General features: G+C 35.5%; 1 protein-coding gene across 1 annotated transcript; it reads left to right on the forward strand.

Annotated features, from left to right (window-relative positions):
• Window positions 1-31,840: 31,840 nt before the first annotated feature.
• Window positions 31,841-45,854, forward strand: LOC110449671 (protein piccolo-like). The gene is made up of 7 exons (XM_021496675.1): window positions 31,841-31,929; window positions 36,536-38,422; window positions 38,732-38,809; window positions 39,072-39,125; window positions 40,609-40,677; window positions 41,912-42,078; window positions 42,741-45,854. The coding sequence occupies exons 1-7, from the start codon at window positions 31,854-31,856 to the stop codon at window positions 42,837-42,839; spliced, it is 2,430 nt and encodes an 809-aa protein (XP_021352350.1). The 5' UTR covers window positions 31,841-31,853; the 3' UTR covers window positions 42,840-45,854.
• The last annotated feature ends 26,235 nt before the right edge of the window (window positions 45,855-72,089 follow it).

Consider the following 72,089-nt stretch of genomic DNA (forward strand, 5'->3'; position numbering starts at 1 on the left):
GGTCATTTTAAAGAGGAAACTGTATAGCACTCTATTCCTGGTACCTACTGACCAAATATCATGACCCTGGGCCATATGGAACATGAGAAGAAGATTGTTAAAGCTTTTAACCTACGTTGACATTTGACCCCCGACTAGCACTTAAAGTTGACCTTTGACCTCATTACTGTAATTAAGAAAAAGATTTGCGCTGCTGGTCTACATAACATACCCAAGTATTATGACTCTAGTCCAAATGGTTCTTAGGATATTGTTGTTTGAAGTTTTGAACATATTTGACCCCTGTTACCTTAAAAGAAGGTCAATGTCATTTTAATGAGGAAACTTTATAGCACTCCATCCCAGGTACCTACTGGCCAAATGCCATGACCCTTGGCCTTATGGAACTTGAGAAGAAGATTGTTAAAGCTTTTAACCCATGTTGACATTTGACCCCTGACTAGCACTTAAAGTTGACCTTTGACCTCATTACCGTAATTTTAAAAAAGATTCGCACTGCTGGTCCACATAACATACCCAAGTATCATGACTCTAGACCAAACGGTTCTTAGGATATCGTCGTTTGAGTTTTTGAACATATTTGACCCCTGTTACCTTAAAAGAAGGTCAATGTCATTTTAATGAGGAAACTTTATAGCACTCCATCCCAGGTACCTACTGGCCAAATATCATGATCCTAGGTCCTCCAGTAGAAGTCGTTTAAAAGAAAAAGTTGACGGACGGACGCCAGACGCCGGGCGCCGGACGCTGCAGTACGGCATAAGCTCACAAAAGGCCATGTGAGCTAAAAAAAAATGACTGTGTTGATGTGCTAACTTAGAATGACATGGTTACTGTATACCTGGACATGGGCAACACAGTTTAGCTTTTGCCCTTTTTTACCTCTGTTTCATGAAAACAGATATCCATACACAGCTTAGCACTTCAATTATGAAGGTGAAACATTGGATGAATATGGATATTAATAGTGATAGGTGAATATTTCACAGGGTAAGTATAGTTACTGTGCATAAAGCACTAAATAATGATTTAACTACTTGTCAGACATCTAACAAAATTAATCAAACCCCATCCAACATATTAGGAAACTATATAATGTTGAGGTAACTTTTGATGATAAATGTAATACACATACTTAACATTGGTGAGGAGGCTGGTGTTGATCTTGTACATCTGAGATTTGTATAGTGTTATCACACCAATACTAGCAGGCTCCACCCCTCGCACCAACAGCTCCTGTATCAGGGATGTCACAAACACTGCCTCTTTCTCATTATAGAAACTACCTCCATCATCAGCCTGCTCCTGGCCACCACTCACGTCATAGAAACATAAGGTGGGGATCTCGGGCTGAATAGAGGAATCAGGAAAACATGGTGTAGAGAGGGGATCTCATTTATGTTACATTTACAATGGGGATATCTGAAAGATCAAAAGGCATGAAATCTTAACAATTATAGTCTTTAAATCTTCAAATGAAAAATGAAATTAGTATTTAGAAACTGAAGTGATTAATTGGAAATACTGTGATCAGGCAAAATTATTGTTTTTTTTTAACATTGTGTATAATTTTTTCTTGGAAACAATTTTCAGAATTTTACCACTAAAGGTTCCCGATCTGATGAGGTGACGCCGTCAATAAGCCGTCCATCATAAAACAGTGTGTTGGCAAGGTTACTTATGACTGGATGACAGCGGTACTGAGTGTGTAGCACAGTTGGGCTATGACCCTGTTACAATAGACAAGTGATACAGGTTATCTGTAATTGTTACGTCTTATAATCTAATTCATCTTAAATTTACAAGAAATATTATAGGATAGCAATATTTTGATAAATCACAGGATTGGAATTAATCTGCTTTGCTTGTTAAGAAAAATTGACAGAGAAAATCAACATTTTAAGACACATCACATAATCATACCATTTTTATTAACCTGTCAAACAGGGTCTGTTCCAAGCCATTGCTGTGGGCTGCTTCTGATCCCTGAATTGTTGGGTCTAGTTGCTGTTTAATAAAGTAAACAGTAGGTGAGCATTAACACATGAAAATACATTGTATTTCTTGTATGTTAATATTGAACTAGAACACTGACAGGTCAGTAAGGGCCCCGTCATGTGGCAATATATCCCCCATAATCATCAAGAAGCAATCTGCCCATATAGCTGAGCTTGACGTTTGACATTTGGACTTCAAAAAGAAACGCAAGGAAGCAAAATATACATTTTACATGTACTATGATGTGAGTCTTGTTTCCTTCCACCTCCATATTTGCTGGGCTAACAGAAATGTAAATACCGGTGCAATACTCATTTGTTAGCTTTGATTTGTTTTATTTCACCTTATATACCTCCTACATCAAGAGCCAGGGTCAAAGTCAGAGATCCACTTTGTCTTTGACCTTTGGACCCAAATGACCTTGACCATTAACCCAGTGACCCTGAACTTTGGTCAGTTGACTTATTCTTTAATTCCGACCAACTTTGCTTCTTGATATCATAACAAAATGTTCATCAGTGAAAAATACAAAACTTGACCTTGACCCTTTGGACCCCGTAACCTGGACCTAAGGTCAGTTGACTCTGTGTTAAGTTCTGAACAACATTGCTTCATAATGTCATAACAAAATGTTCATCAGGGAAAAGGTACAAAATTTAACCTTGACCTTTGACCCAATGACCTTGACCTTTGGTCAGTTGACTCCTTGTTTAATTCTGATCAACTTTGCTTCATCATGTCATAACAAAATGTTTATCAGTGAAAAGATGCAAATTTGACCTTGACCTTTGAATCTAATGACCTTGACATTTGACCTCGACTTTTTACCTCAGTGTTTCTCTTTGTTTAATTCCGAACAACTCTGCTTCATAATGTCATAGCGAAATGTTTACCAGTGAAAAGCTACAAAATTTAACCTTGACCCCTGACCCGATGACCTTGACCTTTGGTCAGTTGACTCCTTGTTTAATTCTGATCAACTTTGCTTCATGATGTCATAACAAAATGTTCATCAGTGAAAAGGTGTAAAATTTGACCTTGACTTTTGCACCTAATGACCTTGACCTTTGACCTTGATTTTTTACCTCAAGGTGTATTTTTTGTAAACTGAACATCTTGACCAAGTTTCATGTACATCGGTCAATAAATACCAAAGTTATCAGCCAGGAACAGAATTTGTGGACGGACAGACAGACAGAGTGATTACTATAGGGACCCGTATCTCCGATACGGGGCCCTAATAATATGTATTATTCATATACGTTTGTTTCTAAAATAACTGTTATATGAGCTTGAAAAGTAATTATCAACAGTTGATTATCAGTTTTCTGGTTTTATCACTAGCTGATCTAAACAACCTTCACCCTATGAAATGTCAAAAAAGGTGCATTACAAAATTCTAAGACTGTTTATGCAGTATCCATATCACTATGTTAAATGTTTCAATTAGAAGAAAACTATCACCACTATTCCCAAACAGGCAAGACAAATAACAATAAAACCAGTGACATCACTATCAGTGATGACACATACCGTATGAATGAAAGGTCATGGTGGGCTCAAACAGAGCTTTTGGTGCCAAATTATACAAAATAAATTAAACACTATCAGCTACTTCTGAAAAATAGGAAATGAAATCAGCAAATTTAAAGTAATATGAAAACAAGAGATCCCAGAGAGATCTTGGCGCCCACCTTTGTACCATCTTCATTAGTTCTTTGTCAGTTTGATTTTTTCTCTTCTTTCCTCTAATCTGTTTGATCGAGTCATGTTAACAGTAAATGCACCTTGAGGTAACTTTTGATCTAAACTTAATACTGATGTGTATGAAAGCCAACCTTCAAAGTGAGTTTGTCATTTCACATATTTACTAGTACAGTACTTAATGAGAAAGAAATAGAATCGATCATTGCAATATGAGAAAGATCTGTTTAGTTCTTCTTTTAATCCATTTTGTTTTTATGATCAGTCTCAAAATATAACATACACAACGAGGGATCAAGGGGAACCTACATTTAAAATTTGAGAAAGATCCCTCCCGTACTTCCCGAGAAATAGCGATAACAAACTTTCACTATCAAAATCCAAGATGGCTGCCTGTCGGCCATGTTGTTAATCCGATCAGTCTCAAAAGTTGCCCTGCACAGCTCAGGACCAAGGGGAACCTACATGTTAAATTTGAGAAAGATCCCTCTGGTACTTCTTGAGAAATAGCGATAACAAACTTTCACTATCAAAATCCAAGATGGCTGCCTGTCGGCCATGTTGTTAATCCGATCAGTCTCAAAAGTTGCCCTGCACAGCTCAGGACCAAGGGGAACCTACATGTTAAATTTGAGAAAGATCCCTCTGGTACTTCTTGAGAAATAGCGATAACAAACTTTCACTATCAAAATCCAAGATGGCTGCCTGTCGGCCATGTTGTTAATCCGATCAGTCTCAAAAGTTGCCCTGCACAGCTCAGGACCAAGGGGAACCTACATGTTAAATTTGAGAAAGATCCCTCTGGTACTTCTTGAGAAATAGCGATAACAAACTTTCACTATCAAAATCCAAGATGGCTGCCTGTCGGCCATGTTGTTAATCCGATCAGTCTCAAAAGTTGCCCTGCACAGCTCAGGACCAAGGGGAACCTACATGTTAAATTTGAGAAAGATCCCTCTGGTACTTCTTGAGAAATAGCGATAACAAACTTTCACTATCAAAATCCAAGATGGCTGCCTGTCGGCCATGTTGTTAATCCGATCAGTCTCAAAAGTTGCCCTGCACAGCTCAGGACCAAGGGGAACCTACATGTTAAATTTGAGAAAGATCCCTCTGGTACTTCTTGAGAAATAGTGATAACAAGAATTGTTTAAGGACGGACGACGGACGCAGGGTGATTTGAATAGCCCACATCAGATGATGGTGGGCTAATAAAATTATGACAGTGTGATTGTTATTTTACTAACACATAAAAACAAAACATACTCACACTTAAAACCAGTGTGTGTCTATATCTTGGATACCATCTTTTTTTTTGTATTTTTTTTTTTTAAACATGAACACACACCATTTTTTAAAACTCAGTGTTTTCATGGCATCTACTTTGTTTAACTGAGTGTAAAAGTTACCAAACATGGTAACAAAAAGCTAGAGAAACTGAGCAAACTCACAAAGATATACTACGTTGCACTTACAATGTTAGAAATTAATTTTTTAAGGGCCATAACTCCAGAAAAATAGTGGAATCACAAATTCCTTTCTTCATGCATATCAACATATGATAAAATTTAACTCTGCAAAGTTACAAAAAAATCCAACAAACTGTCAAGGAGGAGTTGCGCTTACAAGGATCATGGACAGCGCTTACAAGGATCATGGACAGCGCTTACAAGGATCATGAACAGCGCTTACAAGGCTCATGAACAGCGCTTACAAGGATCATGGACAGCGCTTACGAGGATCATGGACAGCGCTTACAAGGATCATGGACAGCGCTTGATCAGGGACAGCGCTTACAAGGATCATGGACAGCGCTTGATCATGGACAGCGCTTCCAAGGATCATGGACAGCGCTTACAAGGATCATGAACAGCGCTTATAAGGATCATGGCAATCGCTTACAAGGATCATGGACAGCGCTTACAAGGCTCATGAACAGCGCTTACAAGGATCATGGACAGCGCTGACAAGGATCATGAACAGCGCTTATAAGGATCATGGCAATCGCTTACAAGGATCATGGACATCGCTTACAAGGATCATGGACAGCGCTTACAAGAATCATGGACAGCGCTTACAAGGATCATGAACAGCACTTACAAGGATCATGGACAGCACTTACAAGGATCATGGCAATCGCTTACAAGGATCATGGACATCGCTTAAAAGGATCATGGACAGCGCTTACAAGGATCATGAACAGCGCTTATAAGGATCATGGCAATCGCTTACAAGGATCATGGACATCGCTTAAAAGGATCATGGACAGCGCTTACAAGGATCATGGACAGCACTTACAAGGATCATGGACACCGCTTACAAGGATCATGGACAGCGCTTACAAGGCTCATGAACAGCGCTTACAAGGCTCATGAACAGCGCTTACAAGGCTCATGAACAGCGCTTACAAGGATCATGAACAGCGCTTACAAGGATCATGAACAGCACTTACAAGGATCATGGACAGCACTTACAAGGATCATGGACAGCTCTTACAAGGATCATGGACAGCGCTTACAATGATCATGGACAGCGCTTACAAGGATCATGGACAGCGCTTGATCATGGACAGCGCTTACAAGGATCATGGACAGCGCTTACAAGCATCATGATCAGCGCTTACAAGGATCATGGACAGCGCTTACAAGGATCATGTACAGCGCTTACAAGGATCATGGACAGCGCTTACGAGGATCATGGACAGCGCTTACAAGGATCATGGACAGCGCTTGATCATGGACAGCGCTTACAAGGATCATGGACAGCGCTTGATCATGGACAGCGCTTCCAAGGATCATGGACAGCGCTTACAAGGATCATGAACAGCGCTTATAAGGATCATGGCAATCGCTTACAAGGATCATGGACATCGTTTACAAGGATCATGGACAGACTGACTGACAGGGTAATTCCTATATACCCCCAAACTTTGTTTGCAGGGGGTATAAAAAAACACATACCTTTGGATCCCCCACCAGCAGGAGTTTCTCACATCCAAACTTTGCTATGGGTAACATTGATGCTGGCTCTGTCATCTGACTGGACTCATCAAGTAACACAACCTACCAAACATCACCAAAAGGGCAGTAATATTATATTAAAGTAGTTGTCAGTAACCATGATATACTTTTCACAGGTTGTTCTCAGCCAGGTTAGAATTTAATTAAAATGACAACTTCTTGGGCTAATTGGATTGGAGATTGATTGAAGGTACATTTATACCTAATGTCTGTTGGTTTTGAATGGATTTGAAACTCAACTTTTTTTTTGTCATTACAAATTTCTTATTCACAACTTTTCACCAAACAATTACTGAACGATTACAAACAATACCTTTAAAAGAATCTTCTGATTTAGAACCCAATAAATTTGCCTCAATCTTTTTAACAATAACATGATTTTCAACCCATAAATTCTACTAACTGTCCCTATAAGTCCATTAAATGTCAGTCAAAATAGCATTCATATAAACTAGTTTACACAATATTATAATGCAAGAAATGTATTGATGATGTCGTTTTTATTAATTCAGAAAATGCTGAGTAATTATGAGTTATCTGACCAGCTTAAGCTGGACCTCCTACAACTACAAGTATTATTGCAGAGGGTGTTTAAGCATGCAAGATAAAATTGCATAAATCTCAAAATATTACACTGACACCAACTCTCAATGTGAACACAATAAGAAAAACTAGCTAGGTACTTTCTGATAAGTAACCCTTAAATCATTGTGCTGCATCATGACAACTATCATTGTATGGCCATGTATTTTCATTTTTAATAGATATTTCTTGCACTTTTAGGCTACATTCGCGTATCCCGGTTGAAACGGTACGTGTGGCGCAGAAATATTCCACGATAAACGAATGCACTTGGACCGTTCTACAAGCAGAGCTAAAAATGCAGTTTCGGAGAATAAAAAACAGTGTATCAAGAATATTATGACTTTCTTTCATCTGTCCACTGAATTACATAATGTATCTTAAAAACTACATTTGGCTTGACATTGTTTTAGAAAGAAATAACGCAAATTGGCAATAGGCAGCATTTTAGTTTCGGTCAGGTACGTCTGGACACCTCAATCTACCTGTGCCAAATTTTCCTGAGGTCAGCCTCGTTCCAGATCTGTGCCAGTCGTTTTCTTTACAGGTTCAACTGATTCAACCAGATATGCGAATGTACCCTTAGTATAATATGTATTAACATGTATCAAAATGATTTTAAATAGTACATTGTACAAGTAAGTATGAATTGTTTCCCAAGTGTGAAATGAAGGTGATTTACACTGCAAAGCCTTTGGCCCCTTTCTCACATCCAGTTCAAATGACTTGCCAGTTTTTAAAAGTAACATTTTCGGGTATAAATCCTGGCAGACCTGCAGGCCTTGCAAGTCTTTGTCAAGGCTAGACTGAAAGCAGCATCAGATTACTATGTAGGTCCGACCGTGTTTCATAAATGACAACTCTGGTCCAACTGGTTCAACCATTTGGATTGCGATAAACAAATGCAGCCTTACAGAGGCCATATGTGTTACGTTAAACTTCACGGAGCCTTTAGTCTGTGTTATGTTAAAGTTTAAAGTTACCGGGAATGTCATCTTGTCCAGGCTGGAGGCTCTACAGGAGGCACATGTTACTCCGACCACTCGTACCTTACTCAGTCTCTGTAAAACATCAAACAAAACAACATTCTAATAGTTCACAGCCATGAATATCTATATAGGACAGTGTCTCCTCCCTAACTACTTAGAGAGAACACATCGTAAAGGATACAGATCCCTTCACATGTAGTTAAAGATTGTACATGTATATCTAATAGATTGTAACTTGCTATGTCTCACAAACACAAACTTGTTGGAGTTATTCTGGTACTTGACCGTTCCGAATTATGAATTTTGATCAAAATCTATTCAGCAATAATGATGTCACTATGACTTAAGTGATGATTTAAATTTTTTATCTTTGAAGTGATAAACAGAAATGGTTTGATTAATGTCATTTAAGCAATAAAGCTGCTATAGTGATGACAAATAGTCATTATAGTGATTTTGACCTGGCACCCTTTTTACTCCTACCTGGCCTATTGTCCGGGACCAGACGATATCGGTGAAATCATGCCCTCCGGTTAACTTACCTGTAAATGTCGCAAAACCAGCAGTCATGACCACAGATGACCGATTTTAATAATTTTATCGCCAAACCACGGACTTAGATAATCTAATTCCGTGGCCAAACTGAACTGTGACATGACCGGGTTTGAAGTGACGATCCCCAAGCCGCCATGATGAGCCCTTCTCACTGATCGTAGTTATGATCAATAAAAGGTATCTAATTATGTCTTTCACCAGGAGATATGCACCAGCGGTTACTAAACATCGAATTACTTATTAATTGATATGTTTTTGTAACCAAGTAAATGTTTTATGTAAAATATTGCTAAAATGAATTGATGTATGCCGATATGCGCACACGTGTGTGTCATCTGTGATCAGTAATTCAAAGAATACAAACAACAAAATACACATTTTACGTAGTTTCTTCTTGGTTTTTAATATCATTTTACATCAATGAAAAAAAAAATCATTAGAAATATATTTAAAAAAAATATATATTCAAAGATCGATTTTCGGAGCATGAACATTGTTTTTTTTTCCAGATTTTTTGGGTGCGCAAAATATTCGAGTAGAAGCTTTTTTCCCGATTTTCAGCCTCAAATGTACCTGCGCAAATTACACAGGTGCGCAAATTACATGGGTTTTTACGGTACTCATTCGAGGTATCCTCATTCCTGACCATTGTTTGAAGTTTAATCCAGATCCTTTGAGAAAGGAAGTTGCTAAGAGTGATGACAAAATGTGAACATACCTACACATAAACAGGACACTATATCCCGCCACGACCTAGTTGTTACCTTATATAATAATCAACCAAGTCTTACCTTTTTGTTTTCCCCCAGTCTGTGTTTTTCTATACTTTGGCGGACATTACTGCAACAAGAAAATTTTCACAAAATGTCAATGATTCTATTTCATGTACAATTCTCTACATTTGCTAGAAGTGAATAACCAAAGGATTTTTACAAAAAAATATATAACATAGGCTGTCAAATTAGGTTTAAATCAAAATTTGTTCAAATTTTTAGACAGTCTAATGATTAAAGGGAAGTATGCAGTCCATACATCAGTAAATACAGATAGGGTTCTGATAAACAGTTAATACCTTAGATTAACATAATTTTATCAATATAAATTTTCATTTGATCAATCTTCTAATCTCACTGTTTTTCAGAAGGTGTTAGTTCTCCACTTCTCAGCATCTCCTGTAGATCTTTCAGTTCCTGACTTTCTGAGCCAGTGGCATGAACACTTAAAGAGAAAAGACCACATATTATCAGCATATAATATAAAATATCAATCCTTTTTATTTTCAATGATATTAATAATATCAGGAAGTAGATTGATTAAAACTATTTTTCTTTTCTTATATAATTTTTGTTTATCCAGGTTAAAATAACGTTGAGGTAATAACGCAAACATAAAATGAAAATCAATTTTATTCTTTAATATCTTATATATAACAGTAGTGTACTGACAATACGTACCAACCTAACAATGCCATGGGCACTTAGCAATTTGGGAAAATTGGAAAAAGTGAAGAACCTTTCAAAATGCTTCAAAAAATAGTAATAGACACTTTTTACAAGTAAGTTTGACATTACAGTAAAAAGAATAGGAGACATTCATGATTTAATAGATCAAATACAGTATTGCAAGCTAATAGTCAACAACGGTAAGTGTAATGTATGTCGACTTCCCAGAAATTGTCAGTCTGCCTCACCTGAATGGTAAAACTGGTTTGGAGATTTTCTTCATACTCCCTACTCTGACAAAGTCTTCAAACCCAATTTCCAACAAACTGAAAAAATAGTCAAAATTCAAGGAACTTAAATGGAACAACACTTTTGTTTAAGAGTGGGAGTGGGGTTGTACACCCTTTCTAACAAAATAGAAATATGTCCAAATCAAAGTGACAGTAATGCTGATGTTTTAGGGGAGATCTTACTATCCAACAAACTTGAAATAAATCTTTGAGCAACTTTAACACAGCTTCAGTGTGTTATGTGTGGGACATTTTTCAAAAAGGTCTGTCAAATGTTCTTTGAATATTCTCATGAAAGGTACCCCATAACCATTTTTTAAAACAAAATAGTTATCTTCAGTTACTTCTTACAAAAGAAGTTGTTTACACAAACTATAGGTCTGCTTACCCAAGTAAGATTCTGTCCACGGCCACATTTGTTGTGGAGGAGATGAGTACCTTCCAAGGATAAGGTACACCTGGCGTGTAGCTGTCACTGACTTCAAACAGTCGGACTAGGAACAGTACAATCACAGACAGCAAGAAACTCTTCCCTGCTCCAAACACACCTGCAAACAAGGCATCACAAGTGATACAAATCCCCTCGCATTGTGAAATATGTAAAAGGAAATGAAGTCGCTCTATCCTGAAATGCGAACCTATTCAAGATATTGCCATACCGAACACTTGCATCAAGTTTCATGAAATTCTGTTGAGGAATGAAGTTGATAAAGCGATGACAAAGTTTTTGGTAACAATAATAAAAGTGACCTTGACCTATAACGCAGTAACCTGAAACGCGAATTTGTTCAAGGCATTGCCATTTCAAACACTTGTATGAAGTTTCATGAAATTGCATTGAGGAATGAAGTCGCTAGAGTGATGACAATTTTTTTCTTAAAATAGTAACAGTGACCTTGACCTTCAACGTAGAACCCAGAGAACTTGTTCAAGATATTGCCATACCAAACACTTGTATCAAGTTTCATGAAATTTCGCTCAATAATGAAGTCTCTCGAGCGGTGCCAAAGTTTTTCAAAAAATAGTAACAGTGACCTTGACCTTCAACATAGAAATCCGAAACGTGAACTTTTTCAAGGTATTGTCATAATACACACTTGTATGAAGTTTCATGAAATTCCGTTGAGGAATGAAGTCGACAGAGCGATGACAAAGGGTGTAACATACGTATGTACGGGCGGAATTCCTATATCCCCTCAAACTTTCGTTGCGAGGGGATAATAAGATTAACAATATTATCACAGACAATTGGATTCTTTTCTCTCTCCAAGCACGTCTAAAACCAAGAGTGGCAGTGCTATCACCAATGGCAGGAAGATCTTCATCATTCTGTACACACATATAATCCAATATCCCTAGTAACAACACACATCCTAAATCACTCTTCTCCTTACCACTGATCCTATGAAACTCTTTCTTCAGTACCCAGTTAGTAACTTGTGACACTCACCGTGTATGAGAAGTACAGGGTCAGTTTCTGGCCCCTTTTCACTACCATAGAACATGTGACACACCCTCATCAGAGCATTGCTCTGGTCAGTGTTGAGTTTGTAACTCTGTATAAACTCCTCTGCTAGCTCCATCTACAGATGATAAGTGACAGAAACATGGGGTATAAAGCATATCACCATCAAAAGATAAAATATTCTTTAATAAGTGGTCTTTTTATTGTAAAAAGCAGGCACAAACAGTTCACATAGAATTAACAAGTATTTATAAGCACACATGAGCAACTTTGACACTGGGCAAATTTTCTTTGAATAGAAGACAGCAAACATTTGTTTGAACAAATGTTATTCAATTTACAGTATAAAAGGAAACATTTTGTATCTACTTACAACAGATGTTTTTGTAGCAAATATGTTAGATTGTGAGACCGCTGTCCTCACCGGAGCTTTGAATCCCCCCTGCTGTGACAACTCTCTCTGACCTGTTTTAGGGCTAAAGAATTGTTTTTTTTATTATAACCCGATATATTGTGCAGAAATCTCTTCAGCTGCAACATCTTCCACATAAATAATTTACAAAAAAAGTTTGGGAAAATGTGTTATTTCTGCCATTTTCACACATAAACAAGCGGGCAAATTCAACACACAATTGTGATAGATATATTTGCATGGTAATTTGTTTTTTATAAGGCAAAAGGTCAAATATATGGCCTTTCAAAAATATCACCGTACACGCGCACAGTGATGAGACCTTCACTTCTGTATCTTTATGCTGTGCCATAGACAGACAGAATCGTTTATACATAAAATCCTGATTGCTGTGCAGATTTGATGCAATAAAGTGATTGATAAAACAATTAAAAACTAAGTAAATGTGAGGTACCTGTCCAGTATACAGGGCAATATAGGCAAGGATGCAGGATTCATGTTGTCCTCAATGTTAGACAGATAACACAACTCTGATGTAATGTTCCCAGCTAGCAGAGCATGGCAAAAAGCTGTATAACAGTCAACCGTTTTTACTTGTGTTCCTTGAATGTTCTTTCTGTATAATATTTGTCATATGAAGTCACAAAACCTTGACATTTTAACCGCTGTAAAACAAGTTTAATACACATCCTACTATATGTTGAGATTTTATTATCAGTAAGTCATCCACAGATGTATTAAAACAAGGTTTTTTTCATAGAACAAACTTACACAGACAGACTTAATAATGTGAATGCCATGTCAGACAAAAATGAATTATAAATTTAACTGTCACTGTTTGTAATAAATGCCACATTATTGACAGTTATGATGATTGTGCATTTACAAATTATCTAATTGAGCTATGTTTTAAATTCTTCAAAGTTATTTTTGACTTTTTTTTTTTTAATATTTAAAAATCTTGTAATCATCAAACTTTTTCTATAAGCACACCCTAAAGATACATATGCAAAACTAGACATTTTTCAATTTTCATAAAGAAATATTTAAACATTCTAAAACAAATTAATCCTATATCATCATAAGAGAAATTTGGACCTACCATGGTTTGGCCAGTTTGAGGGTGAAAACCCAGTCAATGGCTCTATTTCTACTTCACTTGATGAGTTAGGACCAAAGTAAGCACTCTTTGCGAGAAAGGTTTGAGATGGGTGGAAATTCAAGGTTGTAGATATTATCCAAAGGTCATCTGGAATGATCATTGTCAGGTTCATTTCATAATCATCACTTCAATACCATGGACTATCCAAAAAAATAATTATTTGAACTTTATTTATTTTACAACAATTATGAAACAAGTTATGTTAACTTATATTAATCACTCTTGTTGGCCTGGATATTAGCGTGCAAGGAGTCTTTGTGTGGGAGGAGACCGGAGTACCCAAAGAAAACCCACGTGGTCGGGCAAGTGGCCCCATACCTTTTCACGTCCGATCAGGGAATCGAACCTGGCCGCCGTTGGTGAAAGGCAAGTGCGCTATTTACTGCACCACCGGCCCACCCAAAAATTAATAATTAGGGACTCCATTAACAACAAAGGTTACAATCTACAGCGATCCATCAAGTGTTTGAAATATTCACTGCACTACTTTCATTCCTTTTTCCATATTATATTCCTTAAATATACTCATTAACATAGTTTATTAAGTGATGTATTGTTTAATGAAACAGTTCAGTTTTATCTGGAATCGAAGATAGCAGCATAATTCAGGCAAGTCTTACAATTAGTGAAAAAAATGATCGTAAGCTATTAAACATCATTTCTTAACTCAAAGAACTTACAAAAATGTTGTGCATGTAAAGTTTTTGCCGAGGGTTTTAATTAACATTAACATATTTTAGTGGCATGAAAGTAGTGAATTGTGAATGAAGCAGTTCAGCTTCACCATGAACTTGTACAACATTATTCCATACATAATGGCATATTTCAAACTTACAATACATGAACAATTGAGCTGAGCCATTCAGTCTTAAATTTAGGACAAAGAAATAACATGCATTTCGTGAAGATTTGCTGTGAATTATTTCAGATAAAGTGTACTGTATACAAACCTTTGGAATACAAGGAGGAGGCATCCTTCTTTGACAGTTTGATGTACAGTTTCTTCTTGTCTTGATTTGTCTGTTGGTATTTCATTTTCACCCAGTTCTATAAAGCACATATCAAACATCAGTTCTATTTCTTTGTTATATTCTCTTGGTTGAAGATTACATAACACATTACCTCCTCTTAAACGAACAAAACCCCTAACTTTCTATTAGACCAATTACAACATAAAATATAACCTGTTTTAGATCACAAAACACTAAACTTCTTTCAGATAAAAAATAACGTCACCTTATCTTAGAAAACAGATCTTTGAATTTTCTGAAAAAGGTTCAGAACTTTGTGATCTAAAGGAATTTCTCTTAGATTGCAAACAAATTACCTACACGTATTGTAGATATCAAACATACCATTAACTTTCTCTTAGGTAACAAAAAACACTAACTTTAAGTTAAAGTAAATATTCCAGTATGTGCACCAAAATGATTTTTTTCAAGATAACTTTGTCTTCATTAACAGTGCAAATATCACAAGAAAAATAATACAACACAAACTTAATAAAATCGCTTATAAAATTTGTACTTACTGGAACCCCTTTTTTGAAGTGAGATGTGATGTCTGAGGCTGTTTTTGTGAGGAGCTCACACTCACAGTAGAACATGATGTGGTTGCCCCTCATGTAGGTGTTGATACTGCTGGCCTCACACAGCTTTAGTTTGCTACCCCCAGTAGTAGAGGTCTGCCCCCCTCCTGTCTGGTCCACCCACTGAAAGTACTTCACAAACACAACATCTATTCATTATGATATTTCATAGTATGCCAATAATATTGTGAAAATCATGTTTAACATACTTTCATATTATCAAAACTTCTCAAGACGCATTTTGTTTGGCATCATATTTTCTCTCTGCATGTAAGAAATCAGGACAATGTAAATATTTCTTTCCTTTCCAGTTCTGTCTAATGAAAATATTGTTTGTGACTGCAATCAAAGTTGGTTAACATATGTCAGCTATGGAATATTAAAATTCCTTTTTGTATCATGTATTTTTCTTTGAGTTTCATGAATTCCTTAAATGAAAGTTTTAAGACGGCTCTAATCAATATAATAAGAAACAATGCCCTTCGCTATTTTCTCCTGCTATAAAACAAGACAAAAACACATGGTAGTTCTTAGGAGGTGACTTTGTTCCTACCTTACACTGTTTGTTTCTAGCTGAATTACATGCGTAGAAGAAACGCCCTTTGTTGTTGCCGGCCTTTTTCACCTGAACCATCTTGGAGGGCACTCCACATTGACAGTTTGGATTTGTGCTGGCCTTGTTTGTGGAGACTGCTTTGTTCATCAGAGGTCCTAATCAACAAACAAAATATATCGAATAAAATCACATTAATTAACCTGAGAGTCAAATATCTTAATAGCAGTACAGTGTAATATCGCTTTGTAGATAATATTCTCAAAAAATACTATTTTTACTCCTTCAATCTTATCCTTGATTTTCTTTTATTAGTAGTTGTTTCTTCTTTTAATGATACTTCAATATGGTTAATACGGTATTTGGAACTTAAAACAATGATTCAATGATCAATCTCTAACTCATTACAACACCTTGATGCTGAGCTGGACTGTAGCTTGAGATGTCCACCATTCCCAATGCGTGGTGATACTGCTGCGCTTGACCAAACAGGATTATGTTCAGGTGTTCTGCAAAAACAGTCTAGGTTGAATATCAATTTTAATGCTGTTTCATAGATTCTTTCAAAAGACAATCTGATTAACATCATATCCTACGTTCTCTACGTATCACATTAGGGATCCTGACGTGATACGTACAGAACGTAGGATATGATTTTAATCAGATTGTTTCAAAAGATTACTTTACATTGGAGTTTGTGTGTATGTGTAGGTGGGTGGGTGGGGTAGAGTGTGTATATGTATGTGTAGGTGGGTGGGTGATGTTTGTAAAGTGTGTATATGTATGTGTAGGTGGGTGGGTGGGGTAGAGTGTGTATATGTATGTGTAGGTGGGTGGGTGGGGTAGAGAGTGTATATGTATGTGTAGGTGGGTGGGTGGGGTAGAGAGTGTATATGTATGTGTAGGTGGGTGGGTGGGGGAGAGTGTGTATATGTATGTGTAGGTGGGTGGGTGAGGTTGGTAGACAAATTTAAGCTATTGAAAATCATAATGTTGCTTCATTGACATTCTACAACTACCAGGTATAAAATGTCAGAGCTGGGGTTTATCTTTGTTGATTAACAGTTACATGACCTGTAATATGGTAGTCTAGCAGCCAACAGTCTCTTAATAACAGTGTATTACAACTTTCAAAGCCTCCTATAATGGGTTGAAAATAGGTCATTTAATGTATAATACATTATCAGTAAATTGTTTTAAAATATGCCAAAATCATGATATTCATTTCATGTTAACAAATATAATTGATGTGTTGAAAACATACAAAAACCGTTAAAAATGTTTTAAACATACACACACAAAATGCAATGAAACTCATGATCAGTTAAGAGGAAAATACAGGTCACAGTGACCTATATGTCACATGATGATGAATCAAAGCTGAAATATAGGTCGCAGTGATTTTCATGTCATTTGATCATGATGAAGTGTACTCCTCAAAAAGTACCTGCATATAAAGTTTTAAGACCACGAGACTTGTAGTATTACAGAAATAGAGCTAAACACAAAGCCTTAGCACACATATGGAGCTTAAGGCAAAGACTGAAAGTCTACCCAAACCTGTGATTGACTACGACTGGCTAATGTTGATATGTTTGATGACAGCCGTGAGGATGTGTTTGTCCTGGTAAATAAACTGTAACTGATTACGACTAAGTTCATGTTGATACTGTATACCGGGAAAATTTAATTTAATTTCATATTCACATTTAATTACTATGCATATTATGTTGTTTACAAATTTTGTTGTAAAGATAAATTCGCCATCATTACAGTGAGCAAAAATTAAACTGCATCAAAAATGCCCTGGTATACAGTTTGTTCGACAACAGCTGTGAGGTTGTGTTTGTCCTGGTAAATAAAATGTAACTGATTATGACTAGTTGATATTGAGATGTTCGACAACAGCTGTGGGGATATGTAGGAGGATAAACAGTAATGATATTGACTAATTGATGCTGATACAAGTATGTTTGCAGATTACCAGTAGTTGATGCTGATATGTTTGACAACAGCTGTGAGAATGTTTGTCCTCCTAGACAAACTGTATGATAAAGACTAGTTGATGCTGACAGTAGTACACTTAAAGACTTGTTAATGCTGCTACCTTTAAGTACAGCTTTGAGGACCTGTTTGTACACAGCTACTGTGGGGAAGTTCACACTGATGCTGACCTCACGTAGTGGTACAGGATTGCTATCTACCTCCTCCTTACTGGCAAACTGTAACTCTCCACTGATGTTCCTCTAAAACATAACACACAATCATATAAACTGAAATGTTTTCTCCCATACTTCAAAGGTGTCTTCTCGTGTTTGCTAGGGAAAAGACACACCTGCCATTAACAACCTAGGAAAAGACAGCTCATATATATATGCACTATTATTCTAAAAAGTCACCATTGCATCATCACTTTCTGCAGTGTAACCATGGTAGTGTCAACAATTTTGTCACACATTTCATGTACCTTTGATGATGGTTTGGTGCATAGGGTTCACCAGTAAAACCTATTAGAGAAATAGAACCTATCACTCCTTGGTGATGCAGACAGAGAAATCTCAACTCACAAGATAAGATTTTTGACATTCAGCACTTTGTCAAAGCCTCATGCTAAACTTACTCTGGGTTGAGACTTCCTGTTTACACCACACAGGAGTGACATGCACATGCATAACACCCCCACTTTAAAACTACTTAATTTAATATCAAAGTTATATTGTTTTTGTGATTTCTGCTTTCAGAATTTAGAATATTTTTTGTCCTGACGACAAATTCCTCCCTCACACTGAAATCTTACCTTGGATCCTTTCATGACATGAGTTACCAGACCTGCACTAGGCACTGGGCTATGAAACTTCTTCATACTGCTCTGTCTTTGAGACAAGATATCACACTCAGCCACTGGTGTAAGGGGTAGACTTGGGGACTTCTTCATAGCATTCTGTCTGGGAAAAAAGACTTCGCGATTAGACAGAGCTGCTGAGGTGTTCTGGAAGATCACAGATCTAGATCTGGGTGGTATGACATCAGATTCAGCCACAGGTCTCACAGCAGCACTGCTTACTGAGGGGGGAACCATGTGTGAATCAGGTTTGGCACTGTTTTGTTCTGAAAAAGTCGAGCTTACAATCATATCTTCTGTTTCTTGCATGTCAAAATCATCCATTAATAAATCCTGCGAGATCTCGTTTTCTTTTTCTGCCATGGTAGGGGAGACATCTGTAATGCCTGTAGGTGGTATGGCTGGAGTCAGCCTCTGGTTGGTGCCACATAATGATGACATGGTGTGTTTCTGCATATTATGTATGCCTGTATATGTCTTCTGACCAGACAGTAAAAGGTTTTCTGGGCTATGACTGTTTGTGGTGTTTACAGTTGACTTAACGTACATGTCATTGTTAGATTTATTACAGCACTGTAGTTGATCTGAATTTTCTAGGGTCATTCTACGGGACTCACCGACACTTTTAAAATTCATTCTGTTGTCAAACTTCCTAGCCTTGTATTGCTCATCAAATGAACCATCAAATATCAAGTCATCATCTTGATCCTCCTTTATTATAAATTTACCCCATTTTGAGTCATTATATTGATTTGCAGCACATGAAATTTTCTCCTCACATGTCTGTGATGATTTGAAATCACTTATGGCATTTGATCTGAGGTTACCAGTCTCGATGTTACTCGAGGCATACAGCTGGTTGTCTCCTGGAAGGTCAGTAGAGGGTTTGGACTGACCTTGGTAATGTTCAGTCAATGTGAAGGATAACTCAAGGTCACTGCTTCCTACTGAACTAAGGCTGAGGTGTAAATCACTCTTTTTCTCCGGGGAACATTCACTTTTAACTGACTGTTCTCTGTTATTGTTGTTGTCATTTCCTCCCTGTATGTCCAGCTCGGAATCACTGTACATGTGTCCGACATATTTAGTAGTGTCCGTTTGACCTCTGAAATCCACTTTATCCAAAATTTCCTTTTGACCTCTGGTATCAACACTAGAGAGAGTGTCCTTATGATGTTTGGAGTCCACATTAGCAGGAATGTCCTTTTGACCTCTGAAGTTCATACTGGTGGGATCATCCTTGTAATCTCTGGTGTCCACTCTCGCGGGAGAGAAATAACTGGAAGAGTAACTGGTATGAGTAAATGAGTCCTCAAAAGGTTTACACTTCAGGGACACTTTTTCTTTTTTTACAACAATAGGTTTATCCAAATTACTACAGAACTTGTTTATTTTGTCTCCTGGATCACAGCCGATCATATTTCTTTTCTCCCTGAACATATTCCCATACGTAGGACTCTCAGCCTCACATGGGAGCCTATTAGACCCTGAAGGTACGCTCTGTAGGTCACAGCCTGGGGTGAACACACCTGGGCTAGATTTGTCACTAAAGCAATGACTTAGGGAGACGCTCCCAGCTGTAATATGGCTGTCATGTGTTTTGGTCCTACCAAAGTCTATATCTGAAATATTCAATCAGTCAACAAAGTAAGAAAAAATGAATTATATTATGTATTATTATATTTTTAACGTTCTACTGCAAAAAGCATGTAAAACTATTTTGTTTGTGATTAAAAAAAGCTTTTACATAGAAAGATATAGGTAAGAACAACGTTTGTTATCTTAGATAACAAACATTGTCCTTTTTAAAAGTCAGTAATTTTTAGGTTAAAAAGAATAGATAATCTATTCTTTTTAAACTAAAAATTACTGACTTTTAAAAATAAAATGAACAACGAAATTACAGCAATACATCCAGGTAGACATCAGTAACTTAAATATACATCAAAGAGCATTGCCGCGCATTACAGTCTTCATCACAAGAAAACAGTCTGTACCTGGAACATCATTCATATTTCTGCCTTCACAGCCATCATCATAACTCTGAGGACTGTCACAGGCTATAGGAACATGTTGGTATGGTGAGTCAGGAATCTGAAACACAGTAAAAGATAAAGACACTATTTTAGAGTAAAAAAATAATGGTACATGTACATCATTTCTACACACAACTTTTATACCAGTTCCTCACTTGTCTTATAATAAATTTTAGTTTGAATTATTTCAACATTAGTATGAATACAAAGAACGATAGTTAATTTATTTTCATATTTCTTTCATAACTAGTCAGGTTAGAACATATATATAAGAATAATGTAATATTATGAGTTTGTCTAAATTTCTTACCTTGATATCCTGTGCATTACACAAAGTTGTCATGTCCACAAGCTGGGGTTTGCCTACGTTCCAGTTTATGAATAGACTATGGTCATCCTGATCTGGTGAAAAACCTGTGGACAAGGTAATTTAAGATCCTTTGAAAATCCTGTTAGCTTCTATTTTACAGTTACATTTCACATATACTTGGTTCAAACAGTGATAATACATGCACTTTTAATGATTAAATTTGATAGAAGGTAAAGATAACAACTGAATGCTACTCTTATAGCCAATATGACCAAATTTGGATGTATCAAAATTGAATGGAAACAAGTGTGTGTTTTTATCATGCATATTTTCAAGAAGAAATCAGGAAGTACCATATTTGACAAAATAAGGGTGCCAGATACAGATAAATGACAAGGGAAAATATTTGGGCACCTACATTTTTCCATGAACACCATATCTCATATTTAAACTATTTTCCAACCACTAGAGACATTAAGGGTTGAAAACCCATTGATAGATCAGTTTATCATTACCAATGATTGCATTTGTCACTGTATCAGCAGATGATAAATATACTCTTCATTCCATGGCAGCTTTGTATTGGAAACTTAATCTGATATAGAACTATTTTGGTAGCAGATTTTGTCTAATGGTAAGTAACAAAACACACTGGACAAATTCCAAAAATTATCAAATCTACACTCAATCAGAGGACAAGCTGGGGGGTTGTTTATTGAATACATAAGAAGTCAAAGTTGCAGGAAAAAAAATGAAAATTATAAACTTGGGCAAATATATTGACAGCCTCCTAAAACTTACCGGTATTTTCGAGATTCTGACTAGGAGACATGGAACAGAACAAATTTTCTCTTGTTGCTGGGTTCCCCATGGCTGACAGGGTCGGTGACCTTGTGTGGTGGTAGTCTAGCCCTGAGGCAGACTTGGAGGCTCTCCTAGCTACACCTCCACTGATACTGCCCCTCACTTTGTACTGCTGAAGTTTCTGGGTTGCCTGCAACATACATACAACCATGGTCAAATAATCTCGACTATAAGTTGCAGCTTATATTCATTTTCAATAAGGAACCCCATGCTTATTTTTAAAATTGGTCTGTTTTCAAGAAACCTTTATTTTCGAAGTCATTAGACAGTTATAAGCCATTAATGACTTGTTTTCAATTCCTTTCTTTTTCCATTGGAAAAACATAACATTATACAGATTTTTTAATATGATATTAATTTTTTTATCACATTATTTCAATAATGAATCCTGATCTGTGATTGTGGTCCTGTAAAACCTAATTAGGCTTACAGGAAAACTGTGGCTCATACTTTGGTTCTGATGCATATTTTCAAGGCCGTCTTATTTTCAAATCAGGCTTGTTTTTTTGTGATTTAAGGGTATATTGGAGACAGGACTATGGATTATCAGCTGGACAGCAAGATTATCTGTGACTTTGTCAACATCAGTGGATTACACATTTGTGGCTTTAAAATCCTCTACATTTATTTTAATTACTTTACTCACATTCTCGATCGGCCCTGGATCTACCCCGTCTGTAAAGGGATCCTCTTCATCCATGGGAGGGATGGTGAAAGCTGTTGTGTTGGAGGTCACATTGGGTCGTCTTAGAAGCTGAGATGGGTGTGGCAAGTGATCTTCAACCGTGCTACAGTTCTCCATAATAGCTGGTGGTCTTACACAATGAGATCGCATGGGTTCTGTGGAAAACAAGGCAATAGTGCATGTTCATGAATGCAGAGTCAGGCCTATTGACTTGTGAAGGTGTAGTGCAAAATTTAAAACCCTTCAAATTCGCTTTGAAAAAAATGACAATGTACCAAATAGTAATCTATTAGTAATAATTAAACACCACACATATCTTTGATGTTTGAAAACCAAGATTCACTTTATGTCTATGTAGAACATTATGCTAGCTTATTGCAGCACCCTCAATAACTGAGGTAGGAATTTCAACTACCAGTGAACACTCTCCAAGATATTATTATATTTACATCCCTCACTGAACCAACACCTGTTGGAGGGAAGAGGAGTGATGGAGGTACCGGTCCTGCTTTCAGTATTTTTCAGCGATTTATAAATCTATTTTCATAACTTATAAACTTCAGCTTTAAAAAAGACTACTGCAAGGCTTGCAATATAATTAGAGTATGTTTTATGTTTTTGACTCACAAAGATGCATTTTGACTCTTGGGTTTTAAAGGACAAGTCTATTTGACCTAGGTTTTGACCCTCCAATTTGTTCAGGGAAAATTCTGTTTGACTGCTGAAATTTCTAAATGTCAAGGGTCAAATAAAAACCCTGCTACTGGTTCAAATAGAGTCCCACATACAACTTACCTACAAAGTTGTCTTGTTCTTGTTTTGTTCTGACAGGAATGTTGTCATAGTGATAGGACATTCCAGTGGCTGGCAGTGCCCTACTACAGGAGTTTTCTGAGGAATGACACGCAAGATCTGGACTTGTGTTCTCTACACACTGAGTGTTAACAAAGCCTGTTGTCGGAGGAGTGTCAAACTTGGTAGTTACAGACTCTGTTTGGCGTGCGCTCTCTTCACTTCCCTGCAGCATGGACACTTCCTTACCTTGTGAAGAGAAACCTCCACTGGATGGTAATGAATAGGATTTCCCAAAACCATCCTGATCAGACTCGGAGACATCGCTTGGTGTACACTCATGAGGTGTGGTTTCGAACCGACTCGATATGGACTCATCATTACATTTTCCACTACACCCTGGAGTGATATTTGTGACGTTCCTCATTATATCAGGACGAAGCAACGTGTCTTGGCTGGTAGGATGCAGACTTGATACATTCATCTTAGAAAACACCTGGTTGGTCGACTTTGGACTCGTTACAGCAAACCTTGGAATATCTGTTACCAAATGGCTGCCAGGAAGCATCTGTTTTGTTTGCCAAGAGTTCACATTTAACTTGTTGTTCTCCTCTCTGCCCTCTACAGACGATAATGAAGCAAAAGCAACTGAATCAGGGCTGAAGTTCAGATCATTTAAGCCACTGAATTGCTCCTTGGTGACATCAGGATCCACTAATGCATCACGATCATGCTGATATTCTTCAGTTTTTGGTACTTGAGAAGCATTCTTATCCTCAGAAGATTGACAGTCTCTCATTTCTGCATGTTTACCTTCACTGGAATCTGTAATTTGAATGTTGGTTTCTTCTAAAGACATTTTACCCAGGTTTTCATTTTTGTCTATCCATTCATCCCTCTTTTCCACAAACTGTTCCTCCTGTGTCCCACCATCTTCCAGTGCAATTTGTATATCTTCACTAGAATCTGAAAGTTGAATGTTAGTTTCTCCTGAAGAAATTTTACAAGGATTTTCAGTTCTGTCTATCCATTCATCCTTCCTTTCCACATCTTGGTACTCCTGTGTCTCACCATCCATTTTTTTTTGTTTTGGGTCCTCCTCAATGTTATGAGAACTATGCACATCATCTTCATCATCACTGTTAGATACTTGAGACAAAGGAGAATAACTGATCAGAAAGCTTGCTTGCTGTCCTAAAACAATGTTATCATTGTCATCATCTGACAAATGAGAGTCTGGTCTCTCTTTTGCGTTACATTCAAACATTGCTGCCAGATCATTTTCGGTACTCTTATTTTCCATGTCCTCATATGAACATTTACCCGGAACTGTACCTTTATATCCATATTGTTCTATTTTAGGTTCAGAATCGATTCCCTCCTCACTTTTTTCGTGTTCAAGTAAATTCTCCGATGTAGCTTCTTTATTAATACTATCTTGTACAGAAACTTGCTCCTGACAAACCCTTCCCCTGTACATATCCTTTTCTACGTCTGTCTCTTTTGTCCACATATCTCCTTCAGTGCTGCATTGTTCCAGCTCAGTGTGTGCCTTAACATCCACAGGTGTAACTTCTATAGAATCGGGCTGTTTGTTGGGAGTCCCAGAACTTGATGATAGGGAAATATCAAAGTCACTCGAAAGGTCTTGCATTTCTCCTTGATATGATGTTCTGACACTTGCTTGATGCTGCATTACTTTATGAGATTCCGCAAATCTGGTATTGTTATATGAAGTGATTTGTTTTCCAGAGGCACTTAAACCTACACCTGTTATAGTAATTCTGTGATCAATGGGTTTATGATGATCAGTCTTATCTAGATCACACTCCATTTGGGAAGGTAAAGACACGGGTAAGATTGAATTTTCCTGTGACACAGGTAATACTGAATCATCCTCTAACACAGGTAAGATTGAACTGTTAAGTGACACAGGTAAGATTGAATCGTCCTGTGACACAGGTAAGACTAAACTGTCATGTGACACAGGTAAGATTGAATTGTCCCGCGATACAGGTAAGATTGAATCGTCCTGTGACCCAGGTAAGCCTGAACTGTCCTGTGATGTTTCTGTATACTGACTTTCACTCTGCCTTTCATCTACTGCTTGTATTGGATCTCTTTTTCTCGACCTCCCCAGAAGAGCCATGATTTGTGAAGCACTTCTTTTCGTTGCTGCATTGTGTCCAGTACTTGTGTCTGCAATAGGAAGCTTGGAAAATGTCCTTTGTGAATTCGCACAAGCATTGCTAGCAAATCCAGAACCTTTGTTATAACTACCCTGATCCTTTTCAGGCAACGGTGTGTTTCTCTCACAAAAGTTTGTAGTTCTTGAATAATTGTTCTGACAATTACTTGATCTGGTTCCATTCAGTAATTGTTCATTAGTCCCTCCCTCTTTACTCCTTGGAGAATCACTTCTTAGACTTTGGAGTTTGCCTGCACCAAAACTTGACCATGGAGAGCGAGGGTGTGACGCAGTACCTGGAGATTCATCAGATGCAAGTCGGCCTAATAGAGGAGACTGGTTCTTTAACCTTTGATCAGGAGGAGTAGCAACCAATGGCTCTGTGTTTGACTGTAATGAAGATGTGTAGGAAGGCTCAGCACTTTGTTTGTATGGTGGTGGTATGCTGTCAATGGCCTTAGCCGCACCAGTCCTGCTGTACAGACTGAGGATGCTAGCTGTATCTGGATTACTCTGTACAGTGTTTGTGTAGAATGAAGGATTGGACCTTACCGTAGGGTTGTTATAACCTGTGTCACAGGCATCAGTCTGGTACTCATCAAGTCGTGGCTGCTTGACCATTCGTGGTGGAACAAACCCCTGAAGAAAAATACCTTCAATACACTTTGACAGTAGTTAATTTGAATCATTTCTTGTCTTTGTATAAATTTTATTTACTGTAAAATCGGATAAAACATTCGGTGAAGCCTGATATGACATCTATGAAGTCTTAATATTAGCAGAATGATTCCTAATGGAACACCATATAGGTACAGCTAGAGAATATCTGGTTGGTTGAAATTGTATGTCCTTAAATGTGTTCATTTCTTAAAATTTTAAAAAGTGTACAATTATCACTATTAAAATATTTTCAATACAATATAATTAACAGACACTAACAAGGAAAATTTGAAAAGGTACAACTACAGATCAATAAATTGATTCTGCTAGACTAAGAGATAATAATACCGTTTTCCGTCTTTTGATACCCGTACGCATAGACAGGCGTCCTCCTGTTCCAACAGAAGTGGTGGGTACATGTGGACGAGTCTGGATAACATGTTGTTCCCTCCCACCACTCTGGCCATCGGACACTGGGACCTGACCATGGCCAATACTAGACTTAATTTCCTCAATTAGAATCAGGTGACGATCACTTTCCAACTGTTCCCCACACACAATGGCTTCAGGCTTGATATGAACTGTGTCAATCTTGTTCTTTTTGTCATCATACAAGATGGCCTGAAATGTATATACATGCACAGTAAAAACTTGTGAAATTTGTGTTGAGTAAGTTTGAAGTTTGTGGTGCGTAAATTACATAGATACAGATATTTTCAGATTGGTGTTTTTTCTTCAGAAAAACAACTCCATGTTTGTGTTGATGTACCGTAAAGGAAGATAAAGATGATCATCCTCCCAATCTTTTACCATAGATAATCTAGATTTTGTATGAGGGGTCAGGTTAATGTTTGATACACTATATATTTCTGTTTTACATTTCCTACAAAGGCTTTACAATACCTTTAGATTGTGTTGTAGGGTAGGTAACCAATAGCAGTTTTAACGACAAGACCTAAAGGTGTTTCTATACATGTATTATGTGATTTATGGAACAGGTCTAGAAGTTTACACTTTGGTGCATATGTAAGCAAGCAAAGACAGGGTTTGATAAAATGTTTAATGGTGGTTGAAAGCATCTGTAAGCACTTTATTACTTTTATGTTAAATAGAATAAAATACACTTTTGCATAGTCTTCATAATCTTTTTTTCACTTTTATAGTCTAAAGAGTATATCACATACACTTTTGAAGTTAAAAGTGATAAAAAAAATTCCATATCTTTTTACCTAGCTAGTAGCCAGTACAGAGTGATCAGGTTTCACTGCTTCATGATCAAAGGTGTACAAAATATAATCCATTGATTTTTAAGAGCATCACATGTACACTGAGTTGTTCCAGTGAATGCTCACCAGATCATGATTACTGATGCGGGGTTGTCAGATTGTATATACTAAATGTGTATCATTACAAAGTGAAAATCTTTCGTTTCAAACAGATTGATTGAATGTATACAACACAAAAGTGTACTTTTGAACATGGTTTTCAAAAGCATGTTCTACATCAGTTATTATTCAAGATAAAACCTTGAAAAATTTCTGTTAATTTCATCAACATGATTCTCTGGCTAATGTCCGTCCTACATGCGTCAAATCAATGCCGTCCCTGTGACATCACAGTTGAACTAGAGATTGTGCCAAAGTCATCTGATGCTCGATTGTTTATATGTATGATTCCTTTTTCTCCCACCCTTTACAGGTGAGTCTCCCGTTTTAGCTTGGAAAGATCAGCTTGTCACACCCTCAAGGTAGGGGAAGATTCTATTAGTCATGCGCTAAACATTGACAGTTAAATATTACTATTGTTATTCTTTATTTCTAATACTTACTCGAGTACCCGGGGTCAAAATCTTCAACACTCCATCATGCCATGTTTTTGCTTTCTTTAGTTTTTGATGGGTATATAGCACCTGTATTAACAAAAATAACATAACACTCAAAAAATGTATCATGTCTTGGGATCTAATAGGGAAATAACCCTAATTAGCTTATCCCCCATCCCTTTCCTTTCATATTTCCACAAATAAATTAATTAGCTTATCCCCCATCCCTTTCCTTTCATATTTCCACAAATAAATGAGTTTTAAGAAAATTCGTCAAAATCTGAGGGAGGTGATCTGTGGACAAATATTGTTGACAGACGACCCAATGAAATAAATTACCCATCAATTTTGACAGGCTTAATGAAATCATTGACAAGAATACCTTCAATAGGATTACAAGTTAACTTTTGAACCAGCTCACAATTGTTTGCAAGTGGAATAAAATCAAAATGGAAAAATCAGAAACCTAGCAATTTTGATTTACAGTAAGTTATTGTAATTTTACAATAAGGAACGCACGAAGCAGGCAAAAAAATAAAATGAAACAACTCAAAAATAAATAAAACAAAAACAATCAAAATAAGAAACAAAACAAAAGAACAAACAAAACAAAATAAACCGAAAACAAATCTAAAACAAAAGTCTAAGATTCAGAACATTACACTTAAGATTTAAGATAAATCACATTTTTCTTTGATTCCATTGTATATAACAATGATAAGATATTTTACATCAATGGTCAAAATCCATCTTCAAAATAATAATCAGTTTTGTTGCCTCAGGCTAGAGGTCATGATGTGGAAATCCAACCTTTACTGTGTTTATAAGATAAAGAGTGCTCAGTTATGTTTATATTGGAGTATTTAATCAGTATTCATATTGGTTGAGTGTTTTATAGTATCTGATATTTGTAATTTCAGTTATATTCAAAATTATAGTAAAAGACTTTAACAACATCAAAAGAAATTATAAGTTTCCATATACGCAGTTATAAATCTGAAAAAGCTGTCTTTAAACACAAAAAAAGTCAACTAAGGGGAATTAATGATAATGATTCCACCAAAATATAACACACATTTTATGATTTACTGTACATGTGTGAAAACTATATGTTGACTCTGCAATTGGAGGTAACTCGTAAGTTTGTGTATTTCATCTTTAACATTTAAAATGTTGATAGCATTCGTGTGTATTACAGTATCAAATTGTATTAATTATGGAGTAGAATATCTAATAAATATGTTATATTGCTAAAGTTGTGGCAGTTACAGAGAAAATCCTGGAATTTGAGTGCAGTGGGTCATTTCAGCAAATTTGAAGTCAATATCAAAATTAAGATGGGCCATTCTATGTAAAAGAAAAAGAAAATTAAAACATGGAGGGGTCAATTTCAGTGTTGAAGGGTCCATGGCCCCCGCCATGATAATCGCTGCAGTTAGAGATCATTTAATTGTTATGCAGATGTAATTATAAGATAATATGATGTTTTGATGCATAACAAGAGATGTTAACATACAAAGTATGTAGTCAGTCAAAATTTTGAGATGTCCACACCAAATGACACTATCATAGTTTGATTGGTATCTCAACTGTTTCCATGTTAATCTTGGGACTAAGTCACCATGGGCAAGGATAGTCCCTCGAGACAACCATTGTAGCATGAGTCAGAGTGCATTAGTCTGTTAAATCTTCCCCAGAAATTGTATATTTATTGAGTAGGGACCTCAAATACTTTCAGGTAAGAAAAAACTAAGTCCCCAGGAGCTGGTAGACCTATAGGACCCCTTGGTCAATTATGCAAAGTTAAGTCCCTTGACCCAAGGATGCTCTTGATCAATTTTGATTAAAACCTATCATCTATAAGAAGGTGAAGGGTTTTAAATATTAAATATATTTCCCCTATTGGGTCCCTCTCTTCTGCCCCCTAGGAGATCACACCCTGCACTTATCCTTTATTATCAAACATTGAATTCACTTTGCCCAAGCTAAAGGATGCAATTTAATTGATGAAAAATCCCTCCATCACTACAGAAAAAGGATGTGAACGATTGATCTCTATTCCCCCCTCCTTGACCCTGCTTCCTTTTTGGATGGGGCTCGGCACACCCTTTGTTGAATCTCCCATGCATGGATGACTAGTACCATTTTAAATGAAAAAGTTGATGGACAGATGACAGGAAGATGACAGATGCTGTGCCAAAACATTACTGATAAATGAAAACTATATTTTGTTTCTAATCAAAACATACAACACATTCCGTATCCATCATAGATGTAGATAACGCAGCAACAGGTCATCCATCGCCAACAGTTATACATGCATATATACTGTACCAGCTTCCATTCCTTTAATGTGATGATCACGGTTTAAAATCTGCAAATAAATAATTAATCAATGTCATAAAAAAACATGTACAATGAACAATTCATATGAATTTCGTTTATATCATATAATACAAAAAATCCCTTCCATGACCCTTTTTTAGTTTTGCTTAGCGTACATTTAAGAATTGTCAACTAATACAATTATAGTTGGAAGATAACCTGTATGTGGACAAGAGTTTTTGAGGAAGAGCGAGTGGAGTTACAATGTAACAGTATGTATTTCAAGATTGGAAGAGACAAGATCAGAAAACGTGGAGCTCTGCTGAAAACTCTGAAGCAATGAACCATTAATTATTAGCTGGCAGTATTATCATAAAATATCAAGCAGATAAACTGAATATTCTGTTTATTATATCATAGTTTCATTGACTATATACTGGTACGTTTGGTGCATGGTTATAGCACTACCATTGATTCCTGCCATTTGTACTAAAAATCACAAACATTTCAAGATATTCCCCATGGGGTTCCAGGTGTTTATAAAAGTTGATTTATTACAGTCGACATTTACACTATTAAAATACAAATATGTACCAACAATGAATGTGCATGTGATGTAAGTTTATTTGTGCATATTTTAATGATCATGACCCCCAATTTACCAGGTCGAGTACACTCTGCCGATTGAGCTACATCAGGGATGTGTAGTGGACACATCCCTGGCTACATGTATATAGCTGTAAGACCTGAAATAGGTCTTTTAAATTTCAACAAATTTTATTGGACAAAAAAATGAAAAATTGGATGAGACAACAGGCTTAGCCTATATTTTAGTATATATATTTTTTAACTTTTAAGTCTTCTCCTACAAAAATGTATCTATAGCCATAGGTCTTTTGAGCTGTTTTCATGTGATTTTCTTTTTAAGGAAAACGAAACAAAGTCGCTTTTTAAAGAAGATTTTATCATTAGGTTGAAATCAAAAGACATTAAATATAAATATTCTTTTTAAAAAATAATGATGTAAAAAAATCGGAAATTTTACATTCATGAAAAATGAAAATAATTCAACATCTAAATGTAGGCCTATGCATTTTGTAGTCAACATTACCATAAACCTTTTAATATTGTTTTTTGCGACTTTGCTTTAATTTAATGAAAATTGAAATCTGAGAAAAAATTAGCTCAATACAGCTATGATGTATAGGTGAATATGTACTCCACCTGTTCAGCAGTTCACAACAGGATTTTCGTGTAATATGTCGATCATCTTTGAAGTTAAACCTAACTGTTACCCGTTGTAAACTGCACTGCATGCCACATGTGAAAGTTCATATAGCGTCTATAATTTTACAAGAAATATGCCATGAATCCTTTCCGATTTGTTGACCGTTATCTTGGAGAATGCGTGTTTTATGTCACTTTGTTTTTATTGCAGTAATTTGTAAATAATAATTACCGCCATTTTTATATCAACATTGTCATGTCGGCGCTTCTGTTCAAGTGAATTATATCATTGGTTTAACAAACATTTGTGTGACTCAGAATAATAAAAATCAAAACGTAAACATGGCAGATGACAGGTTAGTTGCAATCGTCCTGTTTGCGATTGCAGCTTCGGTTACATGTGATGTCAAAGTGAACGGTAAGACATTGTTTAGTGACGGCATAATGGATAACTAAGTGTAAGAATTTACTATATAATATTGAGAGGTAACCGTGACAGATGACGTGGCAATTGCATCAACTGAGACCGTTGATGATCAATTGATGTGGCAGCTACACTTACACCGTACATCTAGTGGCCCGGCCGTCACGCGTCAACGTCTACGGTTATAATCACCTCCCAATCACACCCAAGGTACACGAGAATATAAAAATGCCACCTGAAGGTGGGTATAGCGTTTTCACTGAGTGTTCATCTAAACGGCTAGAGCACACAATAATACTATATATACTTAGACCATACCGTCTTTTTTTTACTGTTTCAAGTTTTATTCAAACTTCGGGCCATTGGCCCATCAGTATACAAAACATTTTTTTTAAACAAATCATGGACAATGTACAGAGGATGAAAACAATCATATTCCATTATAATACCCTTAATTTGTTTGCCTCATATATGAATTTTCCTAGTATACACAATTCTTTAATATTATGGACACTCAATAACTGGACGACTTTAAACACAGATGGTTTTTTCCAATAATAGCTTTTGATAAAACGAGATCTGAGATTTTGGAATTTAGAACAGACCAATAAAAAATGAAATTCGTCCTCTAATTCAGAGGGGGAGTTACACTGTTTACAATATCTACGTTCTCTAGGTATATTATTATACCTTCCAACTTCTATAGCTAAAGAATGGGTAGATGTACGTATTCGAGTTAAACAAATGCGATATTTCTTTGGTATATATTTTGTGAGGTAAAATTGTAATGTTTCTCCAAAATCTATTATATGTTTATACAATAAACATTTTGGAGAGTTTTCCACTGTGGCCCTTAGGGATTGTATGCCTTGATCAAAAATTCTTTGTTTTATCAATGGTAATAACAGATTTTGCTGAGAGATGCATGGATTTAACCAAACATCACTAAGACCTAGATTGTTTAATTCATCTCTTACTGCTATAGCCCAGTTGAAATCATTTCTACTACAACATTGTAATAAAAACCTATAGGAAGTTGATATAATACAATTTTCAGATTTTAATAATTTAAACCAATATTTTATCATTCTAATTTTTCTCATACAAACTAGAGGTAACCGTCCCAATTCAAGATATACCATGTTGTTATTGGCCGATTTCTTCACTTTTAGTAGTTTCTTACAAAAATGTAAATGTACATGTTCTATCTCTGGAGCTTTGTGCATACACCAAATTTCACTTGCATAGAAAAGGATACTGCTTACATATGTATCGAAAAGATGGAGCATAGTTTTTACATTTAAGTTTAATGATGAACACTTTGCAAATAATGCAAACATAGCTTTTCGTCCTTGGCTAGCTAATTGTTTTTGTATAGATGTGAATTTATTGTTGTAATTTAAAATAACACCTAGGTAAGGAAATTGATCCACACATTCAACCTTACTTCCTTTGTAATACCATTTTTCCTCATTATGCAATCTTCCACCTTTTCTAAAAACTACAATTTTTGTCTTTTCAGCATTTACAGTTAAATTCCATTCAGTACAATATTTTTCTAAATTATCAAGCATATCTTGGAGACCTTCTACAGTCTCGGAGAATAATACCAGATCATCAGCATATAGCATCAGATATAAACTGAGTTCCTCAAACTCATAACTACCCTTGCAATTTTGTATAAAATATGATTCAAAATCATTTATATACATAGAAAAAAATATCGGTGACAGAATTTCACCCTGTAATAATCCAACCCTGTTAAGAAAAAAATCTGACAACTTTCCATCTAATTTAACACAAGATTTAACATGAGAGTACATAGACCTTACAACTTGTAATAGCTTTCCTCTTATACCAAGTTTTGATAGCTTATTCCATAAATTTATTCTATTTACCATATCAAATGCTTTACGAAAATCGACAAAGCAACAATACAATCTTTTCTTATTAATAAATGATTTGGATATAATAGAATGTAAACAAAATATAGCATCTACTGTACTAAGACCAGGTCTAAACCCAAATTGAGCATCAGTTATTACATCATATGTTTCTGACCATTTTAAAAGTCTATTGTTTAAAACAGAAGTGAATAATTTTCCTAAACAACTTACTATACTTATACCTCTAAAATTGTTAGGGTCAGTTAGGTCACCCTTTTTATGTACCGGTGTAATTACAGCAACTGCCCAATCAGCAGGATAGAGACCAGAGTCCAATATATTGTTAAAAAGTTTACACAAAATAGGTAATAAAATATCCCTCCCTACCAATAAACTTTCATTTAAGATGCAATCTATACCATGGGATTTTCCCTTCTTTAAATTACTGATTGCTTTGCAAATTTCATCAATAGTAATTACTTGGTCCAATTCTTCATATAGTGGTACTTCATCTGAATGATTGTGAGATTGATCAGGTTCTTGATCAGAGTTATCGTTCCTGGCCAAATTTTTGAAGTGCTCAAATAAAACTTTCAATTCAATATCTGGTTTCTTGGACTTGGTTGCAGTGAAATTTCTGTAAAATTCCTTAGGATTGTTAAATCTCATGTATTCAAGCATGTCGCCTTCACACTTTAAGTACATTCTTTTTTTCATAGATTCTTTTAATTTATAGTTCCTTTTCTTCTCCACAAGCAGAGCATGATTAAATACATTTTTTTCCTTATTGAAGTTATACAGAGCTGATTTGTACAAGTTGTACAAAGTTTTCAATTCCATATCAAACCATGGTTTATCAGTATTAAAATTGATTAACCCATCTCGGCATGTATAATTATGGTTATCTTGATTGGCATCACAATATTTAGTTAATTTTACAAGGAAAGGTTCCATAGATTTCATCAGTATTTCAGTAAAACTACTCACACTAGTGTTAATATCAGACTGACTAACAGCATCAGGGATGGTTACAGCAACACATAGGTTCTCCTGATTGTCAGACAACAGATTTAAAAAACAATCCTTAAAATCATCATTCCATTTGTATAATGGTTTACGCTCACCACTTTCAGTAACCTCATGTGTAACAGTGTGATAAATCTGACATTTTAATTGAATATGCAAAGGAGCATGGTCAGAAAATACATTAAAATTTGAAATTATAAATTGTTCCAGAATATTAAATAATGAATCTGTAATTATACAGTAATCTATAGTACTCATGCCGTTGTGTCCATAGTATGTAAAATCATTAGAATATCCTTGTTGGTCTCTTCCGTTACATATACACATATTACATGATTTACATAGCTGTATCAGGCGATTACCAAAAGTGTTAATTACTACATCTGGGTTATGCCTGATTTTTAAACCGTCATCAGGTTCATAATTTATTATATTGGAGAGGCAATTTTTAATACTGGAATGAATTACATCATTCTGGATATAATCAGGTAGGATACCTGTACGACTATTAAAATCTCCAACCATCATAATGTCCCCGAGGGAACTATAATTTACAATACCATTTTCAAGTTCAAAGAAAAGGTCACAGTTGTACATGTTATAATATACAGAACTAGAAGGTGGCATGTAAACACATGCTATATATAAATCATTTTGGTTATCAATAAGGGTTTTCGATACCTTTAACCATATGATTGAATCATATATTGATTCAATTACAGATACATAATTTACAAACACGTTTTTAACAAGAATACCGTCACAATGCATGTATATGCCCGGCACAAAAAAAAACACCCAATCTATACAGTATTCATGAACAGGTTTGGAGGAGACAGAGACGTGTAGTTTATATATATATATATGTGTATACGTCTGTGGTTGAGAGGATGCACTACAAAGCCAGTATATACATCTCTGATACACTGGAACTCCAAGGCATACTCTAATATCAAGAACCTTTAAAATCATCAAAACAAATTTAAGTTCTTATTTAAAAGAGTTTTATACCCATGGCCATATATTGCCTAGTTCTAGATAAGATACATGATACTGATATAGGCAAAGCCTGTTGTCTTATTCTTTTGTCAATACTGTTCAAATATCTCCTTTAATGTTAACTTATATGTTTGTATTATATATGTATTGTCAATAAAATACTTTTGAAATTGAAATAAGATACATGTAATTGTTGTCTGAGGACCTGTTTCTTTGCTGTACCTGTTTCTGTGCCCTGGCCTTTTGCACATTCTTGCCTGCAGTAAACACAAGATTATTGTATCAACTTTTTAGAATTTAATCAACTGTATTTTTCGGACCCAATGATAACATTGCAAATGGTATTAAAACAATTTGTATCAAATTGTATATAAGCTAGACAAAATGTTTTGAAAAAAATAAATCAAATCATATGATGTAAAAGTGTCGTTTTCTTAATATATTTATGTTTTTAAAGGAACATAATGATTTTACTGGTACACCCCTTTGCATAAAAAACATTTTTCTAATTTTATTTTCATCCTCCAACTTGAGGGGATGTTTTGGAGTTTCAGTGAACCCTCTAAAGTAAAAGGATTTTCCCAACCTGGTGAAGCCTCTTGTCTAGAGTGATAGAAATTTTGCTCAGATGAGTTGGTCTTTTCTCATATTCAATAAATTAAATGAATATTTCACTTTTTTTTCTACAGATGTGTCAACAATTGCTACCGGATCAGAAAATCCACCCATAGTTTCTGGAGTACCACTCCAAACAGATGGTATGATAACATCGGTAACGGTACAGGGCAAAAGTATGCCCTATAAGGAGACACAGCAAACAGGTGATGACCAGAAAAAGACTGAACAAGATACTGAAACACAAAAATCCTCACCACATATGCCTGTTAAGCAAGATCTACAAGAACAAAATTATTTGGAAAACAAACTTGAAAAACAAAATAGCAGTGAAAGTAGTCGTGAACAGCAAATCATGAAAAAACAGAATTCTGCACAACCAAACACACAACAGAATCTTGTACAATCAGTTCTGCAAGATCAGAATTTAGTCCCTCAGATACCACAAGAGCAGATTAATCCTGAACAACCAATTCCAAAAGGACAAAATCCTGTACAGCCAATTCCACCAGTGAAAAATCATGGACTACCAATTCCACAAGAGCAGAATCCTGTACAACCAATTACATCAGGGCAGAATCTTGTACAGCCAATTCCAAAAGAGCAGAATCCTGTACAACCAATTACATCAGGGCAGAATCCTGTACAATCAATTCCAAAAGAGCAGAATCCTATACAACCAATTACATCAGGGCAGAATCCTGTACAGCCAATTCCAAAAGAGCAGAATCCTGTACAACCAATTACATCAGGGCAGAATCCTGTGCAACCAATTACATCAGGGCAGAATCCTGTACAGCCAATTCCAAAAGAGCAGAATCCTGTACAGCCAATTCCAAAAGAACAGAATCTTGTACAAATACAACAATCAGGGCAAACTCCTTCACCTGTCCTTCCACAACAGAAGAATCCTATGCAAATAAATCCATCAGGACAGAGTCCTGTACAACTTACCACACAGGAAATGATTCCTGTACAACCAAATCCACCTGTACAGAATCCTTTACAATCCAGTCCACAGGAACAGATTCCTGTACAACCAAATCCACCTGTACAGAATCCTTTACAATTAAGTCCACAGGAACAGATTCCTGTACAACCAAATCCACCTGTACAGAATCCTTTACAATCAAGTCCACAGGAACAGATTCCTGTACAACCAAATCCACCTGTTCAGAATCCTTTACAATCCAGTCCACAGGATCAGATTCCTGTACAACCAAATCCACCTGTACAGAATCCTTTACAATCCAGTCCACAGGAACAGATTCCTGCGCATCCAGTTCCACAGAAGCAGAATCCAGTACAAGACATTTCACTGATACAAAAGACTATACAACCAAATCAAGCTGATTTAGATGGAAAAAATACAAGGGTGACTTCTTCATTGCAACAGGAAATAGAGACAAAAGATGACACAGATCAAAACCAAAACTTTGATTACAAGGGCAGTAAGATTTTCAGTCATGTAACAGGTGTACCACAAACTGATACTGCAAGAGAAATTATACATGGAATTTTAAATGAACAAAAGAACACAGTATCCACTGAAAATGACAAAAATGACAATAAACCTACTATGTATGATAAAGGATTTCCACCAGCACAAAAACATTCAGATATAGATATTCATGATGTAACGCAATTACAGGAGTGGATGGAGACAACCACAGAGTATTTCACAACTTCTGAACTAGTGGACAACATAAAACTGACAACCACAGAGTATTTCACAACTTCCAAACAGTTTAGAAATGATATTGACAATGTACCAGTGGACAACATAAAACTGACAACTGCAAGAAAACCATTCCTAGCTCTACAGCCAGGCCCCGTCATCCTCACCCCAGCACAGAGTAACAGAGTCCCTGACCCATCTGAGAAATTGTTTGTATCGGACACTACTTTAGCACTGTCATCTTATACAACAACAGCCTGGTCAACAAAAGAGGATGATAAAGGTGATGTATGTTTACACCTGATGAAAAGATTGTATTTTTATGATATTTTCATCTTCTGTCACTACTTAATTAAATTATCACTTTGAAATAGAAATAGATATCTGAAACATCTTCGAAATCTGTTGTGTTATATCTGCTGTCATTTCGTTTTAAGAAGCTGCTGGTTCAAATGTTATCAAGGTAATAAATACAACATTATATGCCATACGAAATATTACATGGATAATCAACATTTGAGATTGTTTTTAAATGATATCAATTTTACTTAATCTGAGATTATCTGATGTGTTAACACATTGATTTACACAGATACTCTGCAAGCAAAAGACAACTTTTATGAAGGTCTTGATCTCTGGGATGATGCAGATGAAGATGAATTTCCTACAGGTAGTTGAACTCAATTATGTTCACATGATTACATGCATCTGTGATACAGTTATTCTTATTAATATACCACTACCAGTACTAGTCTTATTGTTCCACTATCCATCCAGTGCTCGGAAACATACTTCTCTAGAATTTTCTTTTAAAAATTGTCAGCTGTAAATTGTGGGACTCCCTGAATCACTGAATGCTCAAACAGTGACAGTTTGTGATCTTTTCAGCACTATTTTTTATTTATTTTTTATTCTAAATATATTTCTGACAGATGATAGCCAACCCTTATCAGCTGACAGGGATGATGATTGGAATTTCTTCATGGGTAAGTATGTTTATGGATGTCCTACCTCCCCTATCTTGGTGAAAATTTGTACATGTGTGTATATATACAGCCTTTTTAGCTCACCTGGCCCGAAGGGCCAAGTGAGCTTATGGCATGGTGCGATTCAGTAACCAAAAGGCCTAGGGTGATGATATTTGGCCAGTTACATGCTGGGATGAAGGGCTACCAAGTTTGTTCAAATAAATGACCTTCATCATTTTTCAAGGTCACAAGGGTCAAATATGTTGAAAACATTTAAACAACTTCTTCTGAATAACCAAGAGGCCTAGGGTGATGACATTTGGCCATTAACATGCTGGGATGAAGGGTTACCAAGTTTGTTCAAATGAATAACCTTCGCCCATATTCAAGGTCACCGTGGTCAATATATGTTTAAACCTTTAAATGATTTGTTCTGTATAACCAAAAGTCCAGGGTAATGATATTTTGCTAGAAGCATGCTGCGTTGGAAGACTATAAATTCTGTTCAACCTAATATCCTTGTTCGACATTCAAGGTTACTGGTGTCATATGTTTAAATATTTTGATAGGTTCTTATTAATCAAACACCAATATTCTGCCTGTAGTTGTATTTTAGTCCACTTTTAAGATAACAAGTGTGAAACTAATACCAGGTGAGCGATTCAGGCCCATTGGGCCTCTTGTTTGATATCCCAGCCTTTGTAGTTATTCCGAGGCAGATGAAGTACCAGTATATACTGATTGTGGGGCCAGCATGCATCTGTACGTTTGTAACAGGAAAACGTTCGTGACATGTGGTGTACTTTATATATATAGACTAAGTCTTTCCCTGAACATAGGTGTAACAGATGTTTGTATGGATTTCCAATAAAAACCTCTGTGTATACATCGGTATATGTATAAATATTTGTTTTTTTTCAATAGATTTTCCTTTCCTATTCATAAGAAACAGGGGTGAATATTTTCAGTTTAAATCTGAAATACATATATTGTAGAATAAAGATGAAAGCATGTTTTATTTAATCAATAAAAAAAATGGACACAACTTATAACAACTATGATAAGATGTAGTCTTCCATATATCAAATATACAGTGATATATACAGCAGGTGTCTACAGTGGTGACGTTAAATTAAAAACATAAAATATAAGAATAAATGTTGTAACAGTGCCAATAGCTCATGGGGAAAAAATGTAAATGGTTTGTGCCATTAAATTATATACTTCATACTAACTTCAAATGAATACACATTTAAAAAACATTTTAGAGAAATATGCCACTACATGTACAGATTGCCCAAATCTTAAGTTAGAACACTTTTAGAAATCAATCTTAAATGATAAAACCAAGATCTCTCAGCTAGCTATAGCTGACTGGAGCTGATGTAAATGATCAATGAACACATCTACTTGGACACATGATCTAGAATACATATAAGTCTGACGCACCATGTGTTCTTGCCATAAGATTAATCTGTTTTTTATTCCCATTTTTTCATAGGAGAAAAGCTGATTCCTAAGGGGAAGGCACTGGGAGACTCCTATAGACCATCAATGGAGTCACTTGGAGGTAGGTGATCTACATGCTTCATGTATACTTTTATTATCGTTATGTAAAAATTCTTACAACACATTAATAGTGTAAACTGTCAACATTGAACACTGTCTAATCCAGAACAAGTATAAACCCTCCCATTGACCTAGATATCTGACCTGCCTAAACTGTACACTGTCTAATCCAGAACAAGTATAAACCCTCCCATTGAACTAGATTTGAATTAGATATCTGACCTGCCTAAACTGAACACTGTCTAATCCAGAACAAGTATAAACCCTCCCATTGACCTAGATATCTGACCTGCCTAAACTGTACACTGTCTAATCCAGAACAAGTATAAACCCTCCTATTGAACTAGATTTCTGACCTGCCTAAACTGAACACTGTATGTAATACTTGTATAAATTAAACCATACCAGTGAACTAGATCTGTACCTTGTGTCACCTGTGCAAATTGTATGCTGTATAATTAAATAATACCTAAATTAAACTCTAATATAGAATTAGATCTCTGTTTCACCTTCCTTAACTGAACACTGTAAAATACAGTACCTGTATGAATTAAACCCTAATATCAAATAAGATCTCTGTTTTACCTGCCTTAACTTAAACCTGTGAAATACAGTACCTGTATAAATTAAACCCTAATATTGAATTAGATCTGTACTACCTGTCTAAACTCAACACTGTATAATACAGTACCTGTATAAACTAACCTGTATATTGAATGATATTTCTGTTTGACCTGCCTTAACTGAACTCTGTTTAATACAGTACCTGTTAAAATTAAACCCTTACCTATATTGAAATTAGATCACTTTGTTTCCTGTCTAAACTGTTCATATTAAACACTGTGCCTGTAAAAAAAACAGATTACTAAATACAATCTCTGTGTCAATTTACATGTACAATTTACCTCAGTAGTGTATAAAATCAGTGTAATTCTCAATTGTATTTATTATGTAATTAATTGAAATATTGATAACAAATAAAATGTTAAATAGTTCACTGCAAAATGTATACCACAAGAAAATCCTCATCTATGTATATCATGTAGTTATTGGTCAAATATCATGAAAATTAATGATTCCAAAATGTCATTTTCAGTTGTAAGCAATTAGTTATGAGGTACACTATATTGAGTCCTGTGAGGTTTGATACCCAAGGAACATCAATAAAAATATCTTTTTCTTTTTTATGTATAATTTTTACATTTTGACCTCTGATGACCTTTGTTTCGGTGCAGATGAGAAGGGTTACCCCCCTCCCAAGGAAGGCCTTGTCACATCCAGCCTGCACAACAAGAATGAGGACATTAACATAAAGATGGACATGATAGCCTACTACAGCTGGATCCTCTTCATCACTCTCCTTATCTTTGCCATCTTCATATTTGCCAGACAGAGACAAAAGGTATCAGGAAATTGGTTACCATTACAGTGGTGTACCATTTCATATTTAACTCATTTACCCCTGAAGACACATTTGAACTCTTCCAATTCAGAGGTTGGAATAGTTCATTATGGAATTCCAGGGTTGAATGAGTTAAAGTACTAGTCCACCATCAGATTTTGAAAAGATCTACTAGCCTGACATATATTTTCAAAGTAAATAATGCAAATTTCCATTAGTCTAACATTAGTCTACTAGGCGAGGGGTGTTTGGTAAGTGGAATTGTATTTCCCTGCCAAGATTGTTCCTGTCATGTAGTAAAGTTTAACAATACAGAATGCTTTTTAGCTTATAAACTTTTGATAATTTACCTAAAACTTAAAATGCTCAATTGCATGATTTGTTCCAGGCCAGTTAGATTGGGATTGGCCACTGATAGGTAGCAGTTTTAAATACTAGCCTAAGTCTACAAATGGACTGCTGATATTTCCTAATAGGAATATAAAGTTGACATGTGTTAATTAATATTTCATTTCAGATTCTAATTACTATAGAAAGTACACATTATATACTCAAAAGAATTGTTTACCTAGCATAAGAACTGCAGGTGCCATGTTCAAAGTTTGATAAACTTGTTAGAGTTAATATATATTTTGAAATAAAAGGATTGTTTTTATTTCCAGTTTGGTTACATTCTAAAGTGGGGACAAAGTAGAAGAAATTATGGCCGCCCATCGGATGCCGAGGAAGGGAAGAATTTGATGAAGAACATCTACACATGATACTTGCTGTACTTATCCCCAGGAACATCAGTTTTCTGTCAAGGTGTGTCAGGGTTAATTTTTAATCCAGGGTGCTACCTCGTTATGAATTCCTTATGCCTCTTCATGTCTTATAGTGAGACCAGAACTGTTCTCGCTTTTAACAAATGACTTATACTCAACCATGACATAATTTGGAGACTATTTCTCAAATACAGGATACTGCCGGAGGTGCATAATACTTTTGTTATGAGTTTCTATCGGAGCTAACGATCATATCGGTAGTTATCCTGAAATAAATCCAGGGAGCGAGCACATAATCTCTGATTCATAGTTGGGAAGGGTTTATTACAAGACAATGAAAAGCATCTGCTGGCTTTTTTTCTTATCTGCAATAGATTTGGATGGGATTATTACCAGGCATGGGTTTATTGCCAGAGAAATACAGTAAATGTTATTTTCTCTTGGTTCTGGTACAAACATTACCATACTGTGAGGTCTGAAATGCAGAATTGTTCAACAAAACCTTTACATTTTCCTAAAGTACTTAAAAAAATTAGTTTTTTAATATATTGTTCCTTTTACCATCTTTTTTTGGGTAAATAAAAATAAAACTTGATGAAAAGTCATCCGTTTAGTTTTAGCTTTTTCATGTGAGACTCATAATTAATATTTTTGAATGCAAGAAACAAATTGTTATCTTTCTTATATCTAAATCATTGTGAAAAATGGCAGATTCCCAATTAAAAGTTCATCTTTTTGTTGCAATGCTGTAGATCTGATTGAGTATGCAAGTATATACAAAGTCCAAGATACATGTATTCTATAGTTGCTAGTTTTTGCAGGGGAATCAATTTCGCCAATGCAGGATGACATTAGTATTCATGAGTTAAGATATAAGGAATCTTTCAGATACTGTGTACTACAAATGTATTGGATTAATAGAATCCATCCCTGATGTGAGATATGGATAAGGTCATTCAAACCCAAAGGATGAAATATTGAGCAGGAGACCCGAGGCTTTGCTGTGGGTCTTCTGCTCAATTTAAACATGAGAAATAAGATCAAGATCCCTATTGGTGATTGTTTACACTAGAACAAATTAAAAGCTCCAGTACTTCAATCTTTTACCTGAAGTTTATATTACTGAACAGCCTCATTCAGACATTGAATTATTTTGTTTTGTATCTTAAACACAAAATCATATTTTTTTCTGTACTAAACATTATGATTTGTTTTTCTCCAAAAATGGAAATAGGATCCAAGAGAAAATATTACACAAATACTTTTGAGAGATTCACAAACCACTATCCTGATGAAAATTCTCGCTTTTATTGAGATGAGTTTGCACTGTCCTCAGAAAATATGTACAATGTTATTAAAATATAGGAAAGATTAGTTGATTTTTTTTAAAATACCAAAGTAAAAATTCAAATATGCCTCAAAGCAAAAATACAGTTTATGTGTTCTCCCCTTGCACTATAAATTCGAAACTAATTTTATAGATATTTTTTTTTCTTTTCTGTAAGGATTTTTGTTGTTGTTGAGAGTTTGTTAATTATTTCAGGAATCATTCATATGTTAAAATAATTCTTTTCTTTCCTGGTCATGCATATAATTTTTGGTACATTAGTTTTCAACTAAATTGGAAGAAAACTTTTATTGCAGAAAATGTTGTTTAATCCAGTATACAAACCTAGCTGCCTTCAAACATTTTTACACATACAACTTCGTGTATTATAGTATACGAATATTAATTGGGATATATATTGATCATGGTTTCATGTATAAATCATAAAATATTTGGGGTTTTATTATGTCAGACAGAAGACGGCTTCAATATAATTATAGCACCTCATCACTAAAAAGGTAATATAAGTCTGTGATTTTAATGTTTGTTTTCATGTGCTTCATTTTAATTGTGGGTATTTGCTTAAAATACATTCATTATGTATATATATTCTTGTGCCATTATTATAACTGTTTATTTGCTTTAATCCACCTAAGACATAATAGGAAAGCTTTTTAAACATGTTTTAGAGTTGAAGCATTTTTTTCAAGTGTTATAATGAATTCAGACAAAATAAAATGTACATTTGTATTAATAAAATAATTTTCAACAATTCCACAGTGACCCCTCCCCTTACTACTATAATCAATGGTGCCCAGCAATATGTATTGGAATTGTACAGCATCCGTAAGGTGCTAGTAAAATACATACAGTAGCTACAAGGATGTGTGCAATGTAATCCAATCAATGTATATATCTATCACAGTGATGAGGTCTAAACCCATGGCCAGTGGATCATCACTTTAAGATTAAAAAGAAATTTTTAAGTATTTATGTAATTGTCTTTCATAGAATTTTTATTTGTCTGTGTACATGTTAAGAGACTTCGATAGTCAACGTACATGTTTAGAGGCTTTGTTTGTCTAGTTACTTGTTCAGAGATTTCATTTGCCTATGTTCTTGTTTAGAGATTTTCATATGTCATAGTAAATGTTAAGCGATTTCATTTGTCAAAGTACATGTTAAGATATTTTTATAACAGTTGATTTGATCATTTTCACAGTCCTTGCTGAGATTGTTATCATCTTGTTTAAACAATGCCTACTAGAATGAGAATGTTGTCTCTGTTGAATATAGTTCTTTGATGGAACTAGTCATTATACATGTACCAAACGGTTGGAGAGATAATATCATTTGTGATAGTTATATTCCAACATACATATTTTGGTTTTTTTATTAAAACACATCAGTGTGTTTTATAAAGAATGTCAGAATCTCAAATGTCCTTTTACATTAAACATTGTTATATATATATTATCTGTTTTTAAAATTCAGTTACAAGGCTTTTGACCTTATACAATGTACAAATGTTATTTATTAGTTGTATCAATAACATTGTTACTATATGTGGTATCCCAGATCATTTTACCAATATGTTGTATCCGTGTACATTGTATACGTTTTTATTTGTGGCAGTGGTTTGCTAAACCATGATTTGAAATTTATGAAGAAAATACTGATTTTTACAGGAAACATCAAACACTGAATATCAATATTTGAACGTATTAACTGTATTTATTTCATTTCTGAAGTTTCTTTTTATTTCATTCATTCATTTTAATTGAAACTGGGTCTTTTAAACATTTATTCTTATCAAGTCTTATCAAGTACACACATTGGTGAGTTAATTTAATGATTTCATATAAAATTGTTGTAAACTTTTATTGTTTTTAGTGGGTTTATTTGCAAGGTTTTATTGAATAAAAGCTTTTATGCATTTACAAAGTTACCAAGGTGGTAATTGAGTTACTTCCCTTACCACCGAAAATCACAAAACTGAAAATGATGTCGGAGATCTAAGAATTGGAATGGAACAACCTTTGTCTTCAAGTAAGTGTATATAGGGACTTTGTACACTCTAACATATGCCAGATAGCTGTAAGCTCTACAAGCTCCTCTCAGCAATATGTTTAGCTTATTCCTTTATATGTATTTTTTAGAAAATCGTATGCAATTAATGTTACTTGCAAAGAGTCTTGTGAACGCATCAAAGAAGACGAAAATGTGAAATGAGATGGGGGCACTGGACGAAGGGTGTTGATTTTGATAACAAATGCAAACCACCACTTTGGTCCGCAAAACGATTAAACATGTACAGATAAGATTAAACCTCACTTGAATAAGAAAGAAAAATACACCAAGTAAAGCGCCCATACAAAAGAAAAAATCTAACTCAAAGCCTGGAGGAACTGAGGAGACTCTAAAACAAAAGATAATCTACCATAAACCTCCACATAAAAGCCGGAAATCAGGTGCTTCAGAAGAGTTAGACTTCCGGCACCAGGTACTTGTTCACTAAATCAGAGACGTATATGTGATATATACGTCTCTGATTAAATCGAACAGGATGCAATTTTATTACCATCCTTACAATATTTGAGGATCTAGTAAAGAGGTTATTTACAGTAAAGGATCTTGGATTCACTTCTCAACAGAGTATCAACTTAACCTTTAACATATTCAGACGTCATTTTAAATAATGAAAAAAAAGAGAACAATTTGGTGATCAAATGAGGCACACCTGTCAATCCGCTATGGACGAGCTAATACGGTTAGGAGAATTCATTAAAACACTAAACGGGACAATAAAATCGTGAATGTCTGGTATGAGACTGGGATGACCAAATTACAAAAATATCATTTGAAGTGTTTGATACAGATCGCATTCTTTGGACAAAGGGTTTCTACAACACCCTCTGTTTGCGATCAGAAATGGGTGCCGTGTTGTTCTTGGACCTACAATTCCGGGTTTGACCCGAGCCAGTGCGTTACAAGCCATGTACAAATGAGAACTGTGATTCGCCAGGCTAGCGACCAATTGTCAGTTTATGGTGTATTTCGCGTTCATTATTCAACGGACTGTAACACTGTTATGGCGTTCTGTATTTACACTGTAAACTGAAATTCTTCGTTTTTTTTTTATACATCTAGCTGTTTCCCCTATACTCCCCCAGACGTCTCTACATTAGACACGATGTTCTGTTCGTTCCTTGTTATGGCGACATACCCGTGTGCGTTACCTTCAGTATCACGTTTTAACTTAATCCTAAGATATTTTTTTAACCCGATTCAAATGATCACAAAACCAACACAGTTGATATAGTAGGGACATGTCGTAGCCCAAAGCATTTTCAGCAGAGCAAAACATTTGTTCTTTTGTTCCTTGCATCGATTTCATTGCTAACATTGTTATGGAATTAGTAAAAACGAAACTTTTGTTAAAATCTGATAAGATGAACGTTGTCATATTATTTATTAATGCTTTTTTTAGATTGTGTTGATTGAATATTGACAATGAAATTTGACGTTTTCTCATTTAAATTATAACGGGTGATACGTTTCATCTTTGCAAAAGTGTCTTTTGACATTGATAAAAGCTTTACTAATAACCGTCTGCAAGCTGTATGATTCCTATTTGACCTCATCAGGGAGGGACAATGATCGGATCTGAAATAGCTTTCTGGAATGTGCAGAGAATGTGTCCAATGTTAATGTTCCACGAATAACTCTTTCGGTAATCCACATAAGTTTGTTTATGGTGCTAAAGCAAAACAAGTTAGATAAGTAGGAAAAAGCTATATACACAAATAGCAGTTTTTTGAAGGAAGGGAAATTTAGCGATTTTTATGGATAGTCATATAAATCACCACATGTTATCATCTTAAACTCGTACTAGAAAAAACCCAGATCGATCAGATGAATATTTTATTTTCCGAATTAGGCACTCAAAAATATATTGATTTTACCTAAGAAAGTGAAGCTTAATTATCAGGAACTAAATAATATATCAGAGGTATACACAAAGCACAATTCGGAAAAAAATACAATACAGAGATTGAATGGAAAAGCATAAAGTTTATCATTTAGGACACTTTGGTGGTTGATTTTGTGGTTCTCACAATAAAGACAAGTATATTAAATGGTAAATTGCATTATAGCTCTCCCATTACGAAGTACCACGGTGATCCTAATTGGCAGTGCTTTGTAATCTTGTTAACTTTTGCGAAAAAGACATCGCCTCCAAAACTACTGATCAGAAATGAAACCAAACTTTGACTTCGTCCGGTTGATAGAATTATGAAAGTTAGGTGTTTGACCCTCCTTAAGGACGAGAAGAAGGACAAAAAAGGGTCACATTAACTGATTTAATTTAAATGACATCTTCTTCTAAAATACTGGATAGGTTAAATTTGTGATTGAAGCTGAGATCAATCCGTATTCCTATACATGGACTGTTCCATTGGGGTACATGTAGTAGCATGTTAAGATGATGGTGATCACATGTTATAATAATAAAGGAACGGATCCTCCTTAGGGCGGAGGGGTTCAGTTGGAAAGAGATAAATTCGCCGGTCTGCTTTAAATTGTATTTCCTCCCGAACTACGAGGCTGGTTTAAACCAAATTATGATAATAGCATGCTGAGACGATGGGACGTGGCGTCAGGGCGCCGTTTAATGGTCTAATTGGGTGTTTTGCTTTAAATAGCATATCCTCCTGAATTCTTTGGCAAATTTCAACCTAGTTATGTCATACAATAATACAAATGTGATTGTGTTATTGTATTATTAATATCATGAATAGCACATGGGGATCAAAAGTTATACCAATTAAGGCGCTTACCCTCCGGGAGGTTCTACTGGTAACATTTAAACTAACGTGCAATAGTAGCTGTCTTAGCAATTAAGATAAATTGTTTTACAAATTAAGGAGTTAGCTTTCCCGAGGAATCACGGACGAGGTCAAAAAGTGTCTCATTAGTTTTGACGTTATCTTCAACCAAATATCTAGGAGTATAAAAAAATATATAAAAAAATGTAGCTAATTTTCTCTGGGGTTCTCCTAAACTTCTAAGATTTATAAATCTAGCTTCCAAAATAGCTAGATGAGTGATTCAAATTCCTCGTAGTTCCGGTAGTGATGATGAATCAAGAATTTAAAAACTCGTGAATGGCGTTCATGTAGAGAAACACACTTAAAATATCAAATTATCTCGAAAGACGCCACTATTGTATTTCAAGTATGAGCAACAATTTGTAATTAACCTGGAGAAAAAGAATACTATCTATATGCAAAAGAGCTAAGATTTTATATAACGCAATTATGTAAATTTCCATGTAAGATACAAAAACTTGCACCAATAAGAAGAAATATATTTGAACAGCCTTAAATATGTATGACGAGAAAGAATAAAACAGTAATATAAAGTGTCAATGTTAAACTTTCGGTATAATTGATTAGACTATTGACGATTACATAAACTGATGTGTATCAGTATCATTGTGTATCGATGGCAAACACTGACAGTAAGCTTTATAAATGTTTAGCTGAGTGAGGAACATCCAAAACAAGTTATGTTTCCATATTTTTATGTAAGAGAATGGAAGAATGTATCAACGAAGGAATAAACGCTATATTCAACATTTTACTTTGAACGGCTACTTCGAAGAATTAATAGAACAACAGACAACATTCAAACTCAAAATCGATAAAAATAGGGCAAACTATGTAAAACTAGAAACTATGTAAAACTAGGGCAAACTATGTAAAACAAGCGCAAACTATGTAAAACTAGGACAAACTATGAAAAACTAGGACAAACTATGTAAAACTAGGGCAAACTATGTGAAACTAGGACAAAATATGTAAAACTAGAAACTATGTAAAACTAGGGCAAACTATGTAAAACTAAGACAAACTATGTAAAACTAGAAACTATGTAAAATTAGGGCAAACTATGTAAAACTAAAGACTATGTAAAACTAGAAACTATGTAAAACTAGGGCACACTATGTAAAACTAAAGACTATGTAAAACTAGAAACTATGTAAAACTAGGACAAACTATGTAAAGCTAGGACAAACTATTTAAAACTAGAAACTATGTAAAACTAGGGCAAACCATGTTAAACTAGGACAACCTATGTAAAACTAGGGCAAACTATGTAAAACTAGAAACTATGTAAAGCTAGGACAAACTATGTAAAGCTAGGACAAACTATTTAAAACTAGAAACTATGTAAAACTAGGGCAAACTATGTAAAACAAGCGCAAACTATGTAAAACTAGGACAAACTATGTAAAGCTAGGACAAACTATGTAAAACTAGAAACTATGTAAAACAAGGCCAAACTATGTAAAACTAGGGCAAACTATGTAAAGCTAGGACAAACTATGTAAAACTAGAAACTATGTTAAACTAGGACAAACTATGTAAAGCTAGGACAAACTATTTAAAACTAGAAACTATGTAAAACTAGGGCAAACTGTGTAAAACTAGAAACTATGTAAAACTAGAAACTATGAAAAACTAGGGCAAACTATGTAAAACTAGGGCAAACTATGAAAAACTAGGACAAACTATGTAAAACTAGGGCAAACTATGTAAAGCTATGACAAACTATGTAAAACTAGGACAAACTATGTAAGACTAGGACAAACTATGTAAAACTAGGACAAACTATGTAAAGCTAGGACAAACTATTTAAAACTAGAAACTATGTAAAACTAGGGCAAACTATGTTAAACTAGGACAAACTATGTAAAACTAGGGCAAACTATGTAAAACAAGCGCAAACTATGTAAAACTAGGACAAACTACGTAAAACTAGGACAAACTATGTAAAACTAGGACAGACTATGTAAAACTAGGACAAACTATGTAAAACTAAGACAAACTATGTAAAACTAGAAACTATGTAAAACTAGTGCAAACTATGTAAAACTAGGGCAAACTATGAAAAACTAGGACAAACTATGTAAAACTAGGGCAAACTATGTAAAACTAGGACAAACTATGTAAAACTAGGGCAAACTATGTAAAACTAGAACCTATGTAAAACTAGGGCAAACTATGTAAAACAAGCGCAAACTATGTAAAACTAGGACAAACTATGTAAAACTAGGGCAAACTATGTAAAACTAGGGCAAACTATGTAAAACTAGGACAAACTATGTAAAACTAGGGCAAACTATGTAAAACTAGGACAAACTATGTAAAACTAGGGCAAACTATGTAAAACTAGGGCAAACTATGTAAAACTAGGACAAACTATGTAAAACTAGGACAAACTATGTAAAACTAGAAACTATGTAAAACTAGGGCAAACTATGTAAAACAAGGGCAAACTATGTAAAATTAGGACAAACTATGTAAAACTATGGCAAACTATGTAAAACTAGGACAAACTATGTAAAACTAGGGAAAGAGGGCACCTAATCTGACATTAGGTGTAGTTAAAAATGTGACGGAATATTTTCCCGAACTGATTTATGATATTTGATAAGCTCGGCAAGTACCTTATAAACAAATATCGAGATGGACAAAAACGTGAAACATGTGAGCTAGAAATGTTATCAGTACTTACATATAAAAATAACCTTTGATTTTTAATACCTCTGATGCTACTGCAAATTATTCCGTTGACCACTCAGCGGAACAAGTATAATTTAATATTAAAAATGGCCTTTTTACATGTCAGTCATTCTGTACAATACACTCCAATACGGAATAAGTTGACGGTTGAATCATTTCAGAGTTGGAGATTGAAAAAAAACCCAAACATATGTGTCTGATACATGATAAATATTGAATTTCCCTGTCATAGTGAACTAGACTGTGTGGTCAACCAACACACAGGCATCTTGTGTTGTACTGAGTCTCCTAACTTTTGTGTTTCTATAAAAAAATATTCACTGTGAGCAGTTCAATACTTTACTGACCTGGTGAGTGTTGTCGAAGTGGACAAATTATAATGACTGTGTGTCGGTTATATTTACATCGTGTCGGCGGTCTGAACACATTCCGGGAATTCTAAACCCCACCAAACTATTTTCCAATAATACTATCCTAATAAAATCAATGGTGGTAAGTGGTTTTGACGCAAATAAAAACAACAACGTTAGTTTTGGCAGAGGTGCAACACCGCGAAATTATAGCGTTATTTAGCGTTCATCTGTAAAACAACCGGTGACTTATGTGTCTGTCGCTTTATTATCCTAAAGACTAGTTGGAGCTATTTTCGTACTGAAGCGTCCATCGTCTGGCTTTTCTCCGTCCATCAATTTTTTAAACGACTACTTTTTAATACCTAGGTTTATGCTATATAGTTTGATTATAGTAAGTATTGTCAGCTTCACTTTAGGTTACAGAGGTCAAATGTGTATCTTCTTACGTCTTATCTGTAACTTGCTAGGAGGAAAGACTGTCAAATTAAATGACCTTCATCGACATTCAAAGTCAAAGGGTTCAAATGTGTTAAAATCTTCAAACATATTTTTTTTAAAAAGACTAATGATATTTGCCCGTTGGTTTGTTAGAGCTTGAGAACTATCAAATTTGTTCAAACTAATAATCCTGACTTTTATTCATTGTCATATAACTACTTCATATGAACTATGGGTCTTTGTGTCATGCTATTTGGTCTATAGCTTACTTCGGTAAATGTTTAACATTGCGTAAAAAGGGGACTACCACCCATATTCATTGTTCCAAGGTGTCAAATGTGTCTATATTTGGTATTGTCTTACTGAATAATTAATATTTCTTAACTTAAGTAAGAAAATATTGAAAAAGAAATATAAGAATGGAAAATAAAATTTGACAAATCACGCTTTTTAAGTTTTCATTTATATCCGCCCGGTTTGGAGATTGTTAGGTCTCTGAGTCTCCATAACTGGATATTTTCGGTGTTGTGTCGAAATCGCTGATTCATCTCAAAGTAGAAATTAACCGGGTGATAAATGGTTAAATGGTTATGTGTAATTTTAAGGACATATTAATATTGATGAGAAATATTTTATCATTGACGGAATTGTACTTTTTATGCGTCTGTATTGCAAGGTTTGGACACTAGACTGAAGTAATTCCAGACATATATGATAACCGTAGTTAGAGTCTCGTCCGACAAAACAGGCGTTTTCATGTAATCTCGAGACGTACCTGGTATACATTTATTAAGATGACAGTGCAAGGACAGCGGATGTTGGATTCCTATATAAACTATTTAAACTTTTGCCGTGATTTCAATGAACTTCTTACACTTGTTTTTTAACGAGCTGTAATGACACATGTGTCTGGCTATATTCTCACGTATTGACCTAACTGCGAATTCATAAAGATACGTAGGCCGCGAAAATAACTATGTTTGAAGTGAATGTAGCCAATATGATGGGAACAGCTTGAGGGACATTTCTTGTTTCATAGTATTCAATAGTGATTTCCTATCAAGATCTAAAGGGTTAATATTTGATTACATTGTTTTCCGAAATTCCTGTTCTCTTTTTTTTGTTGACGTTTTTTCATCTTTCGTCAATTTCTATCCAATGGCACTCTAACAGAATTCCCAACCCGTTGCACGTTTGATGAAAATACATGTCTGTCATAAAATAGCTAATGGTGTTTCTGGCAAGTCAATGGCTGCAGGAAGCTGCAGTAGTACCGGTGTACAGCTATTCTGTGCCCTTTAAGACCTATTGTTCCTGTATTCCCATAACTACCGTACAGAGACGAGTTGTGACTGGAAGCAGTCACCATGTGGGTGTCTGGGATGCTTCAGAAAAGGAGGATAAGAAACGGATATGATCCCAATCATAAATCGATTCCATTTGTGATTCAATTTGTCGCAAGTTTATTGATAGATTACTGACCAGGTCTTTTCAAGGAATGCTGTAATGAAGTCGCGATTGTTAAAATATTACGTCATCTCCAAGGTTACCCGCCTTAATCCGTCCGGCGCGTGCAAGCGACAATGTCATTCATCTTGATTCCATAACTAAATCTTACAGATGTTTACCACACTTAGTATTTTCAGCTCTACATATAGCTGACTTACTTTCAATTATCAAGTTTTATTGAATTTTCTAGTTTTAATCGAAATTCAATGAAAGAAATAGTTAGTACGGATAGAGATAAATAATAGCGTTTTGAAAATATTGTTTTCAGTTTATTGTCTTCTCAACAAGTTTAGGATCCTATAGCGACGGAGGACTCAGTTGATAGTTTACAGTAAAGGAGAAAGGTAAGAAATCATGTAGGTTATTTCTCTAACATCTTGGTAGTTTATGTCTCTGATTATGTTTGATGTTTAAGCTTACTGAAATATTTGATGAAAATTAATACAAAGGAATGAAGAAAAAATGAAAAAAAATATCTCTTAAATTGTAAAGATCCATGTTCACTTTTCAAAGATTGTGACACAAGAAAATGCTACCATCAAACGGCTTGTTCTCGATTCCCCCACTCTAAAAAAACATGTGGAGAAGAATTATAGTCTGTTTCTGGATAGTATTGGCAGTAAATATTTACCTGTATTTCATCTGTGAAACTGGCTACAATTGGTTTGCGATTGTCTTCCTTTTTGATCAATTTTCTTCTCAAACACGCGGGGAAAACGAGAACATCCCCGTCAAACTATTTTAACCTAGGTGGTCTTTTGTTTTCAGACTACATGTCGCGGATAAATACCTTAATTAGTCATGTTATTAAGGCCCGAGTTGACTGGAATTTTCAAAGTTTGTGTCATGCTTTTACAAGCACCAGTCAAATTATTTGAGCCTATATTGTCTGTTGTTCTCATATGAGGTGTTTCGGTTTTCACTTTGCATTGTGATCTTGGCATTTTATTAAAGTTTATGTTGTTTCTCGTTTTTCTTTTGTTTTCAGGTGTGTTTGGGTTTCATGCTCTTATCAGATTAGTGGGTACCATGGTCAATATTAGTTTTTGATGTATTTTGTCACAGAGTGTTTGGGGTTTATCGTCCTCGCAACAGCCTAGGTCAGCTGAAGACGGCTGCCTCGGGAGACGCCACCGAAAAATAAGAATAGAGAAGTTAGAAAAGAAAAGACAGATCCTAAGTTTTACAATTTAAGCAGCATACCAGTTTTGGTTTCAACAGTCACCCGTGAGTTCCAGACTGTGCGCGGCGGATTCACGCCCCAGCTATTTCGTTTGGTGCATACCATTTTACTCCAACTGCATATAAATCGACCAAAATAATGAAATGTTTGAGGCAACGCCTAAATCTGAGATATGTAAATATTCGACATCAGAATTCAAATACGTGTAGGTGATTGATAAAAAACATAACACTTGTTAAATTCATACGGATTTCCAGCCTTGTATGATAGAATTCCTTAAATGGGCATGAATGAGCAGCAGGAAGAATTCTGACGATGGTATTTTTTTTGTTCTATTCCGAGCGCCAAATCAGCGATGAAATGAATTGTGCAAAGATTGTGTTACTTTGTACAGAACAATACAGAATTACATGGAGGGAATGGGAGCTGAAGTTGTAATTAACTAGACCGGGCTACGTCTTTTACTGGAAACATAAAATCAGCTGACAGACCGTCATTGTATGTTTGCTAATAAGAGGGGGTGGTAGTCAGTTGCATTCTGTCACTAGAATGCTGTAAGGGGATTACATCACCGACACTAATTGTCCATTTCTACATTACGATATCAAATGATGACATCGATCGTTGGCGTTTTATCTAGTAGAATTCCGGGGTTATCTCTGTTCTACCATTAGGACAGTTGGCAGTATATAGCTTCGGGTACCGTAAAACGGATACACACTGATTATAAATATAGACAACATCCTCGTCATTTCTTAAAACAGTTACATTATTGATTATTACCGATACATACCTATCTGAAATGTGATTTGCTCTTTTTATTACAAGATGAACCAACAAGATACAAGATACAAGGATTTTTCTTTAACGTCGCATATTTAAAACAGTAATCATTAGCTCTGCAGTGCTATTCTTGCGACAAACAAAGGATACAAATAAACCAACATTTGACATAAATAGAAAATTTAAAAATCATTGCATTGTTAATGGAAATCAATTTCTGATCTCTTTTGTAGAGAATGTATTGTATTTTACATTTTAATTTTACGGCGATGTTACAAATGTACAGGGATGTAGTATAACAAGAATCCCCTAGACATCAGACGATGAATGCGGCTTGATTATATCGAACTAAGAAATGTGCACACATAAAAATGTCTTGAGACATTAAAAAGATATCCATCAAGCAGTTGATTGTTAATTTATTTTTATTTTTGCATGCTTCGTGTTCTGTAATACCGAAATGAAAGAACATTGAAAGACACATATGAACTATTTATTTAAATCTCCCAATCCTTAACACCCACTACTCTTAAAAATGGTAGAAAGCATTACATTTGTTGACATGTACCCGAGCAACACAAAGTCAGAACTCGAATTCGATAAGAATCAACTACACCCGTCTAAATAATAGAGAAAATATTCGGAAAAAACAATTCCAAACTATTTCAACAGATTATCGCTATTTCGATGATGTCCAATTGTGCATCACTTCCAACTGACCTTATGAAACTGAATGAATACCGGATCAATTCTGTTTTCCTTGAATACCAAGACTTTAAATAGCTGTATGCTTTCGCTGCAGACCTCTCTGCCAAACAACTATCTCAACCTCTTCGTCAATTTGGTATCGTTTCGCAAAAGGAAGGACGCTAACAGTTACTTAAATAACAAATGCTAGGATTTTAATTTCAATATTGATAATTTCCTTTTCCTTTTCACAGAAGTAACATGCCAGTCTCCCATATGTGGTTTTCACGTGACATTTGAATTACAACGGACCATAATATATCAAAGCATTGGTTGGTACGATTTGCTTTTGATGTTACCGTTGTGTGTTGATTTTGTTGTTATTTTTTTTATTTTTTTTATTACAAAGTGATAATAGCTAACTTAACAACTGATTCAAACGTTCAAACAGTTTCATTCTTATTAACTCTGAAAACAATAGCTTTGTAATAAATGAATACGTAATACAACTTCTGATTCACTTCGCTGGTGGAATATACCAGATCTGTTCGATTTAAGCATTGAACTGTAGCGCGCATTATGTTGTTTGCTTGCAAAGCTGTGTCATTCAAATAGATTATAAATACCATACAAAAACAGTTCAATACTTATATTTACGTTTTCTCTGCCTCTTAGGTTCTTTTTTAACTTATAATTAATATTCAAAATTAAAAATGCCCGCCTTATCGACAGTCCACACAATTTCGTTCAATAGTTTGAACAGCGTATTGTCGCGTACTGATTGGCAAACAAAGCAGTACTTTGAAATTTGAACAAACACTTCAATTTTATTCCACAATTCAGTATCAATACAATTGCGTATGACATGTCTATAGGGTGATTTAAGTTTATCAATAGAACTCTGAGCTGAAAGTTAGATTTGAAATTGTTTCGATTTTCCCCCGGAACAAATTTCGCGCATGGACAAATACAGTGAACACCGTAAATCCGACCTTGCCCTCCATGAGGGAGTTATTTTTGGAAGTTAATTCGAACTTTTCTCTTTGCTCATTTTGTGAAGAATCCAGGCGTGAATGTATTTGTTGATTGTATGGGAACCTGACAACAGTCGGTAGATTCTATAACATCCTCGTTATTTGACATGTCGTCAGAAACTGAGGAATGGTGGATGCGAGACGCGTGAAACTGATAGCGTTTGAAGTGAGTGATCTTGCGACGGAGCACAGGTTCGTTACAAATGTCTGAAATGTTTATGTGTGCTGTGACTCATATCAGTAGGTCTGTAACATATGTGTCAGTAGGTCTATAGAATATGTGTATTTCAGACATTTGTAACGAACCCCTGTTGATCAGTGCAGTGTAACAGACGATTTTTCTGATAAATTGCATGAGCGTTAAAATTGTTTCCATTGCCGGCATTCGTGATTTCAACCGATGTGCATTTTGTACGATATTGCTGACATTGATCTTGTTTTCGTTGTATTAAAAGAGTTTTTTATTTATTTTTTATTTTGCACATAAATTTACAATGACATTGTCAAATCTCACAATGCCCAGCGATATTTCAGCAGCCGTCATGTTTATTTATATTGGATATTGTAGTTCCGGTCAGTGTTGTATTAATACGCTAAGAATTGTGTCTCGTGATGCATGGTAATTAAAGTCCCATCAACGACACAGCTTTTAAAGAGGCTATATAGTGACAATGCCATGCAAATGTAAATATAGAGCTTTGAATAGCAAAGTACTATATCACAAAGAAAATAATCTCCCTTTAACATTTTTTTTTCTCGCTCGGCCATAACTGGAAGAAGCATTCCAAACTTTTAAATAAATCTTTGCCTTGCTTTGCTTTCCAGTATACAAAAAGAACCAATAACTGATATATTAGAGGACCCAAACCTCCGTTTTTTTGAAGGGGACAATTCCCCCACATGCACCTAACGCCTCTTGTTGCTTCGCACTGCTCTAGACATCATTATTTCATCAAGGTTTAACCACACCTTTCCTAAGATACATGTCATTATATGCTCTTGGTACTCCGCAAGGATGCGTCCCTGGACCTAGGTCCCAAAACACCTTTCCTATTTGGGAGACGTACCTCAAACATAAATAACATCTGCATTGTTTGCTAGGACTTTATATGACAAGTCTTGTAACTGTGGTATTACATGCTGGTTACGAGATACCGCAGGTCGTCGAGTGTTTAATTGAGTTTGGCAGATTTGTTCGAGAGGATACCCCTATGTGACAGGACGTGTGGGTTTAGCGTGACAGACATTGGCTGTAACTGACTTTGCGCCTATAACGTAATACAAACCGGGCCTCTGGAGTATACCTCTGTTCCGAGTGGTAGACAGGGCCTGGAGATGTTTTATAAATAAGTATATAAGTCTGCATACAACCCAGTCACTTACTTCCAAGACGCCATTATCAGTAATGCTATGCAAGCTATACCTGAACAAACTGTGTTGTTTCTGGCGGCAATGGATAGTCAAAGTAAGGGGGCGGGGACACGACGAGTCCACTACTCTGTAGCTACGTGTATGGCAGTGATTGATGAACAGGCTACTCGGACTACCTACTGTTTTAGTCAGGCTGTTGAAATAGCAAGTCGGGTTAAAAAAAAACAAAGTGACGTTTCTAAAGCAAAGTGATGAATTGGTCTCAAAAGCTAGTCAGTTAATACTCAAAACAATAAACGACACGTAAATGGTTATAAAAGACTTTGGATGTCTGTCATATCGAGACTGTAGAGTGAAACAGATTGTTAGGTTTTCTTTTGAATAACTCTCGTTTAGTGTAGGTGTTGTTTTCCAGTACCGAAATCGTTTAGAAACAGAGCCGAATAAAATATTGCCGATGAATAGAAGTAACTTATGATGGCTTCTGTCGGTCGCTTGACAGTTAAGGACGGCTTCTGTTTGTTGTTCATCAGCATAAGGTGGCCCCTAACGTTATAGGTCGACTGGCAGCATAGAAAGGCCCTTATGTGTCGGTCGGTCTCCAAAATGCCTCGGTCGGCACAGGTCTGTTGGTCGCCCGTCATTTTTAGGCGACTTCTATCGGTCCCTTGTACGCCTATGCCAGCTTCTACAGGTCGCCTGTCAGTAAAGTAGGGTTCTGTTGGTCCCTTGTCATCCTAGGATGGCTGTCGTCGATCGCATGTCTCCCTAAGATGGTTCGTAGTGGTTTCGCGTCAGCCTTTGATGGCCCCCTGTGGGTCATCCGTCTGCATCGAATTGCTGTTGTAGCCGGAAACATTTCTAAAAAACTGTCAGACTCTGAGGACATCTACGAGACAAAATAATGCACAGCATATTAACTGATAGGAATGTATGTGCCACCATGGTAAATTTCAGCCAGTTCATCACTTGTTTAATAAAGTACGGATGCCCGCTAAACAAAGCTTAAGAGGGTCCCTCTACATTATACTACAGTATTTGCCTAAACACCTTGGCCAGTCTAAATGATTTGATATCTAAACGTGGGCATTTGTTAAAACAAATGATATATGCATTGTTTCGTTCCACATTTTGGGATTCTCGTTATGTAAGACGAAAGTCTACTTTTCAGACATGATTTTATCCATCTTTAGGATTTACTAGTCTGGACTTCCCAGCCTCCGTATCTGACGGCATGCAATGCCGCCTTTTTTCTGACTTGATTGATTCACACAGAGACAAGCTACTGTTCTCGTCTGCATTAAATCTCAAAAGAGTAGAAATAAACGAACGGTACGCACATGATCTGTCACAAATAACAATTTAAGTGTCATGATAGATCTGAACACGAGTCGTATAATTGTAGTAGGATACAGTCTGCGAACATCAGAAAGTTGAAATTTTTCTTCGACAATTGGCGCGAACCCTTCACTGACTAGTGTCGCTTGCCTTTCAATAACATATGGCCTTATAGAGTACATGTCGTTTGTTATGTATACACTGACCGACCACCTCTCTGTAGCCGAACTCCGGGGCGATCACAAGTCTAGCCGTCCCTGCAAAGTTTGTAATAGAGTTGGGTACATTTACATATGAACTCTAGAACAATGAAGGTTAAGTTACTGCAATCGTCACTCTAGCTAAACACATAGTTTCCACAACGTATTTATGAAATGTTTCATTTACATTGAAATTATTGTGAAATTCTATAATTGAAATACCGACGATGAGTCATAAACTTGTTATTTATATACATCACGTGACGTTTGGAGATGTATGGGTCGCCCGGTTATTAAAAACTATCAGGGATCTCATGGAATATACATGCATTGTTGTTGCATTTATTGCACATTGCACGGGAAAGAACGTAATTTTTCATTAATATTAAGCTGGTATCAATTATCTATATGAGGGAAGTTTTTATAAATGCTAAATCATGAGTCCTTCAAGGTCGATTTTATTCCGAGAAGTCCAATACACGGAATATTTGAATTCACATCTGTAGTAATAGTCTCCGCTTTTAACGCACAACTTTATCTCACAACCTTTCGGCATGAACGTTCTCGCAGGCACTAAGTTAATTATGAACTCTTAAATAATGGTTGGTAATCTCACTATTTTATAAATTGTCTTTATAGTTTACCGTGGCCGTCGACACACTTGACTGGATACAAACAATACACATGGAATTCAATCTATCATTTAGTGATTATGTAATGAAAACATCATATTTTGATTATGTTGTTCATGAAAGTTCATGTATAATAAGTTGAATTAATGCTAGGTATTTCTTAGTATCACCGAAGCATATAAACCCCATTTACCTACGCCAAAAGATGTTATCCCGAGGCTAACAATCCCTTTATTATACGTATCATTTTGTTAATGTTGTCGACATATACTTATCTAGCCAGAAATTATCCATGAACAGCATAATAATGAGAAACAGATACCTTGATAAGGGATAAACTCTCAAAACACAACTTCACGTTAGTGCTTCATCTATCTTCTGTATATAAATGAGGATAGACTACTCCAAAGTAATGAATAGATCTGAGGTGGAACCCTTAACCTTAGGTAAGTCTAATACACATTGAATTATGTTACGTGTGATTTGATCAAAATATAGCTTGCCGTATGAAGCATTGTTTTTCATATTTTGTACTTTGTGAAATCATGTTTCCAAACGATGCTAAAAAACACAAAAAAAATGTATGAAGACGATAAACGTTCATCAAATCAAAATGTGTCCTTATTTAATATATACGGTATGTTGGAATTATCCCGAATAAGAAGTTAGATTATTGAGTTAAAGTAATACAAATAAGTAGATTTGAAATACGAATACTTTCCCTTGTTTTCCGTATAGTAGTCAGTAAACCCAGCCATAACATAGCAGTCGTAGGGATTGTAAGCAGTAACGCTATGATCACCTTTTCCGGGATTACTGTCGGAAATAGATTAGCCTCTTCGTTTGTCAGAGACGTGTCCGCAACTCTTACATCCTATTGATTGTTTAACTACGGACATCGTCTGGGGGATACTGAGGGCTTATAATCCCCAGATTTCCTGGAGGTTCCCATTGTCTTACATCTCCGTCATACAACGAATGAGGAATATATTACAACGAATATTTTGTTGTGCCGTTATTGACAACTTTAAAATATCGAACAGCGTAAACACACAAGAGAAAAATATCCAACAGCGTTGACACACAAGGACAAATATCCAACAGCGTTGACACACATGAGCAAAATATCCACCAGTGTTGACACACATGAGCAAAATATCCAACAGTGTTGACACACATGAGCAAAATATAAAATAGCATCAACACACAAGGACAAATATACAACAGTGTCAACACACCAGGACAAAATAAACCACTGCGTCAATTTTTACAACAATGTCAACACACAAAGACATACTATAGCGTCAACGAAACCACACCGTCGGCATACAAGGACAGATAATACTCAAGCGTCACCAGACAAAGACGGGACACAAACTATATACATAAACTAGTAAGAACTAAGGACACATTTAAACAGAAGGGAAAATAGCAATAACTCCCTCATAAACTGTAGGTGGAACCTCATTGCAACTGAGTTTGTATCCGACGTGATGTTTTTTGTCAATGCAGAAAGAAACTTGTTGTTCATCAACGATCTTATACCATAGTGAACAAATGTTCAATCATATTTTCTCATAATAGTTTGAAGTCAGTAGATGGGGACGACAATATTATTTCTGGCGAAGCAGTTTTTTTTTATCATTTTGTCATTTTGTCAAGAAGACCTCGACAACAAGACAAGACTTTGGAATAGCGAATCAACTGTAGATTGTAAATTCTATCAGAAGAATAATATGCTACTGCTAAGGAACGGGAAAATAGCGGCATGAAATGAAAGAAAAATCATATTTGGTGAGGTTTGCTATACTATAGGTAAAAGTGAGGTTGTAAAGCTGTAAATGACTAGCCTATGTTATGCTTACTTTTAAAATCTGGAGGAGAAATATTTAAGTAGTCCATGCAATTGTTTTTCTCTAAGCAAGCCTATCATCAATATGTTTGAGTCTGAATATAAAATATACGATAGGAAAAGTAATTTTTTAATTGTATAAATTCAGTTTGTGCGCTACCATGATTCCTTTTAAGGCAAACGATCTGTCGCTCTACTTATAACTATTAAGTGATTTAAGGAAGAGCGAATACACGAAAAAAATGGTTGTTCTTTGATCTTATAACAGCCAATATTTTTTAAGCCGATATAGGTATTGAAATGACTTAAAAAGAGTTTCACACAGGACGTTACGATGAGATAAGTGACCAGTTTGGATTGTATCAAAGCTACTGCAATACCATTAACTGCCACGAGCTGATTTTTCCCCAATCATACGCCAAAAGGTGATCTTTGTCAAGACATTGGTCTCATCTAGGCGGATTATTTACGTACAAAATGAGAATAATGCGTGCACCCATTAAATTATCTCGTATATGAACAATTTAAATAAATCTGAATATAAAATTAATTCATCCCAGATACAGTATATATGTGTAGTCAAGCAGTGATACTAGTGACAAAGTTTAGCAATGATCCCGATGACTTAGTCCAGCTATGTTCCAGTGAGTTAGTCTATAAGTATTCCAGGTGATCGCATCTAGCATTATTCCTGGTGTCTAAGTCTAGGAATCTTCCTGCTGACAAAGTCTGGCAATGTTTCCTGTGACAAAGTTTGGCAATGCTGACTATAACAATGTCTGGCAATGTTCCTGGTGATTGAACTTAGCAAGACTTGTGGTAAATGAGTCTACCAATGTTCCCAGTGACTAAGTCTAGTTTTGTCTCCTGTGACTGTGTGTTCCTATGTCCTTGGTGTCTAAGTCTATCAGGGTCCCGTGATTAAGTTAAGCAACGTTTTCAGTGACTAAGCCTAGGAATGTTCCTGGTAGCTGAGTCTTACAAGAATCTCGGTTACCGACTTTAGCAATATTGCGTTGAAACAGTCTAGCAGTGATCCTGATGACAACAGTCTAGCAGTGATCCTGATGACAACAGTCTAGCAGTGATCATGATGGCAACAGTCTAGCAGTGATCCTGATGATAACAGTCTAGCAGTGATCCTGATGACAACAGTCTAGCAGTGATCCTGATGACAACAGTCTAGCAGTTTTCCGGTGACACTGGAGATGTAAGACAAGTAATCTGCCTGTTACAGTAAAGATGCTAGCCCAGCAGTGTCGACTCTCCACGTAAAGTTTGTGATATCGACCGCTAGAGCCTCCTTAACAAATCAGCCCTTTACTCTACGATATGGTAACTGAGATGACTTTTAGTTCCAATTTAAATGCATTAAGGCCATTCCAATGCGTAACGAGAAAAGCACAAAAAAATAATTGAAAAGCTAGTTGATATCACAGGTTAAAAATCATTTTTCAGAGAAAATTATTTTAGAATGTGTTTTGATCATGAATATTTTAGAGTGATTTATCCTGCGCTCTGTTTAGTACAACAGTGGGGAGCCTGCTGTGCGGAGTGAAATACAAGTTAGGAGACATTTGAACTCATTAAATCACGACTTGTAATGGCTGATTATTGCTGTGTTAATGGGACAAAGTGGGTATCCGTGAGTTCACGGTTAACAGTTATTATACTTAAATTCTTTACAGTACATTTGGATCGCTGAATCGAAGTGTCAATCGAGTTTGTAGCTCCAGTCTAAAATACAAGACAATGCTATTTGTTTTATTCGTTGAATGATTGTGTCTTAAATTTCATTTATTTAAATAAAATTTTCTTGTCGATCATAGAAAGGGCGTTGGAAACATCGCCTGCTAAAGTACATTTGCAATTTAAACATTCATATTCGGTACACTAGATTTGAAATGTCTGTGTTTCATTTACATGCACGTGCTTCAGTGTTTTAATACATGGTGTTATATTTAAAGACGATGACATTGAACTAAGACAATAAATAGATGTTCTTTAGTTTCGTATCTTTTGTGATTAATTTACATTGATCGTGCTGAAATTGTGTTTCTTAACTTAACCGTTGACAATATTGGTAAATTCTGAAATAAAGTACTATAAAACAGCCACGATAACGAAACCCTTGTCTTTCTGGAATGCTTGATTAAACCCCAAGTTTGACGGCGTGTTTTTACCTTTCTACAAATGGCTTTTGCTTGCTCTTTACATTTTCGATGACTTGTATGCATCCTTGTAGACCATTTATATTCCGAAGGGGCTATGGTGACACATCATGATACCCGTTTGTAGATTTGTGAGAATTGGAAATAAAAAAAGTTTCTCTTTTCTTAGACAATAGAAATTACTCGGCTATGATTCGTTCTCATAACACGAATTATTTTTATTTGAAACCCCTAACTATAATTGCATTGGGGATATCCGTTTCCTTTGAAAGTCACCAGTCATTTGTACGATGACATAGCGGTGCTGCACCATTGTTCTTTTAACATGGTCTACAATTTAGTATCTAATGGAGTGTAAATTGGTAGTAGAAATGCCTTTGCTATATCGATCTAGATCTAAACTGGGACAGATCAATTAAAAGTTTTTCCCATTTCGCCGCTCTTCCATTTCCTTGTAGAGGTTTGTCCTTTGTGAATCGGATGTAAGCAATAATGACAAACCAGCGGAGGAAATAAACCTCCTTCTCACCTTATCTTAACGAAACGAGGATGGGTTCTGCATCTTTATAAATCAGCCTAACGCACCATCTATCTTACAACTACTAACTTTAGACTGTCAAACTCTGTGACAAAATGGCGGCTCTCACGTCAAGTGCATGCGCGTGACCATTACCGGCCCCGCTTAGTGGCACCTATTACGACGGATCGCCAGTAGAAATGTAAAGCCTTAATGATTGGTCGTCTACACCTAATCAGTACCCCTAACGTTCCCGGTAAATGTCGGTGGTGGATGTCGAGTGCTCACGAGGTCCCGGAATTCGTCACGGCTGTGGGACAGAGCAGGCAATAAGTAGAGCCCGCCAACAAATCAAAACGTCCGAACGCTCGTCATTCCATCTGTGACAGATCTGTTGGTTACATGTTACAGCCTTTTAATAGTCTCAGTCGGCTCCGTGTGCGTAAGGTGGGTTCTTTGAAGCAGTGCAGCCTTCATGAATACGGCGGATAAATAACTCAGTGTCTAAATTGTAGCTGGACCAGCGTGTTAACACTGAAATGACCGTAAGTAGACTGATGATTTTCTTCATTTCTGTTATAATTAGTAACTAGTTGTGGTTAGTACGGCGCTCGTGCAACACTTAAATATATCACTGATAGTGACTATATTTAGACAGTGACCTTAAATATCGACACATCATTTATTGCATTAATCATCAATAACATTTAATAAACAAATACTTATCTTAATCACTATTGACTACACACACTACATAGATTTAAGGGAGTTGAGAAACGGTACACACGTGCTGATTTCCTGGCGATCTCTGTTATTGACCATGTAGATGCACGAAGGGACAATCTAATATTTAATTGTTGATAAATCAACATATACATAAATATTTAAAATCAGAAGTGAGGTATACACATTTTTATTTACAGTAAAGCAAAATAAAGGTGTATGTGTTTTCTGTTAAGTTATTAGTATAAGTCATTGTTGGAAGGTTAAACAGTAGTCTTATGTTTAGTGTATACTACATAAGTGTATGTGTGCTGTTTCGTAGGTTGTTGTATATGTGTTTGTTGTATTTTTGTGTTTACTGTACAGTTACTAGTGATACATGTGTTTGTTTGCAATAGAGCATCTGTTTACACTTCTGCGTAATGCAGTTACGTTGAGTTTGAAATATAATTGTAAAAAATCTATTAGTAATTGTTATTTAATTGCCTGATTGATCTGTCAGCTGTTGAATTCTCGATCTCTATCTACACAGATGGCTACAACTGGTGAAATACATCACGTCAGGATTTTAACATGAAGACTATCACAAAGTCTTATATAAGAACAAAAGAGAAACACACGCAATTTAATAATATACATGTTTTTTGTTTGTTTTATTTCTCTATCAACTATATACAGTATATGTAAAATAACATCGAGTTGCCTGTTGATTATCTTTTTTGAAGAATGGCATCCTTTTTTAACATACTAATGAAGAATTAATGTTTACTCATTCAGATACTTCTGTTCCTTGATACAATCATATATTGCACTTAGTATCAAATTAAACACAATACAACAGATCTGTACTAGTGCTGTATAGATTAATATCCATTTGACAGTACTTAATCAGTGTTAACAGCGGGCTCAGCCTCTGAACTGTAGCAGGCTTAGTCATGTAAGGCGAAGTGATCTAGTTTTGTGAGATATAACACCATGCCACATTACGCACAGCAGTTATGCAACCATGATTTAGTGTAGTTATAAATTCTTAACGTCTGTAGCAATATCTCGTAAACCTAGCCAACGATTATTACGTAACATTGAACATATTTTCCGTTTTAAACACGCCGTCGTATCTTTTTCACTCCACCTTCCAACACTTATTAGTTTAACATTATTATAACTATTTGTTTTCTGGTTCTGTAGTCACCACCGACAAACGAAGTCGGAGTATGATAAGCTCCTTTGAGTTCAAAGTGTTATTAGTCTCAGGTGACCGATAGAGGGGTATTAAAGAATGATTTGGTCTCTCTCTGGCCCATATCTGCTCGATCTGGGACCACGCTACCCTCGGGGTGGTGAATCCTTGTCACAGCTTAGTGCTCAAGTCCACAGTACCATTCCCTGAAGTTTGATGAAAACCATTCGTGAAAAAAATCTTTGAAATTCTAGTTCAAATAGATCCTGAACAATATTATCATCTATTGGTTAGAAGGGTATGGTCGTGAGTTTGTCTGATGAAATGATGGGGAAGCCACTATTCATGGACGCTTTTTTCCTTTAGAACCATTGTGTTTTGGTATTTAAGATGGTTGTTTTAACGTTAATTTCACATTTGACAAATAATATTTTCTATTACCTGGGCCCGTATTCATGAAACCTTTCTCATGCTCAAGCATAGATTTTGTAATTCTCTCTGAAGTTTTATTTGCTAACCGGTACATTTTGAGAATTTCTTTGAAAATGTATTATTAATGTAATTAACACCTTGTTATTCCATCATCTACCACAGTTTTATAGTTATCAGGATTTGTTAGAAATGTGCATATCAGTTGGTTAATGTCTATGCTACGCGTTAGCCAGTTTCTTTTGCTATCGGTAACATGATTTATTAATAAACATTTTTATTCTTAACAATTAAATAGGTACACCTAGATATTCATTTCAACATAACGAACCGTAATTAAGACCACAATTCTTGCATATTAATGCATTGCATTTTGTGTTGTCAAATGTCATAACTAGATTAATATTTGACCAAATGGAATGATCTTTGAATAAAGTAAAGCTTATGCATTAGGTAATGATTATTTTGCAAAACAATTACTCAAAGTACAGGTAAAACTACCATAATTAGTTACAAATCCAATTATTTCATAATGTTTTTTTATTAAAACAAATCTGTTTCGATGGACATATTTTATTATATCTTGTTTTCCTCTCGGTCAAAATATTTAGCTTTACTGATATACGAAAAAGTATAAAATCAACTGATACACTCTTCAGCAGATATCACTTCAAAAAATTAAGAGAAACGATTCATTTCATAATTTTCCAAACCGTACATGATTTCTAGTTTCATAATTTATGAGTAACAGTTCGTATTTATCAACCGTGCCGGTGGCCAAATATTTGTTTTTATTATAACAAGGTATTTTATATTGTAAATGTTACAACATACACAAAGACGGACACGTTGAATTAAAAAGTATGTTCCTTGAATACCGCTCTCCATTTTGCTTTTGAACCTGTGCCAATTGTTTCATTGTCTTTATTCTTCTTTGTCTTTTGGCATCAGTGACATCATTCTTGAAAAAAAACTATACAAATCTTACAGGATGATGTATTTTATGCCAAGAAGAAAGATTCTGATATAAAATTTTAATCGCTTCGCAGGAAGTAAACGTGACGGGTCTAGTCTTGGTTGTCCTTATGGATGAATTCTGGAATATTCCACGTTCAAATTAAACCATACATCAATCTGGCGTCCGTCATATTGCAAGATTTGTTTACAAAGGGAGAAATATATTTCGCTTCAGGAACAGTATAAACCATACGACTTTTAGACAAATCTATATATCTAAAGCTCTAGTAGTTATGCATGATAAATAGGTATCTTCTTAGCCAAGCCCAAAAAGTATGATTTTTCTCCAAACTCATGTATCGTATAATCAATTGTAATCCTAAACCTGCTTATACATTATGTCGTATCAAGCGCCATGTATTATGGCACATTCCGGTCCACACACCAAATGTCGTAGATCTAGGATACCTGGTTTAACCATTCACACGATTGCATTAAATACGAACATTGGCAATGCTTCAATTGCTTTGAAATATTTACACAATTAAAAATGAATTCTTGAGTTCTTGATATGGATTTTAATCAAATAATAGTGAATCCAATAATATGTTTTACTTTATACACAAACAATGTACGTATCAAACGTGTCGCAACGTTTCAAGACCGACTGGTACCTTTGTCAAGCTATGGCGGAGTGAGCGATTTGTTCCGTGTGTCACTCGACCCGAGGCGTTTCGTCTATCGATAGAGAGCGTATACACCTTTCATACACTTTTCATAGAATCTAAAAGTAAAGTGACGGGCTCTAAACCAGACATTTTGCTATGTTTCTGTGGTATGCATGTTCTTTCCAACGGAATTCCATCAATAAACCTGCAAATATCTTTACGAAAGACAAACTGGATTCAATTGGTTGATATCCCGATTCGAATAATCACTTCAAATAATCGCCACATTTTCGAAGTAAGGAAACACATGCCTAAGACTCTAGTAATGCAGAACGCCAAGCAAAGTAAACGTGCACTACATTACATGGTAATACTAAAGGTCCATGTGTAAAGTGTTCCGATATATGTATTGAAAAACCTCAAAAAGAGAAGGTACCTTTAAGATCTTTATATCCTTACCGACAACCTTTTGCTACGTCAGGTAATATACGATAAGATACTATAAAATATTTGTTTCACTATTGTGTATGTAATTTGCAATACTTGTAGTAATGACGTTAAGGTAATTCTTTGACACAGGCTAAATTTAAGGTGGTAACTCTACATCGAACTAACGTTCCTTACTGAAAGAATTTTCCAAATTTATAGCTTTCCACGATAATAACTTACAACATGAACAATGGGGACGTCTTACTATTAAGCTGCACGATAAACAGGACAAGTTCGATTTTCCGAACGTGACCTTACCTTTCTTGATAGCCACATCCCTACTTCTAACTTAAGGTGTTATCATGTCGCAGTTGGAGCTTGCATCGAATATCATTATTTCTGTGATAGATGTTGACTGCTGACAGACCAACTTACAGCACAGGGTTTCGAGAGATGCAAGTTGATAAAGATTATGAGCAAGTTCTACGGTCGTCATCAACATCACATTGGGGAAACAATGATTTCCTTATTCAACACATTTTGCTCAAGAGTTCGCCGTGTTGTTTCATTGTCACTATCTGGTTCTTGATATGAAGACATTACATCCTAAGGTTTTAGATCTACATGGCGGGTGTCGTCGATGAAGCAGAATACCCGTATTCTTTCGGAACACGTGGTCGTATTCTTCTTGTATTTTAAGGGTCTCCATGTAAATCCTTCCTTTGTATGAAGTTGCCCAAGTTTTATCGATTTCAGTTCGAATGGTTTTGTTGACATTTCGGTATTTTAGCATTCATCATTTATTCAGGTTATCTGCTTGATTTAACCTCAAAGAACAATTGGTTAACCGTGTTTTTAGTAATGGCTGCTTCCAGCAAAGACTTTTCTTTGATTTAATATGCATTTCCATATGTTTAGCGCATAAATATTAATTCAGTTATTTACTAATTAATGTATTGCTTCAGTAATTAGTGTTCTTTTATATGTTGTTGTTCTTCTGTCAATCTCGACTCTTGTCAACTTAAATGTTTGTGTTGTTTATAACATGCTATACAATCCAGTTGGCCAGGGAAAATATACAAACACATGACCTGTACATATATATGTTTTTACATTATAGTAACAAAAACATATATTGACATAATGCTATAACGTGCAAAGTAAACAAATCTAGCACAATGTTTTACCAGAATGGAAATCTTCGTCAATGTTTATTTTTCTTTTTCAAAAGATTTGTTCTATCACAATACAATGAGAAACAATAATAAATTGACATAAATCTCTGCTAAACCGGTGTTCGTTTTTGTAAGCTGTTAATTTAATGGAATCCGAATTAGCTACAACATTGTTTCAATTACAACTTAAAGATGTTATGGGACACAGACACGTACTGTATATACCATTGTATTAAACGCGCGTTTACATATATCATTACATTAAAAGCACGTTATGTGTACTTAGTGTGTACGAATTCGAGGAGAGGTAGTCTGTTTTTGTCACAGCCTGACGATTTGTCTTGCCCATACCGCAATTCAACACCATGGACTGCCCGGATAGCGGACTCTCCGTCGGTGATATGGGGAAAGCTTAACTTAATTTTCTGTCTTGTGAAACTCGAAAAAAAGAGTATGATGAATTGAATTGAATTATTTCGGAATTAGCGTATATATGGGAAATAGATTATTTTAAAGTTTACATTTGTCAGTCTGTGACAGGACTTGTTTGATGACAGTAGAATATAGGCACCACAAGAACCAGGTTGTACTACGCTTCAACAGGCCGTATGGCGTCATTTTTTAAATTGACTTTTTCCAAATCTAATTACTGTACAAAACAATTAGTCTTAAAACAAGTGTATTCTGAGAAAGACCATT

Source organism: Mizuhopecten yessoensis, unplaced genomic scaffold (genome assembly GCF_002113885.1).
Source record: "Mizuhopecten yessoensis strain PY_sf001 unplaced genomic scaffold, ASM211388v2 scaffold4775, whole genome shotgun sequence".
NCBI lineage: Eukaryota > Metazoa > Mollusca > Bivalvia > Pectinida > Pectinidae > Mizuhopecten > Mizuhopecten yessoensis.

Excerpts from the sequence above, each read along its gene's own strand:
- LOC110449671 (XM_021496675.1), top strand. The coding sequence starts at position 31,854 with ATGGCAGATGACAGGTTAGTTGCAATCGTCCTGTTTGCGATTGCAGCT. Across the intron at positions 38,423-38,731 it reads AACAAAAGAGGATGATAAAG|ATACTCTGCAAGCAAAAGAC; the intron begins GTGATGTATGTT and ends TGATTTACACAG. Across the intron at positions 42,079-42,740 it reads TTGCCAGACAGAGACAAAAG|TTTGGTTACATTCTAAAGTG; the intron begins GTATCAGGAAAT and ends TTTTATTTCCAG.